The 63,986-nt window shown below is 37.3% G+C and overlaps 1 protein-coding gene across 1 annotated transcript; it reads left to right on the forward strand.

Moving 5' to 3' along the window:
- The first annotated feature begins 8,110 nt into the window (after positions 1-8,110).
- LOC105361061 (agrin) lies at positions 8,111-55,594 on the forward strand. Its single transcript, XM_011498146.1, has 9 exons — positions 8,111-8,375; positions 44,633-44,749; positions 48,136-48,445; positions 49,271-49,414; positions 50,022-50,192; positions 51,377-51,541; positions 52,781-52,903; positions 53,954-54,130; positions 55,140-55,594. Exons 1-9 carry the CDS (start codon positions 8,321-8,323, stop codon positions 55,369-55,371), a joined length of 1,494 nt encoding a protein of 497 aa, XP_011496448.1. The 5' UTR covers positions 8,111-8,320; the 3' UTR covers positions 55,372-55,594.
- The last annotated feature ends 8,392 nt before the right edge of the window (positions 55,595-63,986 follow it).

Below are 63,986 nucleotides of genomic sequence, written 5' to 3' on the forward strand. Positions count from 1 at the left end.
GGGCTTAATTAGACCGGTTTTGCCCCGCGTCGGCAACTTCGAGCCGAGTTAAGAGTTTCCTCTTAACTGATCATCCGTTGGTGATGTTGGGGAGGGGGAGGGGGAGAGGGGTGCGCTAACTAGCGACCTTCTCCTCCTTAGCATATTACCAATTTTTTCGGCTCCGCAACCAGCCAACAATGCGCATTCCATCAAACACGTGCTCCTTATGCCGTTACTTTTCTTATTGGCGCTCTAATCTTCTACTTCCGTCTTCATCGCTTCCCCAGGACTTTCGGTAAATGCCATTTGACATTTGGAAGGATTAAAAGATTCAGTTCATCAACGTCATTGTTACGGTCGCTCGTTATACAAAATATGAGAATTCGGCTGTAAAGGTAACTTCCAACGTAACTTCCGACGAAAGCTGACGATATAGTGAGCTTTACATTAATCAATACATTGAATCAATAATATTGAAGTTTAACGAGTGTAAACATCGAGGTTATTTTAGATATGTATATATATATATACATATAGTTTTTTTTTTCTTCTTCGTTTATTACGCGTCGTCCAGCAAGTTCACAAGTACAAAGTACTTGATAATTAATTAATTGATAAAGCATCCTAGCATTGAGCATTGCTACTTATCGAATGGGTACAATATATAATAAGGCTGAAATTTGCAAACGATTAATTTGATAATGAAAGGTGAGGCTTTGGAAAGAATACATAGCACTACTAAGTAAAATTTTTGCTAATAAGACGATTTTTTTGTCAATTCGCAATTTATAGGCCGAGGGAAGCCATGTAATCGATAAAAATCTTCTTCATTTTCTTCAGCTAATCTTAGCTATTGTTCCTGCGATCATGGTATTTATCTTTAATGACAGAAATTTACGAGAAATCGTGCGAAATTCTGCAAGTGCATCCATCAATTCGAAATGTAATCCTCTATTTCCGATTAAATATTGAATTTACAGTTCAAAAGTGATTAAGGCGATAATGTCCGAAAAATTACCTCTAATCAACGCACCCAATTATCCGTATTTATAAATCGCTCCGCACAATATTATAATGTGCATAATGACTACATTAACTTCATTATAAATCGAGAACGAGAAAGTATACTCTTGCTCGACTATTCCTCAAAATAATTTGTAATTATAACAATAATAATAACAATAATAATAACAATAATAATAATAAATAATAATAATAATAATAATAATAATAATAATAATAATAATAATAATAATAATAATAGTATGGAGAACAAGTAATTTTGGAGTAAAAGCGTTGTTAATTGTAGGAATTGAGTCACATCTTAAAATTCCAAATGAATTCACGCCCTCGATATTAATTCAATTGTCCGGGGCCATTTCATGGAACCGTCAAGTTCATCACCAACGCAAGTTTCTAACTTATCTAAAATCTGGGATAAAAGGACGATTGGAATTCAGGACGACTTATTAAGGGGAGCGAGGAATTGGCCAGAATCCTTGTGGACGATTTGCCAAAGAGACGAGGGATGAATGAAGGAAGGAAAGTCGATCCATCCACGATTACCACTGCACATCCAGCCGTCCGACCATCTAACCTGAACGACCCTCAAGTTGTGCACTTGAGCGGTGTTTGGGTTATTGGACGACGAGGTTATTATGCAAACTCGTAACCGACGATGGAATTCTGGCTGAGAGTGACCTGACTTTCTCAAGTATCGTTTGTCCACCAGCGTGGCCGACCCGACCGATGTCGAAATGAAAATGTTTCGTGCCTTTAGCGTTGAAGATGGTGAAAGTGAGACATACAATGATTATCCTGTCGTTGCGAGTTCTCGGTATTCTCGGTTCTAGTTCGGACAAAATTAGGTATGAAACATCCGCTTTGCCACGCTCGCTTCACTCGAGTCCCAACAATTATATCGTAAATACATAATTTTTACCTTAACATGTGAAAAACTTGTATTTGAGAAACACAAAGAATATTTGTTTTACAAAATTTTGTCCCCCCTTATATCTTATTTTTACGATCCACCATTAATACGATTATAATGATGCAACGCGCGATAAAATAAACACCATAAAATCATAATGTGTATGAAAGTGTATATATATATATATATATATCTTCTTTTTTTTAATATATATATATATATATATATATATATATATCTTCTTTTTTTTAATATATATATATATATCTTCTTTTTTTTAATATATATATATATATCTTCTTTTTTTTAATATATATATATATATCTTCTTTTTTTTAATATATATATATATATCTTCTTTTTTTTAATATATATATATATATCTTCTTTTTTTTAATATATATATATATATCTTCTTTTTTTTAATATATATATATATATCTTCTTTTTTTTAATATATATATATATATCTTCTTTTTTTTAATATATATATATATATCTTCTTTTTTTTAATATATATATATATATCTTCTTTTTTTTAATATATATATATATATCTTCTTTTTTTTAATATATATATATATAACTTAAATAAACAATTATGTTAATAATAATAATAATAATAATAATAATAATAATAATGTTGAAGCGCATGTTTATGTTTTAAAATGTTAAATGAACCATTTTTTACCGTTAAATATTAAAATTCGATAATATTTTATTCTTCAAGTGTAATAGATTTCTTTATTTCTAGTCACATTTTATAAGAGCGTAGGATGCAGGATTTTTGAATAGGAGAGTGAAAGAATGTGTCGCGTTTGTCATTTGAATGATAATTTAAATATTACCGTGAGATTCTTTTATTTAAATCTATAAACGTACAATTCGAAAACATAAGACTATAAATATCGATATTATTTGGTTTTGCAAACGCATAATTGTCGTAAATTGATCTATAAAAGCATCATAAATTGACTTTTTCTTAATAATTTAATGCCACACGCGCATACACATACACATAAACGTACATATATATATATATATATATATATATATATATATTTAAACATTAATTGTTTGCTAAACTTCATTACGAGGTCGATTAATTTTTTATGCAAGGAAATTAAACATAATTTTTTTGTTATAATAATTCGTAATGTTTAAATGACTATTTTAGGTGAGTGTTTTTTATTCTAAAAATTCAGCATGGATAAGAAAGTAAATATTAACAATGAATTTGTATAACTAGAAATAATATTTTTAGTTATCTGTAAAAACTTTTTTAATATTTTTTTCTACCTGGAATCTTATCCATAATTTTATATAATTATCGTCTAAATGTTGATTTAATATTATATAAAGATGTGTCAACGATCAATCGTAGTGGGAAATATTTCAAACCCAAAAAAAATACAAAAAAAAAAAAAAAAAGAAAAATAGAAAACTTCTTCGATAAATTCGAAACAATGATGAAGAATTAAAAATATATGAACGTAAGATGAAGAAATTGATGAAATTTAGGATCAGGTAAATAAATATTTTCCTTTTCTCCTTTTAAATAAATCTCAACAATATCCGCAATGTCATAATAGTCGATTATTTTTTATCTCTTCTTTAAGAAAGTCATAAATGATGAGTATAACCTATCCAGAACAAAACTACTCGTTCTAATAAACTATTGAATTAAAATTTCTCTCACAAATCCTTATTAATGAGAGTAACTCTCCATTTCCACGAAGGGAATTGGCAAAAAGTAGTTCTTGCTTACGAAAAAAATCTTCTTCAAGACTTTAATTAATGTCATAAAACGGGTATTTCTCATAAGTGCAATAGCGTCGGCAAACACATTACCACACACCATAAGTAGTATAGTATGCTTATACCGTTTATAAGTTTTTATTCATAAGTTTATAATATTTAGATATTATCGGTAAATCAACTTGCCTCGGAGAGTAATGTTCATTCTTTCTTTCTTCCTTAATTTCCTTATTTTCGTTTTTTTTTTTTTTTTTTTCGTTTTTTTCGTTTTTTTTTCATTTATTACTTTATCAGCCCTTACTAGCACTACATTATGATACTAAAATAAAAAGTTCATCATAATCTGCGGATTTATTGAAAATACAATTTTTTTGTTTTTCTTATTTTTATGATTTAATTTATGTTATATATCGTGTCTCATCGCATAGTGTCGATGTTTTATTACAAATATATACATGTGCATATTACAAAGCCTACGATATTAAATAAGTAAGTAGTAGGATAAATTTATGGATTTATGATAAATCACGCCTATGCACTCGGTAGGATGTATTCGCGAACGATAGTTCGTAAAGTAAGTTACTTAAAGTCTGTTTCACAATAAGTAATGTATAATAATTAACAAGTTGTATTTAAAAAAAAAAAAAAAAAAAAAAAAAAAAAAAAAAAACAGTAAATTAGATAGTCGTAAATTGGTTGAACGAGTTAGAAATATTGTGGATGGAATTGGGAAAATGAATTGCGAACCTCCGCCAAAACTCCGCTCCAACGAAATCGTAAAATAAAACAATTTTGTCATAGCCCGTATAAAACTTGAGGTTACTTAAGTTCACACAAGTTCGCTCGATAATAAAATTTTCCCACAATTCCTCCTCATCGTTTCATAAGGTCTATTTTATAGTGAGGGTTGATAATATTAATAACGAATACAGTAAATTGTTAAAATTGTGATTTACAAAATGGAGGTTATATAATGTAAGTGTAGGAGTTAATAAGCTACGATCGTTCGATATGTCAATCGTCGATTGGCGAATTAGGGAAAGCAATTGATAATAGTCGTGTAATAACGGACGAGACGCTGCTTAATATCTTAATAAATTATTACTAAGGATTAGCTGACTGGTGATTAAAATTCGAACCAAGTGTCTAGCTGAATTTTGAATTTTTGCAGGATATTTATAAAGGAATGACAGTCAAGGCGATCAAGGCGATCGAGATGGATGGTTGAGATGTTAGATGTGGACGGAGTTGGCCGAAATCTACGAGTGCGATCTCGCGCGACGTGGAGTCAGTTACCCTTTCTCTTTCTCGTCACTCCCGCAGCAAAGCGCAAAGAAGACGGAAAATGGAACGTAGCTTGCGGCACACCCAACCATCCCAGTAACGAGTGAAAATCTCGACTTGGAATCGGCGCTGCCACTATCGGCCGCGATCTCACGATCGGCTCGGTCGATCAGTGCGCGCGAGGACTAAATTTATCCGAGTCGCGACGAGGGAGGAAGTGCGTCCGAGGAGACGATCAGGACGATATCTACGAGAGTGGCCTAGATTCGCGCTGAAAGTCGAATGGCTCGCGAGCTCCGGGCGCCAACGGCGCTAATCACTTCCATACTTTGCTGTATAATAATAATAGTTTCTCTCTACTTTATTGCCACTCACTTTATTGACTTTCATTTTAAAAATCTGTATTACGATCTTTCTTCTTTTCTTTTTTTTTACGACTCTTCGATCGGACTTCTCTTCCGGCCGCTTCTTTCTTACGCTTATTTATTATAGCCGTACTCTTGGCTTTTTTTTCTATTTATTTTTAATTTTTCTCTCTTTGTTTTGTTATGAAAATCATCTCATTTCTATTTTCTTTCCATTACCTCAATCCTATCTGCAATTTTATCTAACAATTATAACTATCTTCTAATAAACATCGCGAAGAAAATTTTAATCGATCTACTCAGCCACGTGGATTGATTAGGTTTGTTTTTTGAAAGCTGAAATTGGAAAATATTTTACTTTACTATATATATTATATGAGAGTATGTTCGCACAGTTCTGGATATAAAAATTAATTTATGGCATTAATGAAATTTTTAATTAATGCAAGTCTTGGATTTAATGTATATAATTGAAATTTATTTCACTTATAAATAATAAAAATAGTTTTATATACTATCAAAGTGGATCATTATGGACTACATATTTTATATTTTATTTACAAAAGTAACACCATTATTAGTAAGAATCCTAATTTTCATTATTATAACTTGGAGGTGGGTAGAATAGAATATTTTTGAATGTTTCAAGATAAAAATAAAGAAAAGCTCGGTTATATTCATTTTATGCACACTTATAAGTCAACCTGCCCTTACTTATCATTATATCGGTAATGCATTAAGCACATTTTTTTTTTTTTTTTTATAACGTTGGAAGATTATTCTTGTTAAGTGTCATAAAAATTATTCGAATTTTTATCTTTTTATCTTGTGGCTAGTAGCTCAATGAGTATAAATAGAGTATGTAGGTCATATAGGCAATGACAACTTGTTCCAGATTGAAATATTATCTATTAATAGCGTTCGTATTTCAATAAATGACAATTTATTGATTCAAATACATTCGTAAGATCAACGTATAATTAGATGGCATTACGTTACTATAAGAAGAGTCGGCGATATCATTTCGAGGTTATCTTCCTCTTTTAACGAATTGACATGCTTCTCATTTTTCTCTCTCAATTCAACGACAATCTGTAGGTGCTGTAATATCTGTACGCGTTTAGAGAGAAAAATATATGTTAAAACTCATCAATTTTCCTCCTACGTATATCGTGTCACTCTACGTTTAAAATTTTTTTTTTTTTTTTTTTTTGGGATATTGTTATTGTTTTTGTTTTTTTTTGTTTCGTTTTGTTTTTGAAGCTTGTTGACATTGGCGTGCAAAAATTAGATCGACAAAGTAAAAGGAAGCAGGTACATGCAGTTGGAAAGAGTTTTTCATTCTTTCACTTAATCGATCAAATATTTGCATTATAAAAACATATAGTCCATCGTTAAGTACAGATTACGCAACAACTCTGATTGTTAGCTATGAGGATCGATGAATATGCATTTTCCATTCCATAATGCTTAGCGAATCGAAATAAAGGCAGTAGACAAGGAGAACTGCGACCAGAGTATCAAGGCGACGTGTTCACCTTCTTTTTTCATTTTTTTTAGTCTTAAAGTACCGTTTTGTTGCCGATGCTCATTATTCCCATAGAAATTGTCGAACCGTTAATACATTGTGCATGCGTGCGATACTTTTTCTGTTTTCGATAGGAGGCGCGTGTCCATGCAGAAACTGAATTACGTTCAATTAAAATATAGAAACCATGAAAGGACGTTAAACAGCTGTAGGGCCAATTGGACTGATTCCGAGACATGCACAGAACACACGTACGCTTAGGATTTTTCGTAGCAGCTTTATAGGGCATTGGCAGAGTTCTAGAGCTATTGTCATCCTTTACGATCGGGGGCGGCAGGGGGGAGTAGGAGGGGTTGGGGGGGGGGGGGAGGGTGCTTGGAGGCAGCGCGAAAATAGTCGGGACGACGTGGTGCGCACGGAAGCCATAGTCCCTCCGTAGTCCGTAAACGTAAGTGGCGATCGGCAGCTTACGAGGCGAACATTTTCCACGTGGAGGCGGGAGAAAAGCCGGAGTTAGGCTCACCTCAGGTAAGCTTCGGTCTGGTAACGGCTCGGAGAAAGCCGGGCTGGGAGCTTGTCGCGCAGGCGCACGGACGTCCCCGCAGCCGTCAAACGAAGAGAAAGGAAAATCGTCCCGTGGGAAAGCTCTTATCGTCGTCTTGAGCAGCGTGGAGCTCGTACGAGGACGCGCCCGGGCGGGCCACTCGGCTTCCGATTTCTCCGGGCCACCGAGCGGACGTCTCAATCGACGGGACGTTCGGTGACACCTCTTCCCCCCCGCCCCCCCTCTCTCTCTCTCTCACTCACCCCTCCCGCCATCGACCCCCTCCACCCTCCACCCATCTCCGGCTTGTCACCTCGTGGGAGCTCCGCGAGGCCGAGTGGGCCGGGAGTGGAAATGGGAGCAGGCCCAAGGAAGGTAGGAAGGGGAGGCCTATAGCCGGCACGCGGGCGCTCGCGCGCTCCAGTCGCTCGTCGATCTCGGAAGACGAAAGAGGTCGAGCCGAGGGCGCACTTCCTCCTTCGCCTCCTCTCGCCGGTCCGCATCCAGCCAGCTTCGCACGCTCTTTCGCTCGGGGAATCGCGCGCGCGGGCTCCTCCGCTCCTCTCCCCAGCTCCATCCCCGCGCGGCGGCTCGGCTCTTCTGCTCGGCGGCGCGCGCCTCAGTCGACGATCCACTGGCTCGCTCGCGCGACCTCGCCGTAGACCGACCTCCCACGCGCACGCACGTACGCACGTACGCACCCACCCAACCACCCACCCACCCACGCACGCACGCACGCACGCACGCACTACACTGCACGCGAGCGCGCGCGCAACCACACCATCTACTCTTACGCGCGGTCGATCATCGCCCGCTTCCGGCCAACGGACACGATCTGATCTGACATCCACGGTCCCCGACGACCATCACCCGGCACAGTCCCGGCTCGATCCTCCGGCCCAGGCTGAACCAGCACCGACGCGAGGATGCGCGACCACCTCGTAATCATCGGCCTTCTGCTGCTGCTCTGCTGCGTGCAAGGTGAGTTCCCCGGCCCGATCCGGCTCGATACGATAACTCCTCCAACATATCCGAGACCTTTCAGCGATTTAATAGATAAAGACTCTAGGTGGCTTGGCCCTCTCCCCCACCCATCTCTAACTATTTCACGGGGCAGGAAGTACTTTATTTTCGCGCGTTAATTTCGTTCTTTTGCTTTTGTCAAATGCATAGTGGGCCGCGTTCCTTTGCTCGGCTCGCTTATGCGCCCTCCGCGTCGACGCGCCCTTTGTCACTCGCCCATTGTGACCTCGATTATATCGCATTGAGCGCGCATTCTTTCAATAAAGTAGTCGGGAGCGATTGATTTGCAAATTGTCTCGCTACCCGATTACATTGCCAAAACGGCTGACATTATTATGATGCATTAGCAGGCTGACGACGCTCGTTTATAAGTTTTTATCACACCACCACCACCACCCCCCACCTCCCCCCATTTTCCACACCATCGAATTGCCATGGCTTCGAAAAATGGTCATAAACCATTGTGGCTTATCCGTTCAGCCATCATCAGATAATCATCCAATGCCTAACACAATAATCCACGTTTATTTAATGCTCTATTAAGAACAACCACTTGCTCTTACTCATCGTCGTCGGCTCCTCACCAACACCCCCCTCCCTCCCCCCTCCGATCATCCAAATTCAGACGTAGAGGACCTTTATAATATAACGATAAGATTTAGTAAGGGTTATAACGGCAGAGGAAATAATAACGTTTGGAATTGCGAGCTGACACGGTACTGGGCTGGCTGGGCTGGCTGTCAGCACTGAAACGCCCGTCAATCGATTTACAAATCCAATGATTATAATGGGAATAATCCGTGGTATCTTCGTGTTGGTATTCAAGTGTATCATCGTTCATTCAATCGACACGCGGTGCATTAAATTCGCAAAGTATAGGTACTGAGTGCGCTTTGTCCAGCAGCCTTTATTATTAAGGATCTCTCTCGAAATGTAAAAAGGATAGGCGTTGCGAGCAGCGGTTCGATTAGGGTGATTGTTAGGAGGGGGGTGGTGAGGGGGGAGGGGGGAGGGGGGGGCGGAGGTGGCGACGATTCGCGTCGTTGATAAAACGCCCGTATTCTTTACAATGGCTATAGCGAGACGAATGATTAAATATTTAATTACGGCTCGAGTCCTTTGTCACGAGACTTTTATTGAATGCGCGCTGCGCTTCGATCCTTCGAGCCCCCATGAAGTTCTTAATTGAACGTCCTATTGCTCGAGCGGCGCGTTAAGTAAATTCATTATTCATCGGGCATTTCCCCTTCCGTTCTTGAGATTTGAAAATAAAAAATAGAAATACAGAAGAACAAGGAGGAGAAGAGAGGAAGAACTAGAAGTAGAGGAAGTAATGGAAGGCAGAAGAGGCAGCAGCAGCAGCAGCAACAGAACAAGAAGTAGAAGGAGAAGAAGATGGAGAAGAAGAAGAAGATGGAGAAGAAGAAGAAGAAGAAGAAGAAGAAGAAGAAGAAGAAAGGGAATCCTAAGGTCCATTGGGTCTCGAGATGGAAATACCTCATACGTCGACCAGAAATGCGGCTTCGTATTTCATGTTATAAAAAGCTCTGTGGCGGCGCTCCGAGAAACGTCGATTTGAAATGAAAACAACAACAAGGCAACAAAAAAAAGTAAAAAAAATAAATAAATCAATAAATAAAAAAGAAATGATAAAAAAACGAAACGAAAGGAAAAAGAAGAGGCAAACGATGAAAAAGAGAGAGAAGAGAAAAGAGAAAGAATCAAAAGAAGAAGGAAAAGAAACAATGAATAAATAATAATTGCCGTGCATAACTCCGCGGGAGGGTGAAGGGAAGAGATTGAAACGCACCGCCGCCACCCGGATCAGCGATGTAAGTGCCGTAATAACGATAACGACATTTCCTAAATATCGTCTCTTGAGTGGCGGTGGGCGCACTCGGCACTAGTCGTCGCGGAGATGCAAAGCGAAAACAAAGCGACGTCGGCCGCGGGGCTCAATGCCCTTAGGGTTTCACTTACTACATAGTACGTGTCAAAAGTCCCCCCTGAAAGACTGCCGATAAATAACGAACAAGAGAGAGAGAGAGAGAGAGAGAGAGAGAGAGAGAGAGAGATTTGTTGTTATTAAAACGGACGGGTATATTTATTGCAATCGTTGGGCGTGTGGCGTTAAGCTACAAATATTTCCAGCTGTACTTTAAGGGGGAAAGTAAACATGTGCTATCATTAAGAGGAGGGAAAATATTGTTAAAGTTTTATAGGCGAATTGGCTACCGACCTGAGCCAATAATCTCGACTTTATTTTTCTTCACATTGCAAACATTACTTTTACGGCCATATCCTTTATCATATTCCTTTCTTTTTCCCTTTTTTCTTTTTTTTTCATTTTTTTTTTTTTTTTTTTTTTTTTTTTTACTGCACGCGCAAATAGATATCTACATCGTACAATTGGGCGGATGATTGGTCGTGATGTTTACAAGTCGAAAGTGTTGAATGGATAGGTAATGATTTGTTTGCACGGAAAAGAAAGGACTTTGAGCGCGACTATTTCAGCAAACATGGAATTTAGCAAGAGACGTGGTAGGAAGTAGACGATAAAAGCCATTTATCGAACAGGACTCGGCTATCATTCGCTATACTCGCCAGTTGATCCCTCGGTATCCCCATCTCTCGATCAATCCTCGGACCCTCGTCAGCCAAGAGGCAAATCAGAGAGATAGAGAGAGAGGGGGGGGGGAGAGCAGGGCATTGTAAACGCTCCGTAAACGAGATCCTGAGAGTTACGTAAGCCAGGGAGGGCAGGGAAGGACGGTTCTGCTGGTCAAAGCGAGTACCAAGTGGTTACGGGAACGGCGGGCGTTGGTTGGATACATTATTGCGAGCTCAAAGATCGTTAATTCTTTGCCGATATATAGACTAAGTAAAAAAGGATTATGTTGCCCAGGATAATATAAAGCGCAGCGGGAATCGACGCGGATCTCCCGGAGCCGGAAGAGTATTAAATCCCCGGAGGATGCTGAATCACGGCTGGAGGCCAGAAGATTTGCGAGGCGGGCGAAGGGACGAGACTTATCAAGGTGATAAGCCGGGGACCTGCTTAATGACCCTCGGGTCCCGAAGCCAAGGCGAAGGCGTCGCTGGGGCTATTGCCCGCCTACACTTCCTCTCGCCTTTTAATTGAATCAGCCGGCAATTTCACGTCTGGCCGTCGGCCGCGGTTGGCTGTAATTGTTATTACTGTTTTCGGACGCGCGTACGCGCATACGCACGAGCGTGCGCTCCCTTTTGTTCTCGCCTGCCACTTTAAGCGGCGCCGATTCGCAGTTGCCGGACGTAATTGAATTGGTGAGCGAATGAGGCGAGGTGTGCGCGCGGCGGGGAAAGCCAATTTTCTCGGGCTCGCCGCTTTTCTTTTCTACCTTCGTGCCTCGATCGAACCTTCTCATTCCGCTTTCTCCAATGTGCCGTGGTGCACGATCTTGCCTTCGCGCGGAAAAATCGTTATATTTTAGGGATTACTCCGATTCATTCGCTTTTAACTCGAAACGAGGGGAGAATCTAGCTACGCTACCACTCCAACTTTCACTTCTTTTCAAGTGCACGGCAACTTTATATTTATTTCTCTGCCTCTTCTCCTACAATTTCCTTTTTACTTTACCCATCATATATATATATATATCGGACTCTAATACAAACCAACGTATATCTTACTTACCTCGTTTAAACACTTGACTATATTTGTTCATCGTTTGATGAACAAATATAAATGCCCTGACATTTCATTCTGTTTCATACTTGATGCATTAAAGTCGAAATAGATATCGCACATCTTAAATAAACGTGTAGGTTATATAGGAAGTTTTTTTATACGTAATGTTGCCACGGCAAACGAGGTTTACAAATTCTTCATCAATAATTTCCAAAGTACATACATACATACTTTGAATGCCGTTTTTTCTTCTTCTTTTTTTTATTTTTTCAATCATCCGAACGATCCGATATTATGAAAATTTTGATATCCTATGGATATAAAAGTAGGTAAAATTATGAGATAGTTTCGAATAAAGGTAGGATAAAAATTTCTTTTAATGCCCACCAACTGTAAAAATCGACGACTAAAGGGTCGGAAATATTCAAGTATTATAAAACTCGCGTTAAGCGATCAACCAATTTTCCAATTACACGCTACTTACCCGATAAATTTTTTGATACTTCTTATATTTTATGATCTATATGTATAAGTGTGTGTGTGTGCGCGCGCGCGCTCTTGTTCTTCCTAAGTTTACATATTTTATAAATTACAAGGTCACGCCTCGATGGAAACTAGAGGCGCCAATTATTATTTCTGCTCTCGCACGTACACTCGATGCGGAACTTATTAAAGTTGTTAAGTGGGTTAGTTGCGCGGATGTGAGACGTAGACTGTACTTATTTTAGACAGTTTTTATTTATTGGCGACGACGCCAAATTCTTCTCAAAAGAAACGATCGTGCAATTAGAAAAAAATATTTTGGAATTACTGACAATTTTTCTTTTTTCTTTTTTGTTTTCTTATAAAATATTTTAATAAAACTTTGATATTAGTATTTATAGATCCTATATTTTCAATGAAATAGGAGAGTTTGGGAGAGGCTAATCGAAAAGACATAATATTAAGACGAGCAGTTGATTGAGAAAGAAAATTCTTTATAGCGTTTATTAATTTCTCTTATTCGTTGGCATTGAATGTTGAATAATTTTTCGTATTCGAAAATCGTAGCTAGAAACTATAGTACTCGAATTTTTGCAATCTTAAATAAGATCGATAAGCGAAAATAATACTATGGGAACGATCATTTCAATAGCCAATTAATTCGAGCAAAAAGAAATGGTTCTAACGACTTCATAATTAAACAGTGTTTATTAAACATCTCAAAGGCTTTTTTAAATTCCTGATCGTGTATTGTGCAGGAAACTTTTTTTTTTCTATACCACATTTATGAATAAGTCTTTCGTTGAAATAATAATAATAATAATAATAATAATAATAATAATAATAATAATAATAATAATAATAATAATAATAATAATAAAATTACAAATTATAAATGAATGTAAATAAGGAGGAGTAAATAAATTTAGTTTGCACTAAAGTTGGGTATTTAAATGATTATAATAAAGTAATGACTCTGAAATTTTATTACATATCGTTGTTATTTTATATTTTAAGGTAACGTTGTAATAATTAATCGCTGTTGCTGTTGTTGTCGTTATCGTTGTCGTTGTTATTAATACTATTATTATCATTATTATTTTAATTATTGTGACAAAATTTTGTAATTTTCACTCTTTCTTATTAGCACTGAACACTATGCTGTCTATTCTATTAATATTGGCCAAACGATTCCAGTATCCTCGTATTCGCATCAATTTGTCCATTATGTTTCAGGGAATAAGAGAATAAATAGTGAAAGCTATGCATTATACTTTGGAATGCGCGCGTACGTGTAATATAATGTACGAGAGGTTAAAACGAAGTAGGAGGATAACCGCATGATTAATATACCTAACGCTACTTTTATATGATGCACTTTCTGTAATCGTCTAATCTACGTGCTTGTAACTTTAAATTTAATGCCATTGCGCTCCCTTTATCTACTTGGAAACGTGCTTTTACCTCGTTAATGAAAATATCGGCTTACAATGTATGTTGATTTGCTAGAAAATAAAAGTCGCTCATTTCAAGCCATTATTTTCCTATTTGTGGCTATTGAAATAAATTAATAGTAATTATTGGGAATATATATGTACATAGATAGAAATTTTTTGAAAAATAAATTAGCAATTACTATTCAGCATGAATGATTCAATGATTATTGTGTATAAAAGGAATATTTGTAAAATATATAAGGTAAACTGTACGAAATAGGTTAGCCGATTCATTATAGGCAGATTTATTACTTTTAGATTTATTACAGCATTTATTACTGAAAAATAATCAAAAATAATGCGATTAATCCATCATAGTCGTCCATTGAAATAAAAAATGAAAAATGAAAAATAAAAAATAAAAAATGAAAAATGAAAAATGAAAAATAAAAAATAAAAAATAAAAAATGAAAAATGAAAAATAAAAAATAAAAAATAAAAGATAAAAAATAAAAAATAAAAAATAAAAAACCAAGAAACAATAAAACAGAAAATGATTGCACATAGTAATGTAATATTCATTCATTTTTTTAAATAAATATTCAAGTAATATTTAATTCAAATTCTATATTCTTACAATCTTTAAAAGTTGGTTCAACGGTCAATATAATAGGTTATTACGAGTGCGAGATTATTTTTTATTTCAATTGATATTGAATAATGAATCTTATAAATTTAATCATAGCTTTAAAAATCACACCATTACATATTTAAATAGATGATTTTTTTATTCAGAATATAATCATTAACAAGCAATGCTATAAGTCATTTATTCATATCCATGCAATAATAGTTTTATTATTTTATACAATTAATCAATTTTATCAATATAATAATAGCATTTGACAATTGTATCAGTAACGAAGAATTTATAACCTACGATTAACAGATTAAAGCAAATTTATTACAGGCATATTTTTAAATATTTATTTAAATGCCAACAATAAATCATTAAATTTACACCTCTCCGAAATTTTAACATCAGAGGTTTTACTTGTTTAACTTAAAAATCACAAACTTGTATTTTCACATTATTGTTTTCGACGAGCACTTATACAAGTAAAAGGACAAATTAACAATTCTACATTAATTTTACCAATAATTTTGTGCTCAAATTAAAACTAATTGTATTACGCTATCGTAAAAATTATTCTAATCAGTTACACACGCGCAAACACACACACACACACACACACACACATACATATATATACATTGTAATAATAATAACAAAAAAATGTGTTATTGCAATTACAGACGTTCTTAGACTGTAGCTGTGCATAATTTACATATAGTAAATTAATTATAAAAGTGAAGTAATAATGTACGTTTAAACAATTTGATGATGATGATGATGATGATGATGATGATGATGATGATGATGTCGTATAATATAGTATAATGAAAAGAGTAAAAAAAAGTGTCGAGTATTTAGAAAGGCGTTTACATTTACAGAGTATTTTGCGCCGAAGAGAGGCAATTTTACATAGAATAATGCTTAGGTGGGACAGAGAGCTGTACGTGTACGTGGAAGAAAAGGGATCAAAACCCAAAGGAGCAAGAGTTGTCGTCCATTATTATCGCGTCGAAGATGTAAGAAAGCATAGTTTGTCGCTCCATTTTCTCACTGCACTCGCCCGGGGCATTAAGAAAAAGAAAAGAAAAAAAAAAACAGAAGAAAAAAGCCAATAAAAACAATGGGTCGTTGGAGTCATGTTGACTGAGGGACGTAAGAAAGGTCTTTCACGCTTAAAGGGAGCTCGTGGCACGATTCGTGGTAATTACGTCGTTCGAATTGCGCGTGCAGAAAAAAGTTGGGGTTGGGGTTGGGGTTGAGGTTTGGGAGGGGGGAGGGGGGACGGACACGGTCGCAAGGAAGTCTCGGAGTCGGACGTGGGGCCTGGTATGTTGTCCGGGTGCGGTATAAGGCGTCCACTACATCGTAGCCAAGTAGACGTCCTCGCCCCTCGGTCCGCCCGAACCTGGGGCTCCTCTCCTCTACGGTCTTGGCGACGCGAGCCGTATAATTACGCAAAAATGACGAGCTCCTCCATCGGGGAATTACGATGTTGGTAGTTTAACGCCCGTACACACGCGTCCGATCCCTGGGCCGTTCGCCCTCTCCCTCGCTCCAACGGTGTACGCGCGAGATCCGCCACTTCTTTGTCCACGGAATTATCTCGACTGGGCTTTCCCTCATTATTATTCCCGGCTAATTATTATTGTGCTTTGGCGATAATTTTGTTTTTATGGGAATAGGATTTTTCTTAAGAGCGTGCTCGGCTTTTAAATGACTAAACTCCGTCCGCTACCATGTTTTTCTATTGTTTTAGAATAACGGGAGCGCCATACTTTTTTTTAGCGTTAATATGCATTCTTTCGCGCAGTTTTGAGCGACGAGCGCCGACGTACACTGCATTATTCGCATTTTATTTTACCTAAGGATTCCTGTTTGTTGGCAAATCGTCTATAGCAACATTCTTTTGCACTTTCTCATGCGCCCGACACCTGCCTCATTCCTTATAAAATTAGCATTCGTCGTTGCTAATGATAAACATTTTGTAAATACTAACGCCTCTTTCTCATATTATTACCAACCAGATTATTATATCAGGTGATTGATGAAAATAAGATGGAAATAGCAAGTCTGTCCATAAACAATAAAAACAAATAATACCTATACAAGAATTAATTATTACCAATTGATTATCATTACTAAATAATTACTAGACTACAACATAATAATAACTTCCTATGAATTTGCAATTTCAATTTGTCGAATTTTTTTTTGTATTGTTTGCGTGTATGTGCGGGACCACGCGTGGAGTATATTATTGTATTATTTACTTGTATTAGAGGAAATTTTCATAGTTATTCTCATAGTAAATTTCATGGTAATTTCACGAACACTTCTAGATATCTTTGCATTCAAGAAAATTAAACTACACATCATTTTTACATTGATATTACGTCTAAACTGCAGTAATAATTGTATTTATGTTTATTAAAGCTTATATCGTTCATATCTGCCGTTATTTTTGCCCGAAGATGATGAAATTAATTATGCTTTGACGGTTACCATTCATAACGACAATTAGTACATATACATATATATTTAATATTAAAGTTGTCTAAAAAAAAAAACACGAAACTAGTTGGTTCGATAAATCGCGCAGGAGGGAATAAAAATAAATTCCTGACTAATGCATTAAAATTGTAAAATTATTGCTATTTAAATTAAAAGAACGTTGTGTAAGCTAATTCAATGTGATATAGACAATTCATTTATTTATTTAATTAGACAATAAATTTTTACGAAACATTACGAGCAATATTATGAAAATTAATATAATTAAAAAAAATTTTTTTCTTTTTAAATAATATATTGATTTAATTTTTATAGCCCTCGAGTATTTAAATATATTTTAATATATATTTCATTATACTTTACAAAAATAAATAAATACAAACAAGGTAATATATATATATATATATATATATATATATATATATACATTTAAAGCCGTGCGATGAGCAGTTTAAAAGTATAAAGCTTATTCGGATAAATAAATAAATCGAATTTTTATACTTAATCAACAGCAACTGACATATAATACTAGCGATACAAAATATTATGCAAAATATATACAATACAATAAATACAAAACAAAAAATAAATGATTTATAAAATTATTATTTTTCTTTTTCTCTCTTGATTATCAAGTAATGGAAAATTGTTAATTATGTGTCCATATGATGGAATAATTACAGAATCTTAACAAGTATTAATATCGAAAAACCCTTCTTATTGTATATATAATTGATACTTCAGCACGAACTTTTTACATCTAAATATAATAGTTTTTCATATTTATATTAAATACGTAGCCATTAATTATTCAGAAATAATTTTTTATCCACGTGCATATCTAAACACTCCCACGTAGCATTCGTTATTATCATGATTGAAACTCACTAAATACTTTATGGATTAATTTATTATTATTGTTGTTGTTGTTGTTGTTGTTGTTGTTATTATATGAAATTAATTTATTCGCACAATTAATTTTACTTAAATTAATTTCTTATCTTAATTAGTATTTTCAGGCGATTCGGACGAATATTTATGCGCGATGTAAGAAGATCTCGAAAGTATAAAATCACATTTCACTGTTTTATGTGATATTATCCTCTTACCATCGTATTGGATCAATTAAAATAGCAAAAGGACGGATGGAAATTCGCCTCGTGGCAAATCGATGAGAAATCATACAAGAAAGCAAAAGCACGATTAATTAACGGAATTTTTGCCTTTCATTTGCGCTTGTATAATTAAATATATATATATATATATATATATATATATGTGTGTGTGTGTGTGTGTCTGTGTGTTAAGTAAATAGTGAGAGTGTCCGATAACGAAATTCGCGTATTGCACTCCTCGAGTATTATTTACAAAAACAGCAGAGGGAGTCGGGGCGTTAAACAACTAAACTCATTAGGATATTCGAGAGGTGGCGCAAACATTGCAATACGACAATATAACCGAGGTAGCAGCTTTCTCGCGTAGGATAACAATAAAAATGAGCTCCTGTGCAGCTATAATGAGATACTGAACTTCCGGGAGTATCGGAAAACTAATTAAGATAGCCCTGTTGGAGCTAAGAACGAGAGGAGAAATGATAAAAGTATCGAAGGCGAGTAGGATGTATTGGGAAATGACAATTTGACGTTTGAAATTCTCGATAATTTGTTCAAGGACTGTTTGACTAAGCGCGATGAAAGCTCGAGCCTGCGCATTACAAAATTTCAAGCAACTATCATTCTGTAGAAAGTGAAATGTCACCATTAGCATTTAAACTAGAAATAATGTTCAAGTACAAAATTATTAATGGTAAGTGATAGTAACGCCGATCAACGACTATATAATTACGAGATAATACTTAAACTTATCGTAAAAGGAATTAAAAAAAAAAAATCATATAATAATAATGGCTTTGAAAATACGTCTTTCAAATATTTTTTATAGAATTTGGATATTAGTTAAGTCGAATATCGTACCAGATGCTCGCCAATGTCCTAGATATTCAAATGTCCTGCTTTATCGGATGGTTCCGGAAGGTCTTCGTTGTCTGATCGTGAAAGCCAGCGACCGACGGTTGCTCGTATCGCCTCCTCCAGAAATTATGAGGACTTATCTGAATGTAGTAATGGCCAATATTAACATATCGCTATGAAATCCAGGGCGTACATCGCAGTCGAACAAATGCTAGAAGAGAATGAGAAAAGTAAAGGAAAAGTCGTCTCTGCGCTTCCACGTTTTCATCTCGTTGAATTCGTCGGTAATTCTCTTTTAAGCACAAACATTTGAGCGCGACGTACTCCCCACACCCGTTAAAACTCGTGTCCGTAATAAATAAAAAGTCGAGAGGGGAAAGAACGGCAGAAGAACGAATCTAATTCGTTGTAAAAGGTAAGGTGGGATGGGACGGAAGAGCTCGACGATGCAGGAGCTCTCCTTCTGGCCATGTCCGAGTAGGCGAACGATGATTTTATCTACTTAAGACGGAGAGAGAGAGAGAGAGAGAGAGAGAGAGAGAGAGAGAGAGAGAGGGAGAGAGAGAGAGAGAGAGAGAGAATGCGCGTGGAGCATTCCCCGCAAACTGCCAGTGAGAGTCCAAGGAGCGGTCAGCTGCTGCAGCAGCTTTTCTCGCGCAGTCGTCACACGCTATAACGCCTTGGTTACTTACTTACATGCGCCCGAGAACGGCTTCGGTCATCTGGGTTGAAAGAAAAAAGAGTTGTTGTTGGGGGAAGGGGGAGATGTGGAAAATGTCGAGGAGCCCAACTAGGCAGATGCATTTACATTCTTCTCCGTGGGTTGTATTTATAGTTATGGATATGGAATTAATGTAATAAAGTGACAGGATGGTTGATTGGGTTGTCTAATAGGAGTAAATTTTTTTTTTTAGTTTTTTTTTTTTCAAGTATTGTCCATGTCGTCGGTTCATTTACATGCCGAATCATTCTAATGTGCATTGAAGCTTACGGAAATTTGCTCACATTTGGTTATAAAGAGTTAAATAAATATTCGCGCTCATGTTTCGAAAATTAGCAATAATACTAGTATAGAGTGTAAAGTCCGTATTGAAAACTTAGGTATGTGTGTTTGCGTGTGCGCGTTTGCGTGTGTATTCGCGTCTGTACGAATGTGGTGGATAAAAGGTATTTATCGAAGCATTGACGCTGGGAGAGAATCGTGCAATTTTTTTATTATTCTTTTGTACTTATCCGAGAAATATTGTATTGAAAAAGTATAACTGTATTGGAAATTACGATTTCCGTGCTGCAGTGTCTTAAAAGAATCAATCAACTATATAAATGGAATTGCGAATAGTTACTTTGGGATATGATGGTATACGGTTGAACGAACGATAGATTCGAAAGTGATTTATATTTTAATAGAGAATATCGCCGATATTGACGACAAATATTTAACGTTAGTTTTACTACATTTACATTATTACAATCTACATTATATTGCATAATTTTAATTAATCATAGGGATTAGCGACAAATGCGTATACATTTATAAGCGAATGAAAATTATAAGTTTAACGAAGCTTTGTACTTATCATTTTATAAAAGTAGACGGATTTTGATGGAGTCAGCTTGAAAATCTCCATTACATGTACATTTTATAAATGCTAATTGACAATAAAACTTGACGACCGTACTATAAATGTCTTATAAACCGTATTGGACAAGTAAATGACAAATAGTAATAATTAATTATCCATCTGATGTTAGAATTCGATATAAGACTTGGCGTAACCAATCCGGTTAGATATCACTTCATCAATCATCATCATAATCATCATCATAATTGAACACGATATGACCTTAAATGTGAAAATAACATCTTCAATTTGGTAAATTTAACAATTAAATTCCAACGACCTAAAGTAAATACATGGAATATGCTACTGTCTTAATATCAGATTGCGTATAATAATTCAAAAGTAAGAGAAATGAATGGCAGTAGATAGGGAAACAGCGAGTGGGAAACATAACAGAAGATTACGAGTAAAAAGGAAAAAGTACCGATAGAGCCGAGAATGAAAGAGACAGAGAATGCGAACACGCAGACTCCATTCGTTGTTTATGCTAGCGCAGAAGCGCTGTAGATACCATCAAATATAGTTCTGCCGCGACTCTCTCTCTCTCTCTCTCTCTCTCTCTCTCTCTGTAGCGCGCGCGCTGGTTTTACGTTGTATCTATCTGCACATACGAGTTGAAAATTGTAAATTATTCATCGCGCGTCACGAGATGAATCGGGTAATGCACTCATGCGCGACGCGCGTGCGCACTCACGTGCAGTGCTCGCTGATGTCCCGTTTGCAAGCGAAAAAATTGAGATCAAGCACGTATACTTCAAGGGGAACATCATTCATTTATTATCTCGATTACCTGGAAAATTCATATTGCACAGTCCCCGTTTTTCATTGCCTCCTACGATTAGGCCATTCCTTAGGCTCGATAAATATAATGAAAAACTGAGCCGATTATTTCGCACTTGTCCGCGCCTATTAAATGTTCATATTAGCTATTACTGAGGTTTGCACTATCTTTTATGTAAAACTACGTAGAATTTTTACCTCAAGCTAATGCTGCGTATTTAGTCATTTCATTATTTCCAAGACTCTCTTTGCTACGTAGTATAAAACAAACAAAAAATAATAATAATAAATAAGTATTTATATATATATATATATATATATATATATGACTTAATAGGGGTCATTTGGGTCATTGATTTGTGAATGACAGGATTAATAATTCAGTACGTTTACATTAAACCTTATCTTATTAATTTGTTATCATTAATGAGATTGTTTCGGATTATAATTAAAAATCTATTTTCTAAAGACTTGCTCTTGTTCTCATGTATAATTGGTAAAAAATATTTACATCCAAATTTGATTATTTCCTTCTTTTTAAAGCATAATATTATTTATTTAGAAAACATAAAACCCATCAAGCATTAACAATCCATAGCAACATTACACCAACATTAAATAAGCGGATTATCAGTATTAACTATGATAATTATATAATATCCATAATGTTACATATCTTTCTTCGATACGTGTACATTGCAACTATGAAATGTTGCATAATATTTATGTTCTGGATACTTTGATACTTAAACTAGAAATCAATTAAATTCTGTACTAATTAATATAGTTCAATAATAATCGTTTTGACAGAATAATACCGTAAAGTTGTGTTTTCTATAATCACTTTTAGGGGCTAATGTATTTAATCGATGATTATAAGCATTGTGGATCTTAAATAAAATTGTAATTTATCCGTAATGAATACATATTGGTTACTGCCTTTATTATTCAATTAACGAAGATTAATTGGGCGCGTGTTTCTTTAAGTAGATGGTGGATATGAAATTTATTCTTATTGATTAAAAGTCTTGCTAATTATTTCATAATGTACAATGTGTTATGAAAAATAATTGTATCGATGTGCACACATTGATGTTGATATTTTAACTTTTGACAGTTTCTACAATGTTCTCGGTTTATTTGGCATTGTTTTGAATCTTGCTAATAGCAATTTTCTAGTTTCAATGCAGTCTGTCCTATAATCCAATAACTCAGTTGTCACGAATTCCTTTGAATGATTCACACAGTACAAATAAGCAATTTCTTTATTAACGCAACTCATTGTCCAATCAAGCCTCTAAATTCTTATCAGAGCGAAGTCCTTTACAACGTCACGACATATTTTTAGTTGGCATGGTTGCTTTATATTATACATACGATGATTTCATAAGGCCAATTAAGACTTGAAGTTGAACGATCGATTGTAAATTATGTAGAAAAAGATAGTAAATTTTGTTTGCTACTCGAATTCACGAAATTTACAAATTTATAAAGTCATTCCTTAGTTCATACAGTTTTAACGCACATGATATAATATAATTTGAAAATTGTTTGTAAATGGCCAATTTAATCGTTACAAAGACTATTAAAAAAGCATTAAGATTTTTTAGAATATCCTGTAGATGATAATTATTCATCTTGTGCTTTTATGCGCATTAGTACATTAAAGTAAATAAATTATTAAATATAAAAGTTGCTTTAGAAAAAATATTTATATTTACTATCTCGAATTTATACTTACTATCTCGTTGAAAAGTTTTAATGTATATATATATATATATATATATATATATATATATATATATATATACGTATTTAAATAATAAACTCATCCGATGTATTTAATAATGGACTCGTTTCAAATACTAAAAGTATAATTCCTTAATAAAATAAAATTAATGGTTTCTTAAATTTAAAAATATGCGCGCGATAACTTATAAGATTATACTGCCTTTTTAACAAGAATGTATACGTACATTACAAGGCTTCTATTAAATATTGATAAAGTAACATCAATTTGGTTTTTCTTAAGCTTCGTGGTAGAAATATGATACGTGAATATTTATAAGAATTGTAAATAATGATAATAAATATGTAGCATTTGTATATAAAGAGATATCGTAGATGTAAGAAATATGTCTATCTTATTATAACATTAAAATAAATTTTTGCTTCGAAACTTCTTCATTTCATTAATATTCAAAAATAAAGGAACGGAGAAGCATTCTCTGAAATATCAAAATTTCGCTATAAATTGCTTAAGCAAAATGAGTTAAAGCAAAATAGCAGGGAGCAACAAATATCTTAAATACTCTCTCTAGTTTCGTCAGAAAAATCGTCGTCGACTCATAATGCGCGTAATTGATCAATAATTTTATTACACATATAAATGTAAAAATTGATATAAATCAAGCCCAAAGTCAAATCGAGATTATAAATTCAATAAAAATCATTTTTAAATATCGATATAAATATTAATTATAAATTGAGTCATTTGTTTATAAGAGTGCTAAATCCGCCGTGTAAATAAGACGTATCGTTCACTCCAGCCTAGAGTTAAGCTCCATAAATCATAAAAGAAATCAAGTCCCAGTGCAACGAGTCGGCTTATAAAAAAAAAAAAAAAAAAAATAAAGGAAAAAAAGACCGGAAGTTAGGGACGGTAATTAGTGCGACACCGGTGCAACAAATACGCTTCCACTTCCGACGATGATCAGTCCGTCATCCTCGCGCATTATCTCCTCTCGATATCTCCATCCTGCTTGCATTCTACTTTTGAGCTCGACATCGCCTAGCCGTCACCTCACGTTACTCATCCGACGGTCCATGATGACGAATGGTCCACTGCTCTTCTCTCGTGCGCACTTGAGTCTTTCGCGTCTCCCTCCGCGGTTACGCTGCTCCCCCATTATTGGGTGATAAGTGAGTGATTTCGGTGAGCACGCAAATAATTCGGAATTCATGGAGCGAATTTATCGTTCCACCCATTGTCTTATTATTTTCCCAATTGTATTGAAATTTCAGCGTCCATTCTTTGATTTTTTAATTAATGATAAAATCAACCTTTTACTTCCACAACAACGACAACAACGACAACAACGAAAACAACGACAACAACGACAACAATAATAACGATCATAATAATGATAATGATAATGATAATGATAAGAATGATAGTAATGATAGTCACTTTCAAAGTACTTACTGCATCCATTTCTCCGTAGTCAATTTCACCGTAGACTCTACCGTTTCATTTGTCGATAAAATTTTACTTCATCTGGCTGAATTGATCGTAGGTTAATAATAATAATAACAATAATAATAATAACAATAATAATAACAATAATAATAATAATAATAATAATAATAATAATAATAATAATAATAATAATAATGATAATGTCATAATGGCATATATTTCACTTGTACCTACATCTCAAGCACGATAATTTTTCATAAAAGTTTTGTAAAACAAGAAAGAAATAAAGACTTTTCATTGTTACATATAACTCGAGATTATTCCTCTTGGACTGAACTAAGAAGTATTTATTTATTTGCTCGGTAAATCGATCGATTGTGATCTTGTACTCTGCTCGTACGAAATTCCACTGTTCTTATTCCCATTGCGAGGGACGCGTGGAAAATATAATTGTCGGCTCGGTGATACATTGTCAGAGCAAATAAAAGTGATGACCGTCACCGTATCATTGCTCCTTGCGAATTTGCAATCTAGAATTTGATCGCCCGGTCTTTGACCAACCTCTTTAACAATGCCAAGTCACTTTGCAGACGCGGCTCGTACTGACCATAAAATTTTCCCTCTCTCGCTCTTACATGCTTCATCATTTGGATTTTCAATGCAAAGTGCAGCGTCACTCGGGCATCGTACATGCTCGTCGGCATTCTTCCTAGATGGTGCGGTTCAAAGGTCAGTTTCTGTCAATTTCATGTTTGAATTCGCGCTTAGAATTCATTGTATTGCGTATATTTTGCGAGGCTAGATCAACATTATGACGAAACTAAGAGAAAACTAAACGGAAGAATAAACCGATGTTTATGGGAGCAAGTTGAATTTTCATTTTTACAGACACTCCCGTTGCTCACATTCTCGCCCGCGTGGATTTAAATTAAAAGCCCATACTCTCGCTTTAAGAGATTATGATTTAAGGGAATACGATAACAGTAGATAATTAACGATTTACAGACAAGAAGTATCTCAAATTGCTTGTAAATTAATTGTGCGGACGAATTAAAAGATGTCGGACGATCGACGCTCGAGGCGATTTTTCAACGTTTGAACGTTCACATGGTAGAGAGAAAGAAAAAGTTTAATCACAAATAGAAAATCACAACATCGAGCATCCAATCGAGTTTTCTAATTACCTTGATACGTGCGACCATGTCGTTTGGAGAAAAAAAAAAGATGAAAAAAAATGCCCAAGCGATTGATTGTACAGCAGGAAAATAATATTTGAAAAAGAACGATTAAGGACGAATGTCGAAAGTGCAACCGCTAGCAGCGCTTACCGTGCCCGTTACTTAATTCGGATTCCGGACGAACAGTAAGCGCAATAATAAATATCGGAGACCTTGGCAATGATTCTCGGGGAGGCGGAAAAGGCAGAAGAAAAAAAAGAAGAAGAAGAAAAAAAGAGAACAAGAAAAAGAGAAGAAAGTAAGCCACTGCACAGAACAGTTGAACTGTGTTAGACCCGAGAAAATGGTGACAATTATTTAATTAGCCGGCGGGGCGATCATGTGAGAGGCGCATACTCGAGTGCGCGCCACCGAGACCTAAATAAAGCAATCATCTAGCGGCGATAGACAAAGACACGCAAACTTTCCGGGCATATTTTACGCTCCGGGCATACGACGGATTGGTCTGCGAATCGGCGCCAATACATGGGAACGGCTGCGCCTAACGGTAATCTTTGCAAAAATAAAGGCCGATAATTGTAGTATCGCGGATTATTCGTGCAATCGGTTGCGAATCCCTGCTCCCATCGAGTCCATGAAGTTATGTGAATAACTAGAAAATCGTGAGGATTTTTATTCGCTTGTAAGAGTCACGTAGGTAAACTCGGTAGTTAATATAACCTGTGAGACTGCGTTGCGATAACGTAATGATAACGTAGAACTTTTGCATGCTCCCGTGACTGGCGCATTAAATGGGATTAAATTTCTTAAATAATTATTTCAAGGTACGACGAAATACATTGATAATACAACTAAGCGCGAACATCAATCGATAAAAGTATGAAGATTAAGAGAACGCGAACAAGGAGCGTTTCTTCCTGGTTATTATTCGCATTATTAATAAGTTATAATTAATTAGCATTTCATCGAATTTAGATATTCTCGAAGCTTAGAATTCGCTTAGAATTCGAATAAAGTTGAGTGATCGGATAATAATTTGAACCTTTTTAACTTGATGATATGATATTAAGGATATGAAGTTTACATTTAAGCGGCTTTGATCAATCGACGATGCAAATCAATACAATGCAAGCAATAATACGTAATTAGGACGACCATTTTCTCATGTTTGAACGACAAAAGTCATCATTATATCTTCAAACCTTACTCTTTTCATCCCTGCACTTAGTATATTTATTATTTTAGTAGAGAATAAATATTTGTCGATGTTTTTAAAACCATTGCTTATAAGTTGAATATTATAGTTGAAGCACCACCACCACCACCACCACCACCACCACCACCACCACCACCACCACCACCACCACCACCACCACCACCACCACCACCACCACCACCACCACCACCACCACCACCACCACCACCACCACCACCACCACCACCACCACCACCACCACCACCACCACCACCACCACCACCACCACCACCACCACCACCACCACCACCACCACCACCACCACCACCACCACCACCACCACCACCACCACCACCACCACCACCACCACCACCACCACCACCACCACCACCACCACCACCACCACCACCACCACCACCACCACCACCACCACCACCACCACCACCACCACCACCACCACCACCACCACCACCACCACCACCACCACCACCACCACCACCACCACCACCACCACCACCACCACCACCACCACCACCACCACCACCACCACCACCACCACCACCACCACCACCACCACCACCACCACCACCACCACCACCACCACCACCACCACCACCACCACCACCACCACCACCACCACCACCACCACCACCACCACCACCACCACCACCACCACCACCACCACCACCACCACCACCACCCCCCTACATAGATAGTAGTTTTCTTTCTATATAGTAGTATTCTTTTTTCTGCCCGCATAAAGTAACGATAACAGATTTTTTCAATAAAAAATAATCTTCGATAATAATAATAATAATAAAAGAAGCACAAAATAATATTAAATAGAGAGAGAGAGAGAGAGAGAGAGAGAGAGAGAGAGAGAGAGGGAGAGAGGGAGAGGTTATTCAAAGTGGGACGAAAATAAACTGCGCCAATTTGCATTTGAATTTCTAGGAGGTGTAGATAGCATGGAATAAGAGGAAAGTATTGGTACGTCATCGTGACGTATGATAGATAATACTAACATAAATAATAAAATAGCATTAATTAACGCGTGGCTTACAACCCATTCCAAACGACTCTTATAAACTTGACTGAAAGATGCACAACGCGCGATGTGTAAACTTACCGTTTCAATGCATAAATAAAACAAAATTAGCGATCGTATCAATTAGCACTAAATGGCTTTAGTATTTAAAACTCTTCGTAATCTATGTTTTATAAGTGATGTAGGAGACAGTTGAAATCCAGTGGTTATTCAAGTGGGTCTTTTATTTGTCTTGGCATTGAAACTGAGGGAAGTAGTATTTATTAAATTACAAAATGACGCCAATAGAGTAAAATCGATTTCTCAGATATCAAAGTAGCGGTTACCACCCTCGCGAAGCGAAGTTAGTCAATAGATGTATGATATATGAAGTATAGTACATTGAATAATAAATGAACTTGGCGTGCATGTATGATATTGAGACACACAGAGACACACACATTTCAGTCATGAAAGGATACATGCATTCTCGACTTGTGTCGAGAGTCGGGGCGCATTGGTCGCACGAGATAATCGTAATCCTACAGGCATCCGTCCTGTCGCTCGACAAGTTATGGCAAAAGTGATCGACGGTTTATTTACACGTTACGTTGCTCGTCTCCAGTCACGTTCGCCACATTCGGTTCCTTTCTATGTGAAAAGGGGAACGATCATTGATTGCCTTATCAAGACCAAGTGTTCAACTGCTTCGTCGATACTTTAATGATGAAAGTGCCTTCGATTTGTCTAATCCCACGGCAAATTAATTATAGTTTATTTAACTATATTCATGCGCCTTGAGCGAAATGGCGTAATGGCCGCGATGTGTAATTTCGACTCTGAGAGCAAAAAAGAAAAGCAGAAAAAGGAAAAATAAAGAAACATTAATATGCCTCGTTGCTTCGCTTATTCGATTCAACGCACGCGCGCGTACACGCACGCAACACAATTATATAACATGATTTAGAAGTATTTATTAAAAAAAAAAAAAAAAAAAAAAAAAAAAAAAAAAAAAGTGATTTAAGAAATATAATTCATTGGTGATAAACATATTGAAACTATTGTTTTCATTCGCACCAGTTGAATATTGTGATAGAAATTTGAAATATTAGCGAATGATATTTGTACGAAAAGTATACGTTAACAGACCAAATAATTTAATAAGACTATCAACTTAAACAATAATTAAATAATACGTATTATAGTTAATAACCATGTTTTTCTTTTCTTTTCTTTTTTTTAACTTTTTTTTGTTTTATAGAAAGGGTATTATTATTAGTGTTGGAAAAATTACAATTAAATAAAGATCTTATGTACAACCTCTCCGATTGTAATTCATAATTTTTCCGAATAGATTTAATTAGTTTCATGAGGCGCGATAGGCCAAGCAAGCGAGTTATTATTAATAGAAAAGTTCAATCAAGCATCATACGAATAAGGAGGAAAGCAATGAGCTTAATTATAACTTTTAAAAATATTGATTCTTTTTACAGTAATTATGCGTTTGATAGCTTATTCAGTTCTAATTGTGTATTTATTACATGTATTTGGCCTAAAAATTTTACGCAATTTCAACTTTATTGTTTTATCAGCTACTTTGTAATTTAACTATACATATAATGGATATATAATGGATATTTAATTGAAAACCATATAATTTCGTATTCGAGCGCTGTAAATGTTTCTTTTCGAGTTCACGCAAGTTCGCCGTTTAGCATTAAAGAGTATCGTCGAATAATTGAAATTAAGCACGAATTTCAAAACATTTATTACCTTCGACTGATGTCACACCTTACAGTACGGACTTAGGAAATAAATCACACCCGAAACTCAAACTTACTTGCATTGTGAATCGAAAGCGTTGCATCGCACTCTGAATCGCAAGCGAGATGCAGTGCGCGCGCGAGTAAATTGCTAATTCGTTGCTCTCCGAAAACACAAAGACTGGCACACATCTGCAAAGGGGAACAAAAAAAAAAAAAAAAAAAAAAAAAAAAAAAAAAAAAAAAAAAAAAAGAGAAATAACTACTATGCGCTCCCGTGGTGAGTAACATTCGCCTACATCAATGAAAATCTTTGGAAGAGAAAGCGTTGGCGAGCGGTAAAAGAAAGGTGCAAAATTCCATTCGGGATATCGGCTTGACGACCCGACACTTCATGCTCGGCACCCTTGCTAATTAGCAAATCAAGCATCGCGAGTACTCCTACACAGCCACGTGATCCGCGAGCGCACAAAGAGACGAGCCTCATTGTTCATGGACCACGCTGGACCCGTCGAAGACCGTTCGATTGACTTACTTCGTTGACCTCGAGACCCAGTGAGCAACGAGTGCCACGAAAGGGATTCTGAATTTTAACCGATACCTGCGCCCTTTTCCACTCCCCCACCCACAGGCCTAGTCGACGATGTGAGCACAGGAATAGACAATTTTCAACAGCTTCCTCATGCGTTTCCAATGCTAATGGATATTATGAATATACTTGGCTTACATAATGGTCGAAGGATATTCTAGAAGACAATGAGGACCCGCGATATATTATTCAGAAATGCATTCGACTTAATTTTCATCGCGTTGGTAAAACTTATCCCTTTGGATTTTCCACCTTAGGGCTATTTTATTTTACACTATTTTATGCTCTTGACGCTTATGACGTCTTAGAAAATTTTTTTAATTTTTTGGCTTCTCTAATCGTTTCTCGATTGTCAGATATTTCCGTGGGATAATAAGTAACGCGATGAGAATATAATTTGCGAATTTTTTTTTCAGTCGACGACTTTGGAGATGTTTTTTCCGCACAATAGAATTTCTTTATATGAAAATTACGAGATTTATGCACATGTTTGATGAGTAGTAAATTTGAGCGTAAAAATTATAAGCCTAAATATATGGAAAATATTATATATGCTATAACGCTGTATATTTTTTCTCTTTGCTATCAAAAGATAATTTCATCGACCTTTTCTTCTTTAGCTAATCGATTAACTTGAGTTAATCGAGCTACTAAATATTATCTGCATGTCTGTGTGCGCGTGTATCTTTTTTTAATTCCTATATAAATACATTAATTCTACTTAATTCTATTTAATTCTATTAAATTGTAATAGGCATTGTAAGGATCGACGATTAGCTGTAATTATGCAATTTATTCCCTATGATACATTGGGGATTATTAATTGATTAAATAAATATTAAAACGATATATTACTTCTCAAATACATTTTATTTCGAATAAAATACATATCGAGTGATAAATCAAATTTATTTACGAGAAAAATTAATATTGTTAATCACTATTTTGACGCATTACGTTCAAATAATACTATTCGAATGCAATATTTAAAATAAATTTATAAATTTGAGATAAAATAACTGTGTACTGCGTGAGAGTAGTATGCATTCATAAAATTGTTTCGTTTATAAACTGAATAAATAGTGTGCAATGTAATATGCTTTTAAAAATAATTTCACGCTTTTAGAAATTTTGTTTTTTTTTTTTTTTTTTTTTTTTTTTTTTTTTTTTAATGTTTTTAGTTAATAAAGCTTCGAACAATGTATTTAATTTTCTTTTATAATAGAAATATGATAATCGCCAAGGTTAAATTATAAAACATTTTCTACAGATATGTGTTTTAAAATTTGTATTTATTACAAATAAGCTTGCGAGAAGCATTTGGAAATTAAAATTAGCGAGAGGTATTGTGAAATAAATTTTTATTCCAAATTCCAAACCATATTATCCAAATTATTTATGTGACATGTGGCGCGGTATTAAAAGAACGATAGAAAAAAAGAAAGAAAGAAAAAAAGGTAGTAATTTGATAATCGTTGCAGACATAATTAGACCTTATGATAATTGAAAACTATGAATTTTTAAATAAGCTTCAGTTAAGAGAATCATGCGATTCCTCTTTTATTTGCACACAATAACACATCTCTATGAGAAATGAGTATTTATCTTTCGAGTCAATGCACGTTCGAGTTTGTTTTATTTTATTTTTTTTTTTTTTATTTTTTTTTCCTTTAATTTTTGACAAATGAATTTTAAATAATGACAGAGCGGATGGAGAGTGATCAATCGTTAATAGAAAACCATTATGACATTATTCTTCTTCCCTACTGATTTCTCTTCTTCAAATTTCTATTTTTTTTTTTTTTTTTTTTCTCCTTTATACCGCAGCTACAGTATATTTGTAATTTATGGAGTTTTTAAACAAAAAACAAAAAAAAAAAAAAAAAACAAAAAAAAAAAACGAAAATAAGAAAGAAAGTTATAAAAAAATTGTCTTGAAAATGTACCATTATGTTCTTATCTTGAAATACTCAAATGTTATACTTGATGTTTTTAGTTTATTTATGATCTATAACTATAATAATAATTTATCTTTACGGCACGTTAGAATATTATGAGTGGGATTCATTCTTCGTAATATCAATCGAATATTATTCGCATTAGTGATAAATACAACTCGAATTAAAATATTCTTAGAAAGGACTAAAATATTTAAAAATAAATTACTTTAATGGCCGTGTTATTAATCGTTGAATATTTTAAATAAATGATCCATCGATAATTTTTAAATGTTATATATAAAATAAATAAATATTATTTTGGAAGAAGGAAAGAAGTTTTATCTTCTTCTGCTTCTACATCTGTGCATAAATAATATAACATTACAATTTTAATTTTATTGTTTACGTACCTTTGTAAATATTTTCAAGTTTTCAATTGTATTATCAATTTAAAATTTTGTCAATTATCCATGAAATTGAATGAGATCCTAATAATTCATTAATTGAAATGCAATTTTAGTAGATTCAATCGTTATATGTGCAAAGACATACTTCAATGAAGAACGAAAAATTTACTTTAAATAATTTTTTCCTTGTCTTTTACATTTACCTTTGAATGACGAATAAAAAATTTGCATTTCTCAAGTACGAGTTCGATAAGTTGACGTGCGTACTGCATTGGATATTATTTGTTTTTATATTACTCGGCATTTATTCAAAAATATATATAAGTCTATAATTATGCCCGTGAGAATGATGAAAAAAAATTTTCTTTTAATATGTCGATGTACGTTAGTCGGAATAAAAGTCGTTTAGAAGAGGCGCTATTACTTCTGAATGATTAATTCTTTGAGCGAAAGGAGAAGCAAAGGTAGCACAAAGTTCTGCAAAAATTACGAATAAAGAGAGTAATTAAAGACCGCGAATCTCGAATAAACGAAAAAGCTAAACGAGCAGGAAGTGCGCGAACGTGACTGGTAAAGCAGACGTTCATCAGCCAAACTCAGCTGGAATGGATTCGCGTAGTGTCCATCCTCATTGTAAAGGAAATGAAGGAATGAGAGAGAAAAGATGATGGATGGGCGGAGCGGGGCTGGGGTGTGGGGTGTGTGTGTGTGTGGGGGGGGGGGGGGGGGGGGGGGGGGGGGGGGGGGGGGGGGGGGGGGGGGGGGGGGGGGGGGGGGGGGGGGGGGGGGGGGGGGGGGGGGGGGGGGGGGGGGGGGGGGGGGGGGGGGGGGGGGGGGGGGGGGGGGGGGGGGGGGGGGGGGGGGGGGGGGGGGGGGGGGGGGGGGGGGGGGGGGGGGGGGGGGGGGGGGGGGGGGGGGGGGGGGGGGGGGGGGGGGGGGGGGGGGGGGGGGGGGGGGGGGGGGGGGGGGGGGGGGGGGGGGGGGGGGGGGGGGGGGGGGGGGGGGGGGGGGGGGGGGGGGGGGGGGGGGGGGGGGGGGGGGGGGGGGGGGGGGGGGGGGGGGGGGGGGGGGGGGGGGGGGGGGGGGGGGGGGGGGGGGGGGGGGGGGGGGGGGGGGGGGGGGGGGGGGGGGGGGGGGGGGGGGGGGGGGGGGGGGGGGGGGGGGGGGGGGGGGGGGGGGGGGGGGGGGGGGGGGGGTGGGGGGGGGGGGGGGGGGGGGGGGGAGGTGAGGGCGAGTCGTATCTAACGTACGGTTAAGTATGCGTATGTTGCAGATTCGTGCCGCACAGCTAACGACTTTGCGTAATTCGCTTTTGACTAAATGCGCATACACAAAGATGGAAAAATTTAACTGGCAAGCGGTTAGGCGGCGGCGCGGGAAGGAAATACGAGAATCTTCTGCCTTGATAGATTCGTCTTTTGAACGCGAGAGATCCTTACGCGGCAAATACGATGTATATCTATGTAGTTAATATGTGTTATAATGGGAAATTACGTTGTGTTTGATTAACGTATATGGCTGCTGCTATTAAGTTGCTTCCTATTTCAAGATTTGAATATTAAGCAACGTGTAGCCTTAATGGCTGGCAGTGAATCCAAATGTGCATCAGTAATATTTAATGTTGCTTGTTTAATGTCATAAACTGCACGTGTTATGATTTATTTATCGATTGACACGAATTGAAAATTTCTGACGAATCAAACTCGCTTACGAGTGATCGAATATCACTTTGTTTTTTATTCTATTATTTTAATTTTTGTTTATTATTTGTCTTTTTCTTTCATTTAATTTTAATTAATTTCAACGACAACGCTTGGAACATTGTACGCTTAGGATTTACGAACGTAGAGTAACTTTCCTAAATCGATCGCGTAAAATGTAAATACCATTACAGTCGTAAAGAGCTTCGATATTGCGTGAGTATCGACGAGTTATGAAATAAATTTTATAAATTAGAATTCTATGACAAAGTTCGAAGCTTTCCCCCGTAATTTTTTTACTTAAGACATTGCAAAATTTATCATTAAAAATGGCACCTGATGTTAATTAACATTCCTTATAACTATACGTATTAATTAATCTCAATTCAGTCTCAGGAGTCATATCCGAAGAGTGAAATTACAGTTGAATATATTCAAAGTCATGATTAAGTAATTATAAAATAAAATAGTCTATTCGCTGTCTCACAATCTCCATAGCTTATTAGATGAAGAATCACGCTGCAATTTGAAAAATTAGACACCATTATGCACAGTTTAGATTGTGCGATGGATCATGCACGTATACATAGACAAAATAATGCTGTTTAAATTCAACAATATTGACGTATGCTTACGCGTTATAGTTACTCAATTGTAATTGACATAGAAAAAGGAGAATGAGCGTTTCATACTTGTTGATTGCGCTTCTCGCTGAAGAAAATGCAAAATTTTTAAATTCTAGCGTGCATTAGCGTCGTATGAAATTGAAAAGTTTGACTCAATGTGAAAAAATGGAAATTAATTTAAATTTAAGATGGCAATATTTCCCCAGTAAATGGCAAAGCGGTGCGTAGCTCTCTGGGTAAGTAGGTATGGAGGTGAGTCGAGGTCGGGGTCGAGGTCATCCCCGAGGCTCGAGGTCTGCTCGTCCAGGGTCCATTCAAGCGACGTTTCAACCCAATTTCCACTCGTTGCTTGCTCGTACGGCAATAATGTTTGGCTAATAATATCGATCACAGTCTTGGGCTTCGGCCCAACTCGGCGATAAAAAAAAAAAAAAAAAGTCGCCACCTCTTCAATGGGACAGAGGTGCGCGCGAGCTCTCATTATGGGACTTTCTCTCTTTCTTCACGACAGCATCGCTCACACTTACTTTTGATTGGAGGGAAAGGTGCGGCTCCTAGCCGAGTTCGCCAGTTCTTCGCTTTCTCATTCTATCACCGGCTATTCATTCTTACCTTTCAGTCTAGTTTCCAGTCCCTGCAAATTGCTTTCGATTTGGCAATGCCGTCCAATCATATCCGTCGAACTGCCGAGCAGACGGTTAATATCGACTCTCGGTGCGCTTAAGTCTAGATTAGTATTTCAGTCGATTCCCTTAAAAAAAAAAAAAAAATCAATATCTTTCTCGTCCCGCATAGATGCGGACGAGGTGATTGGTTATTCCGCTAACAACTATGGCCTTTCAAACATTTGAAGCGTTTGCGTTTTGAGCGGAGGCTAGTTGCTAATAGCGCGCTCTCGTTGCATATTGAGACTTTCGTCTGGTCTTTGCCAAGAGTCAAAACTATATATTATACATTCGAATATTAAATAATACGAATAGAAAAACAATTGAAATTTGATATTAATGTGGAGAAATGCACGTTATAATATGAAGCCTCGAAAGAGATTTGTCGAAAGATATAAATTCGATGCTTTGAGCCTCTTATAATGCATAATAAAGTGTATTATATTATGTATGTTAGGGAAAATTGTATGTATTGTGTTCGAATAAATCTTATAATAAGTTATTTGAGTTTCGTCGTACTCGTTTCGTGAAAAAAAGTAGAAACAAAAGAAAAAAAAGAAGTGTGCTTTGTACTTATTTCGAATGCGTGCAAAGATGCGTTAATTCGCCCGATGCTGACCACCGTAAGCTCCTCCCCCCGAAAAGAACGCTGAAACGATATTGCCCCCCCCCTCCTCACCCTCACCATCACCCACACCCTCACCCTCACCCTCGCCCTCGCCACCATCCCCCAACCCCCCAACCCCCCAACCCAATCGGCGACGCCGCATGCCCTAGTATTATATAGTCGTCTGGGGAGAAGGAGAAACGCGGGGAAGGAACGCGGTGGTGGAACGCGGGGGAAGAACGTGGGGAGTAAAACGAGCGGTTAATGGGTAGCGCAAGCAACCGGTCCCAACGACGATCCCCATTCATTCGGTCTCGCTGCTGTTTGCCTTTGTACCGTCCAATTACACTCGAACGAATTCTTGTTGGGATAACTGATTTGCGCTCGCTGATTCGAGGGATCGAAGCGACCCCCTTACAGGCACTCGAGGAGACTACGCGCTCGAGGAGGTGGCCGATTTACTATTTGGATACAAAATACAACTGGTCTTGGACCGACTACCTCCAGCGGCGCGCTCGATCAAAATTAATTTATATTCATAGTTTGGCTCGCCTACGGTATAAATATTTATTACTCCTCACGTGGAATTGTAGTACTTGGTAGGAAGTGCATTACTCCGCCAATTAGATTCTAATGCCGAGACGAAGTGCGCGATCCATTTCTTTAGCATCTAATTTAATCTTATCCTCCCATCTTTACTTTCAGCCACTTCAGCCTCACCTTTCTTTTTACGATTTCCAGTCGATACTCTATACTTCGCTCGATACCATTATTACAAGCCTTCGTTTATTCTTTATAAAATAATTACCCTCTTAATATTCAAAGACGTTCAGTGTTTCTGCAACATGTTTTAATGTTTTATCTATTATAGGAGTAATTTTATGGTCAGAAGTTTTATCGACGTAGGGTCCGTAATATTATTCATTCGCAACGATTTAGTTAAAATAATAATTATTGACACAGTGCAATGTCGTGGTACACTAATGCAATAATTTATCAAAATTTTCACCTTTATTTTATTCTCTAAATTGTCAATTCGTAATCACAGCTCTCTCTCTCTCTCTCTCTCTCTCTCTCTCTCTCTCTCTCACGCACACACACATGCACACATGCCACGTGCAAATAGTTCTTTCTATGAATTTTATATAAAAATCTCATCAACGTTATGGCTTTGCGCGAGTAACCTTACGTACGTAGCAGGAATATACAATTCGTCGATACGTCGAGGGGGTGGGGGGTGGTGGGGGGGGGGGGGGGAGAGAACTGCACGTGCTGTAAAGCGAATGTTGTTATTACATCCGAAGAACTTGTTTTCCTACATTCCGAAAGACGAGAAGAATTGGTAATTGTTAATAAGCATTACAATTATTTAAATAACCACCAAGCTGCGATTAGAATCATTTTTATCAGAGTTTTTCGCAAATCGCACACACGCCCACGTATATCAACTGTGCTAGTTTTGGATAAGAAATTCTCACGCAAGTACCGTAAATTCCGATCTAACTGTTTATATTTGGGCCGAGACGGCTAATACTTTCAACTTTTTATCGCACACAATACTGTAATTCTTGTTATTTACGAAGAGGTTCCAAAGACTATATAATAACGTCATATTTGCGCGTGAACATTTCCCTTCTAATTTACTATTGTTTCCAGATATATTGCAATTTTTATCTAAAAATTTCATTTCATTATTATGATACGGCTAAATGTGAATTCTCATTAATGATTGTAAGCGTAACGAATGACATTTCGAAGTTGAAAATTAGATTTATTATTCATTAGTCGACATACAGTGCAAGTAATTTGATAGGACAAAGGGCACGTGAGAGCGATTAAAACAAACATCAAATTGTCAAATTTATTATTATATTCAAATTTCCTATAAATGAAAAAAAAAACAGTGGTACTTAATAATCCATTTTTGCATATATATATATATATATATATATATATATATATATACTTTTTGTGACATTTTGAACAAAAAGAAAAGAAAAGAAAAAAAAAATGATCCCAAAAAAAGTGATTAAATTTAAGGAATATTATAATGTCTCAACAAAGTCTTGGCAATAATATTTTTACGGTAGTTTGCTAATTTCACCTTGAAATGCACATGTTTCCTCATATTTGCCGTTTGACCGTTTAGCTACTACTGCCGTTATTCGCTTATCTTACAACAGCTGAATCTTACAAAGTTCCTTAATGCGCACAAAAGATATAATAATAGATTATTTGGAATTCGAATAATTGAGCGCTCGAATGAAAGAAACTCTACGCTAACTCTCTCTCTCTCTCTCTCTCTCTCTCTCTCTTTCTCTACACACAAATCCACTGAACAAATACATTTTAATATACTTTCTTCGGAAATATTTAACGTCCCTCGGGCAGATGATTATTCCTCGTAAGTAAAGAACACGAGTAATCAGAATGAGTAATGTGGACTTAATATATTGGCATGAATGCTATAATGGCGGTTATATATTTACACTGACATGAATATTTTTTTCCGAAAGGCTAAGCTGTGATAGGAATTACAATTAATCTAATTGCGACACTATTAACATTATTTCAACGTAAAACCCGATGGTCCATATTGTTTTTAATGTGTAGTAGTGAGGAGCTAAAGGAGATTGTATTACGGTTGGTAGTAGTAAATTTGCGGTACATACATGTAGCGGCGAAGATATTTCAAATACAGTATTATCAATTTTACAGAAATGTCGTGCTAGTATTTTATGATGTGAAGGGCAAAAAATCTTGGTAGGTTCAAAGAGAAAATGTCCGGTTTACGAGAGTTGTGTAGTAGACCTTATCACCTGTCATGTTTCATTGCCATGAAATTTATTTGCTGTCTCGCGAATCGTATAACTTTAGATTCGAAAGCTATTAAAAACCGGTGTCTACGGGCTCATCATTGCGGAAGTAGAGAAAGGTTGTTTGTACAAGACAATCATAATTAGAAACAAACGTCAAATACTATGAACCATAAATAGCGGCGATACGTGAAATGGATACACGAGCGGTCCAATGTACAAAGGAGCGGCTATGCGTAATTGTACCTACGCGCGTGTGTACGGGCGTGTGTACGCGCGCGTGCGAGAGCGCGCGAGTATCGCGAGAAAGATAGAAAGAGGCTCGATAATAATGTAGTTAAAGAGAATACGAGTCGATCGAAATAGCGGAACTAAAGTGCGATATTATCAAAAGATTGCTTAAGCTCTTTGAAATAGAGTTTTTCCTTTGAGTTTATTAGCCTACTGGTTTTGCCGAAGTGCTGGGAAAATCAAAAAACGACGTTCCAATGGCATTGCGACATGTAGATTATTACTGCTCGACGGCCACCACAATCGCTTCGCCAACATTTTCTAAAATCAACGCTACCGTTCGCCTCTTTACTTCGTAATTTATGCGTAGTAAATTAATTTACAACCGCAGATTATTTCTAATTAAGACATTAAATTTTTTTTCACTTTTATTTCATTTTTTCGATTTTTTTTTTTTTTTTTGTTTTTACTTTGTAACGCTGAATATTTATGACGGAATAATAAAGTTTACTGTAATATTATATAAACCGACGAGCCAAGTGACGCGAATGTAGTACCTTTAAAGCATAAAATATACGATTAAACGTATAATTAATAAGTGTTATGTAAATTTTTGTTTTACACATTTCCGTATACAACATTCGATCATTAAGCAGTGCGTTTATCGCGAAATTAACAGACGTGAAATTTAATGGTTGCAAGCTATCCCGGTCTCTTAACTCCTCGCTATTAACGTTATCTTAACTTCTAAATACTCAAATACTCTTTTAAAATTTAATTCTATGCCTCGTTAAAGAGACGGCCAATAACATAATACAATGATCGACTAACATTTCCTATTAATTAGCACTTGTCGCAAGTATCATAGACGCGAATCATTATTATAGCCGTACTACATTGTATTCTAATCAATTCCGGCACTAATATCGTTACTACCCACAAACTCAACCGATTATACTCTTTACTTAGAGATTATGCTCGCCTAATGCATCAGATTTGTCATGATTTAGCATTCGTCGTGAATCCGACGAGCCTCCACTACTACTGGATAAATCATTCGTGTCGCAGATGTAGCATGCAGCTTGGCCAGGGGCAAAGTCATTGTTAACAGAAGGGGGCGTCGACGGCACTGGCGAGTTTCGCGAATATCCATAACGAGTAGCAGGAAGATTCATTAAAGTTCGATGATTCAAGATCGTCGCTATGCGAATCAATTACGATCATTTATGAGTGACGTAGAGAGTGCTTAATCGGTATAGACCTCGGGCTAATGGGAGGGAGATGCGCGATGGTGGACTGCGGACCGTTTTTTCGGACGCCACAATCGGAATTAATGTGGACCACACCCTGACCTACAACAAGACTCGCCTAGGCAGACTCGTGACTTGACCGCCAAGATCGACGAGTGTGTCATCGCGGTATCGAAGATCCTGTTTCCTGTGAAGGCTATTAAGCGAAGGAGCCCAGTGCGACCCGATTCTGGGCTCGGATCAGTCTGAGATTGTTATTGATGATATGATGTCGGTAATTTCTTCGGCTATCAGAATAGAGAGGATGGAGATCGCGAGTGAATTATTTTATGATGTTGATAATGAAAATGTCGATCGAACATTAGGTCGTTACATTTTGTCATTTCTCCTTGTGCCAAATAATTCTCCGATGACAAATGGTCTGGATAAGCGTTTAAATTGTGCCTATTGTGCTTATTCAGATAGATTTATCGATTCGTTGACTTTAGAAATTTGCAGGCACATTTGCATATAAAAATTTCTATGCACATGTATCTGTATATATGTGTACACTTTATTGATTTTAGCGTTGTATGGCAATTTAATTGCCTTCGGCCCCTACGCTTCTATCAGGTTATCGTAACGTTCGCGCAAAATGTGAAATTAAAATTTTAAATAGTGCAAGCAATTTGTAAATGTCCATTCGTTAATGATTCTTTACCATGTGTAAACATTGGGTATTTACGAACATATACATAAATGGAAATAAAATTTTTCTCGGGTATATAGTAAATACGTGATTTATGGTTAGAAATTATTAATAAAACAGTGTACTTTTACTTCGCAATCGTAATACTAATTGTATTATAAATGAAATATACTTCCTCCTTATTTTGTTACTAACATTCATTGATATTCGATATAATGGGTGTTAATTACAATGAAACTAATGGAGCTTAAAGCCTTAAAGGCCGATTTAGCGTTCGAAAGCTCGATCGGCTGTTAAAGTTAAGGATACGAAGGGAACATAAGATGCTCGAATTGACCGTCGTTGTACAAACCAATTGGTCCCATGACCCCTGTGCATATCTAATAGTTAAAAGATAAAGATGGAGAAGATTCCATAAACATAATGCGATCGGTATTGTTGGAGCCTCGACCGGAATAGACGCTAATATAATAATATAATAATATAATAATAGAAGCTTCCCCCTTCCCCCCTCCCAACCACAAAAATACGAATGACCATCATTATTAGTATCATCATTACGATTGTTCTTAAACAATTTGGATAGTTAATAATCAACGAGAACTTGTTGCTAAAAGTTGTAAAAACCGCTTAACCCCGAGGCACAATGGGTTCGTTAGGTCGCGCTAAAGAACAATGAATCTCCAAGAGTCAGTCCTTCGATATTCACAGAATAAGCAAAGAACGTTTCCTCGCTACTGTATTTGAATTACGACTGTTGATTTCACAATTGACAGAAAAAATGTATTGCTCGTTTGCCTTTGAGATGGCAACTACTAAATGTCTTAAATGTCGCTCGTTAATGCTTAAAGTCCCCCCCCCCCCCCCCCAGCACGCCCGCCCCTAGGCCGAAGTTTTCTCTTCTCATAATAATTACGGATGAGCAAATTCTAAGCCATGACGAAGCTGCATAGACCATTGGGATTAGCGAAAGTACGATCGCTGGACGCTGGATAAGCGCAAGGATACGGGGCATAGAGAAGAGGGCTCTGGGACTGGCCCATTAACGTAGTAGTAAAGGGATAATGCAATTTTTCATGCCCAGTGCTATCGATTGATATGAGCCGATGAGGGGCTCTTGCCTTATATCCTTATCCAGCGGCTCGTGTACTTTGTTGTCCTTGCCAGCCCCGGGCTTCCCCTCAGCTCCAGAGCTTACAATGCGCCAATGAACGGTACACCGTGGAGTGACGCAACCCGGCGCTTGATCCAAGCTGCTGTTGACCCTGAGCTAGCTGGAGCGTATATTGCCGTGAGCTAAGCACCGAGGCGTCGTTAACTATGGTCGAGCGGAAATCATTATGATGGAGTTTGGAGACTGGGGCGTAGGAGGGTCGGTCCACGACGTGGATGCTGAAGTCTCGATGGATAAAGGACGAAAGCTATTCCGGAGTGAATTAATTGCTGTCCCCTTGCACTCGTGCATTTGTATTGCGGACTCCTTCGTAGGATGAACCAGGACTGAAAGTCGTCGGTTATGTGCGCGTTTTCCGGAAATTGCTACGGATTCTCGTTCGTTGATAAATCCATCTCTGAGACAATACAGCATAATTTTCAACTCCAAGCAGCAAAAGATAAAAGCTGTCTCTCTCTCTCTCTCTCTCTCTCTCTATTTCTGTGGCTACCAGGGGACAGTTGAACGTCGCTTTCTCTTCGCCCCTCCCCTCCTCAATGTTGTCGATATTGGCACATCGTGACAATTTTCAACCTTAAAAAATGTATGTAAATATAATAATTTAATTGTCAAGAGAGTCGAGTCTCTATCGACAATCTTAATACGGGTTTCTGTTTTCACTTTCACCGTATCTTACTTAATAACGATATATGATTGATTTTAGTTATTAATGTCATTGCTCGCAGACTCCTGGCGGTAGACAACTAAAAGCACATTGGTCTCTTAATGTACATTTTATGAAAATTTTGGATTTTTCATTTGAGTGCCATTTTCAACGGGTATAAACGATATGCTTCTTCTTCTTCTTCTTCTTCTTCTTCTTCTTCTTCTTCTTCTTTTTTTTGTTTTTGTTTTAATGATATTTATAATGATAGATCGTTGCGACGTCTTCAGACACTTATTGCATATGACAAATTGTCGTTTATAGTCGGAGACGATGTTTTACGCGAGCATTTTCTTTTTTTTCTTTAATAAGTAATATTTCTTTTGCAAAGTGCAGCTTTGAAATCCAATGAGCTTCCTTGTTAAGACTTGAACGGAAAAATTTTTGAAGAATTTTTTGAACTTGTTTTAAAAATAATAAATACCTATATATCATGTATCGTGGTACCTAATAATACATGTGGTTCGCCTCTAAATTAATAAAAAGAGGGGTGGGTAGAGTTTGGGATGGGTTGGAACGATAAAGAAAAAGTACGAATGAAAGAAGAAGAAAGAGAAATAAAAACGAAGATAGTTTGAAGATACTATTTATGCGTTAGTGTCCAGTAATAGAAAAGTGCTCTACTATCTTTAGTAGCAAATTTATATGGAAGATGATTTAGAATATCTTTGAAACAAGATCGTACAAGTAGTTTGTAAATTATTCTTATCCGTCCAACGAAGCCGTAAATAACGGTCGTCTTATGCATGCACATTAATGGCAGCTCAGCACCGCACAGGAAATAATTTCCGTAATAAATTAATGTAATACCAATAATATATATATACATGTGTGTGTGTGTGTGTGCGCGTTCGTGTGTGTGTGTGTGTGTGTGTGAATTAATTGGTGAATTATCATAAAGCCGTAGAACTTCCGCCGAGCACTTAGTTACAATAACGCTGGTTGTGACAGATCTGTCGAAAGGAGCAGCTAACCCTCGTCGATAATGAAATTCGGTGAGAGATTCGATCGAGATGAGCGTCTAACGAAGATGACATTGCACGCGCTAAGGCCGTGAACAATGAGACCCGCAGCTGCCAGTAGCGTCGGAATCGCGATATAAAGTCCCCCATCCTTATTAACGGTATCGCGGTGGCTCGCGCCAAACAGCGGCACCGCCGACCCATTAGTCCCCGACTGGATTTTACAAGATCCCGCGGCCGAGTGTATCCGCAATAATCCTTCTATGATACAGCGGCCGGGAATGGCGGGGCGGCCGTGGATTGTCCGTGGGCGCGTCATGTGACGCTCGCGACAATAATGGCAGCGCCTAATAATATCCGTTTGTTTTGTTTTTTTACTTTTTCAGAATACGCGAGCAGCTCCTGTCCACGGATTTGCCCGACGAGCGGCGATCCGGTATGCGGCAGCGACGGTGTCATTTACGCCTCCTCCTGTGAAATGCGGAAGAAAACTTGCGGCAAAGGTGAGTGACGGAGCATGCGCAGTCATTGCGAGCTAGGAAGGGGGGTGGGTGGGACAGGGGCAGCCAATTCGTATGTGGAGCGTATGACGGGAGGATTTACCGTAACGACAACTTACCTAACTTCCATCCTTACTTCTTTTTAATTAGTCTGCCGATATAGCGAGGGTAAAGACAGTATCGACAGCTCTCTCGCACTCGTATAGCCTATGTAGGAGCGCCGAACCCATCGTCGTTGCTGGGCTGGGTTGTATTGGTCGTTAGCCATTATTGGCAAATATTGGCAAACGCAGCAGGAGACACGTGTCGCTAATATTATTTCAGACACTCGGCGGACATTTAGTCGGAGATACAAACGTACGCGTGGCAAAGGTGAAAGATTTCGTAGAGAGGTGGCAAGGAGTTGGAAATCCATCGAATAAACGTCCAACTGACTATTGCTCTATTAAAGTATTATAGTGAAGTGTCATTTTGCATTCTTTTTGACATAATTACAATTCCAAATTGAATTCGTTAATTCTATACCATAATAATACCAATTCCATGATACCAATTCAATATTAAATTTTATAACGAAAAAGAATATGAATGTTTCTTCTCTCTCTCTCTCTTTCTCTCTCTCTCTCTCTCTCTCTCTCTCTCTCTCTCTCTCATTAACTGCTTCACCATTGGATGTCAAATTATTATTTGACACCAATTATACCACAAAGATTCGAGAGTTTATTACATTTGCATAAGCACAGTCGCACTAAATCCATTGGCAATGTGGATATCATCAAGTCATCATTCAGGTGCGCAGGCTCCGCGGTAGCCGGAAACTTCAATAACTTAAACGATAGAGGATTATTAGATTTTAATGAAAGCGATTTATTATAATTTTTACTTTTCCTTTTACTTGTTTTTTTGGCCATTTCAATGCATCGAGACGATTAAAAATATATAGTGTCCGAGTTATTTTCACGAATTAAAAGATTTGATACTGGTTGGTTTCGGATAAGAGTGCTATTACAAAAGTTCCAGTGTTTAATGTATAAATAATATTAATAATATATCTTGAAAATTAATTCCTACTTTATTAAACGTTTATTATAAATACGCGTATTCTCATGTACACGTGGATAAATATTCGTGTAGGTTTGTGTATTCCCGTACATTACAGGAATTACGCGTTTTTCGCTATTTTGCAATAAAGTTTTCTTAGATTGCCAAATTATGTCTTAATTAACTTCTTTATCGTTACTACTTCTACCTAATAAAAATGCTTTATTGGATAGATTTTTCAAAATACGTGAATATTATAAAAAAAAAAAAAAAAAAAAAAAAAAAAAAAAAAAAAAAAAAAAGAGAGAGAATGAAAGAAAAAAAAAGGAAAATGTCGATATTGTAACTACTGACTCGGAACTCATAATAATACGCAGAAAATTATTCATGACAAAAGTGTGTGTGTGAGAGAGAGAGAGAGAGAGAGAGAAATTTTGTTTTCTTTTTTCATGTTTTTTCATAACATTAAAAATTTTGCATTCGTGCAATGAATTTATTAAATTATAAGGTGCAAGATTAAAAATTCGAGCATTACGAATGATGCGAAATAAACACGAAACATTTGACATCAACACTCGTTCAATACAATTCTCACTCAATTCTCAGTGAAATTATCGTTAAGATTTTATTGTAAATTTTATCGCATAATAGTGGCAGCTCGATGTCTTAGATATTTTATTGGCCTAGACGTATTGGCGATGTACGTTGATTAAAGCATTACTCGAGAGCGTTCTAATGCAACATTTAAAAAATCCTGTTACGCATTACTAATCGAAGACACTGGCCTCACTGTCCTCATAATTCCCGTACAATTTCATCAGAGTTCAGGCAGACAAGAAGGAGACGGAGTCGCGAAAAAGAGGAAAAACTTACGGTTTGCCGGCATCTTAATTAAGAATGAAGCAGCGACGCTTCTACCGCTAGGGTAAAAAAAAATCTAATTGCGCTATAATCATCAACGCTCTTCTTCTTCGCCCGATGCGACGCTATTCCATGAAAAGTGGGGTCGCCGGCTTTTTACTTCGATGATGAATGCCTCATTGGTTATTAGACCATTTACTCGTAAATTGCACATTGAGTTTCTTGAGTGTGGTCAGTAGCGTGAGTAAGGATGTTATTCTCCTCCTCTTCTCCTTATAATCATAAGAAGAATCAGGCACTTTTAAGGTATCTCAGAGACTTGGTTAGTCAGTAATTAAATTTGAATTTAGCAAGGGACTTGTAGTCGTTAAGCGGATGCAAATATCTTAGAGTATTTTAAGAAAATATCTTAACGCTCTCGTATCGAGCAAATACAACCTCGAAATAATTACATTAATTTAGGCTTCGTACAACTCCGAACCGAACATCCGATTAGATTAATTTTAATCTTTGATTTATTACGTACGCATTACACGTGTAAGGCACATTTAGATATGCACCCATCCGTATCAGCCTTATGCGATTAAATAGTAATATAAATATTCGAAAAGACCAATAAAAACAAAAAAATGATCTTGTAATTTTCATGTAATGGTAATACGCTCATTGTTAAAGTAGCGGAAAACCGTATGAAAATGCATAGCACGACAGGACTGGGGTAACATGCTCGGTAAATGCTAATGACTAGTTTTAATACAAAGCACTATTATATCTGTATATTCGTATAAATATGTATTTGAATTTATCGTGCTTATCTAATTAATTTCAGACATAAAATTATCTCCATTACATTATCTCCATTCGCTATTATTATTATTATTATTATTATTAGAAATTAATGTTGTCATTTTGTTAGAGTAGATTAATCCAATGATATTTATACCAATCAATGATTTTATTTTAATTTGATTTTTTTTCCCCTTCTTACGTTTGTTCATATATTATAATTGATGAAAGATCTTAAAAATGTTATTTAAATTTACATTTAAAGCACGATACCTTATGCTTTACTGTGCTACGAAATTGTCTAAAGCTCGAGTATCGTGAGGGAATATTAAACTTGGAGATAATCTTGCAGTTAACAAAGTTAATTTGTCTATGCTTTTTAAAAATTTCAATCGTTATTGTCAGTATTAGTAATCCTGCGCGCCTAAGTACATTTATTACACGTAAAAGTCCCTCCCTCGTATCGTTACATCCATCGATCGTTAACAAACACCACGCGATTACCGACTGCATGACAATATTGACATTGTTGGATTGCGCATGCCCGATAAATGTCAACGAGTTAGGTTGGTAAATGGGCCTCGGGCCTCGAACTGCCACGAAATTGCACTCCCCGGTAAGCGGAGAGTTGACGATCCGGGGGAGGGGGAGGGGGAGGGGGGGGAGGGGATGGATGATCGACGGGCCGGTCCTCGTTGCAGGTGTGACCGTAGCTCCGGAGAAGAAGTCGTGCTTCCGGTCGTTGGGCAGCAAGTGCGAGCACCGCTGCCCCGGTGATCAGGATCTCGTCTGCGGCACGGACGGGCACACCTACCTCAACAAGTGCATGCTCAGGGTGGAGATCTGTCGGGTGGGGATCGAGCTCTCGCATCTCGGCCCTTGCAACAACATCTCCGCACACCGGGAGAATTGCCCCGTCTCCTGCGAATTTGCACCCCTCGATGGCCCCGTTTGCGGCAGCGACGGCAACGTCTACAAGTCCACCTGCCAAATGAAACTGCTCACTTGCGGGTAAGTAGCTTTAAAGTTTAAAGTAAAAGTTCCGTGCTTGCGACGAGAGGACGTATCAATTAGTTACATTAGCCGTTGCTTAACGGATTAAAAAGCCCACGAATAGGTAGCTTTTAGCGATCGTATTGTCGTGTATTGTTAATACACGTTTGTTGTCGATGACGTTAAATCGATTTTTGCAACTTGATAACGTCACTTTACAGAATTATCTCGAAAAACACGTTTCTCAAGCTATACATATACATTGATTTATTTATTTATTTCTGACGTTCTTCACAGCTAGGTTGATACATATTTATTTTTTATCTTTTCATTTCTCTAACGACAAACATTTGAAGAGCTGTAACGATACGTTTCTCTCAATTCGCTTAAAGAAAATTAATAGTTATGGGGAGGATGGCGATGCTAATTAATAGTGACGATGATATTTGAAATTGATAATAATGCCTTGGCATTTTCGATGAAATGTAAATGGAATGAATGTTATTATCAACGATTCGAGGTATCGCTACCGCTGACGTAATTGTCTATTGTATTATTTATGATGAAATAAAGCCGGGAAAAAACGACGAATCCATTGTAACAAAGTTGAATTTTGAGTCACGTTGCATGTTATTGTTAAAAAATCTCTATTTGTAATTGCGAGTAACGATAAAATCATCATAATGGGCAATCGCGTGCCATTGCGATTAATTACACAATCGATTTTGGTAAGATTTTCATTTGTAACGAATCTTTGGATTTTCATTAGGTCTTTAAAGCACGTTTAAAACCTAGGCCGTACATATATACATATACATCAAAGGGATGCTTATCGTTTTATAGGCAAGGTGTCGTGAGGACGAACAAAAAGCACTGCCAAACAACGAGACACTGCCGAGAATCCTGCTGGCGCGGTGCCAAACCAGCCTGCGGGAGTGACGGCATCCTTTACGCGAATACCTGCAAGATGCGAGCGAAAAACTGCGGGTACGTGGAAACAGTATGCTGCCTTAATGTCAAAAAATCGCGCTTTAAAGCTTTAAGCCTTGTATGAAGTACACGGATCGAGGAAAATGCTCTTTAGTCGATGACAAGTGTCAAGCCCTTCAAGAATTTCCATGTCCCATTCAATTTGATCATCCGCTACTATTCCACTATTCCACTTGCTTAAATAATCCCACGCGATTTATATGAAATACAAATTGCTTTGCAATAACTATTGATAACAACTTTCTCACTGGCAAGCCTCATTGGATTGACCGAAAAATAATTACGAAGAGCATAATTTTTATATCCTATTATCCTCATACTTAAGAATAGGATTACATTGGGAATTTGTGAAAAGCGCTTAGATAATATGATTGCCAAGCTATTGACGAGGCTGAAGGAAGTCAGCGCATTTTGGACGTATAGTTTTCAGGATTGTAGAAGCCAGAGCAGACCACTTGTAAAATGAAAATGTAAAAAAACAAAAAACAAAAACAAAAAAATCCGCTAAGCTTAAATAACATATTTTAGAAAATATTAATATTGCGATAACGAAATGGAAAATTATTGAAATGTAAGGGATGTAATTGCTGACGGCGTCTTCTAGGAAGCACGTCTTTGAAGTGCCGATGTCCTTCTGTGTGTCACGGGAAAGGACCTCGGGTAGCGTGTCCACCGCCTGTCCTTTGGATTGTAAAAACGAACCGGAAATAGCAGTTTGCGGATCAGACGGAAGCATTTATCGAAGCGAATGCGAGATGCAAATGCTCAATTGCGGGTAAGTTTCGTAGATCGATGATTACTCGAGAGAAGTTACAGACTTAAGAAGACATTGATAATCTTTTCTTAAGCGTTGGATCTTAATGTAAGGCTTATTGGCAATATATTATTTTATGAAATTTCTAATAATTGCCATTCGTATGTTAATACGTTCGCGCGAAAAGTCACTTACCCTTTTGGCACAATGATTTTTAAAATTCATCATACCACATGATTGTTGATAGTTTTTCTATGCTATTTTATCTCTCACTTATATTGATGTAGTTTTAATTTTTTTTCCTAATACCGTTTCCAGTGCAATATTAATCGTTAATACTATGATAATTCCTTAATTATCAACCTGAGATTTAACGTTAAAATTTATTGTGAGAAATTATTTAAGGTTCGTATGCCGCCATAACAGTCTATTTATAATAAGATGAGAGTTTATATTGGCGGTCCACGAAGAAACTTCAATACTAACACACACTTTTATAGATGATAATAAAATATATTATACTATAAATTATAGTAAATGGTACACTATAAAATTATACAATGATAGAAGTAAATTAGTTATTTGAATGTAAAATTGATAGGAAGATAAAAGAAAGGTTGAATGCCTAATTCGCAAAAGTACATTGGAACGACGTTGATATCCGAAAACAAAATAAATATTTCGCCTGTAAAATCCTTTTGTAAAATCATCGATTGTCCCTATAATCCAATGTCAAAAATCATAATTATAAATTATTTCATTGATCAATATTCTCATCACAATAAGTTGTATTAGGCACAACTCGACAGTTAGTTTTTAAATTCACTACTTGATTTTAATCGTAAGATCTATCGTAAAGTTCAATGCGTGGGGAGCATTAATTTAATTAATTTGTTTAATCATCGTGTACATTATAGCGATAGAGTATTCTCATTACATAGTAGGGTATAATTTTTTCATGACAATAAAACAAAGGCGATTCCCGGGAATCAGAATAGATTTTTCGTGGATGGTGCGCGAGTCACTCGTGAGTTTGCAAGCTTCTCAAGCTTACAATATACCGCGAAACAAAATTATCTTCGTTTTGTATATAGACGCATTGTTTAACGCAGAGGATATAATTGATATATATATATATATATATATATAAAAGGCCTTAGAGCTATTTCACTACTGGATATTGAAATGCAATTAAATCTACTTAGAAATACAAGAAGAAAAGTAACGGCCGTGGACTTTGAAAAGTGTCGAACGCGCCTATCCAAGTGCGTCAAGCAACAGCAGCACTGCGGAACCGAAGCCGATCCAGTTTGTGGTAGTGACGCTAATGTTTACTCCAACCAGTGTCACTTGAATGTCGCCATTTGCATGTAAGTGTGCCGCGCAAATTTTTACTTCTCCTATTAAGGCCAACGTTAAATGCCATTTTTCATTCGCACTATCTCAAATGAAAGTCGACTGCACGGCTTATCCGATCAATCGACTCATTAGTTTTTTGTTTTTTGTTTATTGTTTTTAACAACAGGATGCTAATTAATAGACATGAAAGGGCGATTATGAAGTAATCGATTCCTACGGACTAACGAATCGATGTTAATGCCTTGGATTCCATAATGATTTCAAGCCTTTACTTGGAATTATTACGATTACCCACGCCCTCGATTACCCATGATTATTCGCGCATCCGATTAGGTATTCGTGATAAAAGCAACGTGATATCATGAAAGAAGCGAGTCGAAATTATTTGAAAAATCAACAAATAAATGACTTTTCACGAGACGTAATTATTGGTGAGAGGAGAATGAGATGGAGCATTTTCACGGCATATCTCGTTAATATAACGTTGTGAGTTAACGACAATTATTCTACTTATTGTTTATACGTCGTGCAATAATACGAGCTGGGCTCATACGAACGAGGTTCGTTCGTTCGTTCTTCGCACGTGCGCGCGTATCCTAATGGCAAAACGTGTTCGGGAACATGTCGCTGCTGGGAGGGGCGAAGGGTTGGGCTCGCGATGCTATTATAACCTTACGCTCTTACGATGTTAGGAATTTGAGGTTCGTAGGTGACTTGCGAGAAACGCAATAAACTAAAGCGTATTTACATAGGAGCTACAGTGTAAATCTCTCGGGGACAGAAGACACCGACGTTTGTCGTATTCGAGTGTCTTTCCATCTCCATGACAATGCACACGTTGGAATGCGTCGATGCGTTATGGTGGATTGTACTATTAGCAATGATATTTGGCCTAATAAAATTGCACGTTGATTGTGAATTTGACGTTGAAACGTAAGATGTGAGAAATAAATAAGGTAAGATGATAGTTAATGCGTGAAATTAATGAATTTCGTCGAAAGAATATTTGTTCTCGCAGGCATTTTTAAGGGCATCGTAACGAAATGCACGTGGTACGCAATATGTAGAATTATAATAATGACGATATTAATGGGCGGGCAATGTAATTGAATCGGCCAAGGACTCGTGTGTGAATAAATTAAGTAAACGGCTTAGCCAAGCTTATCTCACGCGTTATAATAAAAGGCCCATTCTCTCTGTCTATTAAAACTAATAGCTACGCATAATTTTTTCATTCGAATCTTTTTCAGGAAAGGCATCCAGTTGGCTCACGTAGGCGCGTGCACGACTTTGAAGGACACGGAACATTGTCCCGATGATTGCAACGATATTCCAGAGGAACCAGTTTGCGGCAGCGACGGCAACGTCTATCGGCACGTCACTATTAATCTTAATAATCTTAAGAATCGTTCCCCTGCTATTTCCTTTATTCGCGAACTATCCGATTATGAGATTATCATATCGTAAAAATTAACGAGGTGTTTTATATGAAAATGTAGAGCAAAGGGAACGAGGCAGGTTTCATTGTTTTTCTTTCCTTCATTCTTTCATTCTTTCATTCTTTCATTCTTTCATTCTTTATTTCTTTCATTCATTCTTTCATTCTTCTCCCCAGAAATTATAAACTTTTCGTGACTAAAATTTATGAAGCGTTGGATGTTTATGAATAAATACGATATGGTAATTGTTAATGGAATCGATTTTCCGCTGAGGTCGATTACGCCTTTTATATATTTTTGCTTAAAAATTAGTCAAGTCCTGATGAAAACGCGAAGGAAACCAGTTGATAAAGGTTAACTAACCGGATGGCTCATAGCGGACATATTTTTAGAAATTCTCCGTAAAATATTATTATTCTTGAAGTAAAATTTTATGAAACATAAGCGGTACGATATTCAAGAGGATTTATGTACTTACTTTTAATTATTATATAAATAAATAAATGCCTTTGAGTATTAAGCATTAGCTCGGCATAAGATATAAAAATATTCAGCGCAATAAAGGTACGATGATAGTGGGGGAGAGCTTTAAACATTTCCAAGCGTTCACGATTTGTGTAAAATAAATTTTCGCTCATCGTTAATTTGCTCAAAGCTAATTGTAGATCCATTTTAATATCCAACAAGCTCCATCAATTCGGAAACTCCTATCTTTATTTATTTATTTATTTTATTTTTTTTTTTTAAATTTTTTTTCATTTATTTATTTATTTTTTTATCTCGTTCTTTACTGTTCTTGTTCCAAAAGAGAGTAAAAACAGGTACGGGCTTATTGAATTTAAGAAAAATATTGAGACGGATAATCCACGAGGACGTATTAAACATCCATGAGCGTATGATCGGGCAGATTTTCGTTCGTGCGTAGTGAGGAAAGCGCACCTCGTCCTTTAAATACCTTTTAACGCGGCTGCATTACACCCACAGGTCATTGTGCCAGCTGCAGAAGGAGACATGCGGACAACGAGTGGTGCAAGTGCCCGCACAGCATTGTCGCACAACTGCACTCTGCAACCAGATTTGCAATAACGAGAAGCAGTATGTGTGCGGCTCGGACAACAAGCTCTACCGGAACGATTGCGAGATGAAAAGGGACAATTGCGGGTGAGCCAGTCTACTCCTTAAACGTTCCTTTACATCCTTTACATGTCTTGCTTTACACGTAACGCCCTTCGAACAGCGCCATCACCATTCGGTATTACGAATTTCAGATTTTCAATTAAACGCCTCGTGGCTGCCGGCATCATTTACATTGGCTTTTTAAAATATCACGCCGAAGGGGCTTGGAAAAATCATTTGAAGCGATATTTATTTATTTATTTTTTTTTCTTCATTGCTTTGTATTATTTGCTCGATTAACGAATTCGGGGGATAATAGGGGATAATAGGTGATCGATCGAGGCAGTGTAACGTACACCGAGAGTCGGCTCGGCTTATTTTCACGTAGAATTTCATAATCGATCGATAACGAGGTCGTTGCTCGTATTATCTCGCGCCTCAACGAAAACAATAGCACTCGGTATATTTATATCTATTTTATCCGCCAATTAACAATCATTTACTTACATACAGATGTTCGGCTACCCTAATGATAATAACGATAATGATAATAACAATAACAACAATAATAGTACATAATAATAGTAAACATATGACAATTGCATGTTATTAAGGGGATGAATGAAGGTAAATGAGCCGCGAATTAGCTCGCAGCTGCTGGCATTATTATAATTCCTATGAATTATATGAAAGAGGAATAATGTGTATTTAAAAGGATGGAAATTATGTGCGGGATTTTAATTCAATTCATCTTGAAATGCATTATTAGCCGGGGAATTATGTTGGTTGGATTAATTTTAGCGGTAGGTTGGCGAGCATTGGCGCGAGTATTGCGAAAAGACGGGGTAAAAGACGAAAAAGACGGCGAGTGAGTATGAGACGGGAAATGAAATATAAGGGATGGCAGAGCATCCATTTAACGAACGTTTGACTCTAATGGCATAATAAATGTTTTATCAAGCCTGTTGGGAAATAAGGAGTATCCGCAATTTAAAGACAAATTGCCCGTTGGGCTTGGAATTGAAAAGCGTAAAAAGTAATGTTGTATTTGCAGAAAGCACATATACGTGGTGCCGTTGAAGCGGTGCCTCATGGGTTTGGAGTTCCACGGCTGCAACACGATCTGCACCTTGGAGTACGACCCGGTGTGCGGCACCGATAGCATGACCTACGGCAACGAGTGCTTCCTTAACATGGAGATTTGCCGCTCGAGGAACCGCGTCACCAAGATGCATCACGGTATCTGCGGAGAGCCCGTGGATGATCCGAAGAACTACTTGTACTAGGCGCGATAGAGCATGACGGATGTCCTAGGAGCGAGCGAGAGAGATAGAGAGAGAGAGAGAGAGAGAGAGAGAGAGAGAGAGAGAGTGGCCATTTACCGGCGAAATATCTTTTTGATTCGCAGGTGATGTGTCGACCGTGAGAGTGTTGTCTTTTTTATTTTAATCATCGTCGATACATACGAGGGCGGGAGGTGTGAGAGATACGAGGAGGAGGAGGAGGAGGAGGAGGAGGAGGGGGGAGGGGGGGTTTAAGAGATTATTGCTTTAAAAAATTATAAATGCTAGCTCCGTGTCATTCGAAGCCTCGCCGAGTGCGAAGCACGAAAGACGAGAGAATCAAATTATAAATGATGGGTTTGGATGGGCAGGGCGACTCGAAGGATATTAATTTAAGCTTCGCGGACGTTGCGGAGCTTACGAGCGCACTACCATCGTTCTTATTTATTTTATATCTATGTAATTTAATGTTTAATTTATATACGATGAAAAATGAGGAATGGATAATCTATTATCAATACCATCGACGCATAAATGTATGGGATTGGGCGATCGACAATCAAGAAGTGCCAAGAGACGAAATTACGAAAGCACGGAAGCTCGAAAATTATCGAGTCACGTCCCCATTATTCCATGTCCTCTCATGCCCCACTATCCTTAGAACCATATGATTATTTATTGTAGATTTTTTATATAATGCACTATTGTCATTAATGTTACTTTCTATACGAAGGAATGGAAATTCTAATAATATTATATTATTATATTATTGCCCGTGCAAACGTCTGATGATGGAGTGTTCATAATGAAAATTTTCAATAAAGCCGCATGTATTATTCATTCTTATAACTGTACTATTTGTAATATTTGTGCTTCTTAATATCTCTGCTCTCATCTCATGTCGTTAATTTATTCTCCAAAAACAAACTTCCGAGCATCGTTTTTGTGTAATAATCATATTATGCACGCTCATATGCTACGATCAATAAATTTATATTTTATACCACGCATTTTATTTTTATTTTATCAACACCGACCGATAGTAGGGATACATCATGTATGTTTATTATTTTCGTTACCCGATATTTCATTTTCTTTCTTACTTTCTTTCTTTCTTTCCTTACTCGATACAAGCAAACGAAACATTTTCTTTAAATTTAATTACAGCATATTATTTCATTGGGTATTAAAAAAAAAAAAAAAAAAAAAAAAAAAAAAAAAAAAATACTTACTATTAATTACAGACGAAATAATAAAAGTAATAAAAATAATTTCATTGCTGTTGTTGTAAACTTCATTAATTATTTTATTGTAAAAAAAAAAAAAACCTTGAAATTTTCGAAAAATTCTCATTATTTTATCGTTGCTTCTCATATTAAATAACAAGACATCCGGCAAGGAAGGAATTTGCCAATAATTAAAATTGTTGTTTACAGTTTTATTATCTTATTCATTCGTTATTTTTATTATACATTTTCCATCGCACGGGCAACGGGAAAATATAAAAAACAAATTTACTAATAAATAATATTGTATTAAGGGAGAATGTGAGTGTGGGAATGAAGTAATAAGGATGAAGGATCGACCAGGAACAAGTGAATTCCGGTTGATGCGCGGATAGATTAAAAAAGTGCGGATCATTAGAGGCTAATGAAGCACTACACGAGTAAATAAAAATAACAAATTACACGGTTGACTTTGGAGTTATATTTTCAACTAATTACGTCCTTATTTATCGTCGACAGATGTAACAATTAATTTTGTATACAAATTATGGCCGACCTTAGAAATAACCGCAGAACTTTCAAATGGACATTTTAAATTTTGTCATTATGTATTCGAATTCTTATATACATATTTACATTTACATTTAATTTCCGAAATCAATGAGCTTACGAATTTTCAAGTTTTTCGTTCAATAATCTTCAATAATACACAGAGTCGCCAACATATTCAACTAACAGTAATTAATTGTTTATTATTGATATAACATGTACTTTTTTATTTATATTTCACTACAAATATACCTCCGACTATGGATAATTTATTTTTATTTGATCAGCATAACATATTTATTATACTATTAAACGATTATTTCATATTTTTCATTTAGGTTGTTAATTCTTTAAAGACAATCATAAACATTCTATTATAAATTCAATGTAAAAGCAATTTTATTTAATTTGTGTTTTAGTTATATCTGATAATATATATTAATAACGATGTTTTTTTTCAGTTTAAACTTATTATTTCACTTATTTTATGCGAGGGACAAAATTTTATATCCTTTAACATTTTGTAATAATCGCTTAATATTCTAAAATGGTGTAAAGTTTAAGAAGCTAAAATGTAAAATTTAAAAAAGAAGGTAATTACTAAATGCATTGCATAACAAATGGATACAATTTTTACATTAATAATAAAAATTGTTTAATTCGAAGTTGCAAGTAGTTAAGTGTCAAATTATTTAATAATAATTAATAATTACCATACGTGGCCATAAGTAATAAATCACGAGACGCGTCATCATAATCTAAATTAGTTTTCATGTAATAAAAATTTAGCTTACTTATCAATAAATATTTTAATATATTTTCCTGTACCATATATATATATATATATATATATATATATAGTAATAATGCTTATTATTAATTATTATCATTTTAAATTTGATTTCATTAATGCAAAGTCTGATGTTGTCATCGTACATATATAATATCAAATTTGATAAAATTAAGTAGATGTTATCTCGAAGAATAATAAGAAAATTGATTGATGTGTGAAGTCATTTTGTAAAACTGTTTTAAGAAAAGTCAGTTATTGGAAAGTAAATAGCTGAGAAGCTCATTTAATCGATCGCTAAATCATTATTACGCTATTTTGTGCGTTGGCTGACCATTTAATAATTATGCGTCCCATTATCAGTCTTAATCAAACTGTCGACGTAGACTGGCAGCCTGCAGCTGTGCGCCTAACAGATAAAAGTTTTTGAAAAAAAAAAGAAGTAAATCAAGAGATTCGTTGGAGAAGCCTCGGAGGAACAAGAAGCAAGTGAGAGTAGTAATTTATTGCATACAGGAGGACAATTTGTGCAGATAGTCGTTAGGAGATGGAGTCGACTCCTCCCCTTCCTCTTCGCTGACAACCGTCAACGCCACAATTATCATTAGGCGGCCCGGCGATCGATCGACCGGGTCCCCTACAATTTACCGGCCGTCAAGGAAGGCAGGTGCCGCGTTTACCGACTGGCACCGCTGTACCTTCGTAGTGGCTGTGGACTGGCCGGCCGGAGCGATTGCCCCGTGGTACGTGACGAGGTGCCGTCGCCTCCGACGGCATACCTAGGTGTCGCTCGCGCAGGCGGCGTGGGTCGTCCCCGTCGCGTCGACGCGTCTGACTACTAATCGATAGTGCCACCAGGTGTCGGGACGACTGGCCGAGCGAGCTATTGACAGGTGCCGTGTCCGGAGCGGCCAGCAGCATGGCGCCCAGTGTTTACGACAACTGATCGCCCGTGTTCGCTCGAGCGGGGCCCGACGCTACGATCATCCTGGCTACGCGTACGCCAGCACGAGAGTCCCAAGGGAGCTCGAGCTCGTCCGCGGCTCGGCTCCGAGAGGAGCGCGCAGCTCCGGGTCAAGGGACGCCGGCAGTCGTCGAGGGGACGCGGCTCGAGCCCAGCGGACTTGCTGAAACGTGAGTGATAGAGCCGACGATCTACGCCTACTCTACCAGACCCACCGCGCCCCCCCCCCCCTGCCACTTCCCTCTCGCCGTCACCGCGCGCACGCACGTAGAGAGAGAGAGAGAGAGAGAGAGAGAGAGAGAGAGGGTGCCACCGGCTGGTTGCCGGAGGTGATGAAGCTTTCGCCCTGGCCGCCGTCTCCTTGGCAGCTCGTGCGAAAGCTCGAACTTCTCCGGCATGCCGCTATGGCCCGCGTGTACGCGAACCCGTGGCCGTTGAGTACCGACCGCTTGCCTTGGGCCTCGTCCTCGGGAGGTATGGGACGAGAGACGCGCCTAGGTCGGCTTCCTAGGTCCGCCGATAATCGCCGATTCGAATAAGCGACGAACGTTGAACGTTGTATGTATGATGATTGCCGTCGTCCTCGTCGACTATAAACCAATTTTCACATTATTCACCTTGGGCCTGGAGTATTTGCAATGACGTACTACTCGCCGCCTATTTGCCAACTACTAATTGCTGGACCGCGATGCAATCGTATCGATGGCTCGGGCTGTAACTCGATCTAATAGATACAATTACCTAGTGATATAGGAGTTGCCGAGTCGAGTGTAGTGGAATCGAGTGAATTGCAATAAGAAAAGCCGGCTAATTAAATGCAGAGATCGCATTGGATATGTCGAGGGTCAATCTTCATTCATAAATATCCATTATTTCATTAGGTTAGGCGACCGTAGCGGCCCTGTTGTATTCCTGAACAAGGACCCGCCTTATTTTCACTTCGATAGACTTTCACCTCCTAGATTAAAATATCGATCCCACGTTTACTTCGAACGAGAATCGACACTTCTTTTTAGCACGTGATTACTCACACGTACTCTTTATGACACGCTCACAAGCACGCGAGCACACACGCGTAGATAGCGAGAGAGAGAGAGAGAGAGAGAGAGATTGCGTGCGTGCGCGCGTGCGTGCGCGCGTGCGTGCGGTAGAGACAGGCGCATAATAGTCATTAAGTAAATCTCTTTATATCATATTAAATTACGAACTAAACGCGTGTGCACACGTTTATAGCTTAGACAACTAATTGAATTATCTTAGCGTAATTCTAAGAAAATTACTTATCCAATCATAAAATTAAAAAATTTTTACATCGTTGTGAAAGGGCCGTTTAAACGTTTTAGCAACTAGTTTAGCTTTATCTTTCACTATCTCCATATAATCGACTCCTACAACTTTTGTATTTTAATATTACATTATAATTAATTTGCCCTCTTCGTCATACGTAATCGGTTGTCTCATTTTTTCTCTCCATAATCTATATCATACCTTATAAACCCATAAACCCAAAATCTTAATACAATTAAATAATAATAATTCGTACGGATTTCAATTTAAGAACCCTTTTCTTCAAAATTGTAGCAAAGCAAAATTGTAAAGTAATTTATAGAGTAATTAGACTCATAGACAATTGAAAATGCAAGACTTTCAATTATAATATTAGGGAAGAGAGCCTGACGATCCTAAGTAAGGATAGATAATTAAAATTTCCTCTAGAAAATCGTGGTGTATTGCGTGCATATTTGTGTTTTCGTACCATTTGTTGACATTATTATGTTACGAATAAACGAATCGTCAAATTTTTTTCTTCTTCATATTTCGAGCATAGAATTGTCAATATTATTGTTTTATTTTAGTGGGGCCGGGGCCGGGGGCGGGGGTGGGGCGGGGGGGGGGGGGAAACGAGAACAAAGGTCGACAATTCATTATTATAAATCTCTGCTCAACTTTTGTGTAATGTATGTAATACAAACTTTTAACTTTGCATGTACTATCCTTACTTTATTATTCTATTTTCGTAATACAAACCACAACAAACAACAAACAACAAACAAAAAGCAGAAAAACAAAAAATAATTTTTTAATTTTGATTTATTGAATTGTCAAGGCATTTTTTTCAAGCATTCGACACACAAGCCAATATTATACAGAATTTTTAACATGCAAAATAGCATGTTTACATGGTAATAAATAACAAAATAACATGGAGTAACTTTTAATTTTTATATTCCCGCTGAAATATTCCGCTACTCTTTTCACTTTTGCAGTGATAATAATAACCAATGCAAAAGCTGTAATTTTCTCTAAGCAATTATTCATAAGCGTTATTTATTTCAGCCTAAACGCGAAAAAGTTTTGATTAGTCGGCTGGTAGTCGGCGTGTACTCGTAAACACTTCAAGAATGTTTCTTTGCGCCGTTAATTCTGTCCAGGACACCTATTTATTATACATTAAATTTACAGACATTATAGTCGCAATATTGACAGTCAAATTTCTTCAAGCTCATTACTTGGAATTATCATTTTAAATCGAAATTTTAAAGAAATACTCACGATATAGTATCATTTCATTGTACGTCACTCGAATATTAACTGCAGTAACACTTTAGTTTTCATTCTTTCTCTTTCTTTTTCTTCCTTTTTCTTTTTCGTTATGTTTTTTTTGTTTTTTTTTTTGTTTTTTTTTTTTGTTTTTGTTTTGTTTTTTGTTTTAAATACAAATAAAAATCGTACGCCTATGTAATGTTAATGGTTAGACTAATGGACGAGGATATGCTCGTCTGTATAATAGCGAAATGGTGCTTCAAATCACGTGATAAAGGAGCTATTTTTAATAATCGCTATCAGTTTCTGCCAAAATATCACGTAGCTCCATCGCATCTGTGCTAATGTCGCCGAAGTAGAGACTACGAAGGTAATTCGATGCCAACCTCGATAAATTCGTACCGCCGAGCACAGGCTCCGCAGAAGCCGATTTCTGTCCCTCGGAGTAGTACACGCGAGGGGATTGACGGTTCCAAATTTTTATCTCGTATCCTTCCTTTGCCCCGACTCAATCGAGCAGTGTCGACTCGCGGAATGATCTCGATGATCCCGGTATCCTCGCATAATGTCGAGAATAAGGCGAAATCTGGAGGATGGCGATCGATACGGGCGGGACATTGGTAAGCCGCAAACAAAGCCGAAAATGGGGCGATCGATGGAGGCTCGCCAATATTTCCACGGGACTCGATGTCTGAGCGATGTATTATGAGGCGTCAGGGGGGGGATCACCTCGAGCTTATTACTCGAGGGAGGCAGCTTTCCGTTCCTCCATACGGCCCCATCTTTCATCTTGACATCCAACTCAATATGTGCAACTTGCACCACCACCACCCCCACCCCCCACGCGCCAAACCACCAATCCCCGAGGCTTTTCCGCTTTTCCATCGCTAGTGGCTTACACGCGGTTTTAGCGCGTCGCGAGCGTCTGCATTGCGCATTCATGTCAATCGGCTTTTCACTTCCCAATGGCGAATTCCGAATTGATTCGAAATTTTAAATACCGGCCGTCACCATCATCCTCACCCTCGCCTCTTCACATCATCGCTAATACATTTTTAATGAAAATAATAATTATTCACGGTCTCTTTAAGCTTTATTAAGGCAGGCCGGGTCCGCTGCACTGCTCAGCTCCTTTGCCGCATTTCGAAATTAAAATTAAAACAATAAGAACAACGTTCGTCATTCAAATGTACGTTCGCGCATTTTTCTGCTTTTAATTTCGTCACTGAACACTGGCAACTTTTATATTCGTGTTATATACCTTATATAGTAGCGACCCCCTCTCCTCCTCTCGGCGCATTAAACGCTCAAAGATTTTAATAGCATAAACTCACGGTCTTCGCGAGAATAATGAAACACTAAATTTCTATTTAAAATCAAGTTTTTACAGGTTAGTTCTATTCCCAGGCTCGATATGAATCTCTAGACTCTTGTCGAGCTAATGAAGAAAATCCCGGGTAGATAAAACTGCGCGGCGCGTATCAGTCAGCACTTTTATGTTACCATACAGACGGCTAAACTTAATGCACGGACAAGTGCAAACACCGTACGCGCGCTACGTCAATTCACTCTAAAAATAAGTCCGCGAGTTTGCGAATTAAATAAAATGTTGTCGCGCGCGCTTGTATGGCCGCGGTTACGAATTTCTGATAATTCGCGCGTCTCCCTTAAAAATACTGCGTTAACGGGGCAAATCCCTACCCACGACACATTCGCCACCAAGAGGTCACCTCTTTTTTTTTTTTTTTTTTTTTTTTTTTTTCCACCCTTTTTCCTTTATTTTTTTCATTCGATCGTCATCCCTATTCACTCACAAAGGACAATAGGATCTTTCACATACAAGCTGCTGCTCGTTACCACTTCATTTTACATTATCAAAGTATCGATGTATAATTAAATGCGCTCGCAATCGAATTTCGAGGCTCACTTAATTTACAGCAAAAATAGATAGGATAGGGCTCTCCGACTCAACTCGACTCCACCTGGAGCTTAATAATTACAAGAGTCAAATGCACAAATAACGTAACTGTTAAAAAATACGAACAAACGTACTTGAGGAGAAGTAGATGGAAGCGAGCAGCTCGCTCATCATCTCCAGGGGCTTCTGCACAGTCTTACCATATATTTTTTTTCTCTCCCCCCACCCACTCACCCACTCACCCACCCCACGCATTATTTTCAATCTCATTAAATAATACTCGGAGATACTTAGGTTTCTCTTATCTGACCGATGGACGCGGCGGAGTCTCTTGAGACTCCCGGGTACGCTGCCCAACGTTGTATGTGCCTGCCAACCTCCGCCAGCTCTCCTCGCCCGCGAGTGTTATCCGTACACGTGTAGCTTGGCTAGGAATAGAAGCCACCACCTTGTAGCTTTGCTTTAGCGCTCGCCACTACTCCGTCAACGAGCACAACAATTTCTCTCCTTTTTTATTTTCCTTTCCCTTTCGATTTTTTTTTCTCGTTCTGCCGCCGTTGTTATTTCTCCAAGGCCTTGGACGAGCCTGCGAAATACCAGAATACAAAAGAGCGGGTGAGGCGGCGC

The sequence above is a fragment of the Ceratosolen solmsi genome, unplaced genomic scaffold (genome assembly GCF_000503995.2).
Source record: "Ceratosolen solmsi marchali unplaced genomic scaffold, CerSol_1.0 scaffold14, whole genome shotgun sequence".
Taxonomy (NCBI): domain Eukaryota; kingdom Metazoa; phylum Arthropoda; class Insecta; order Hymenoptera; family Agaonidae; genus Ceratosolen; species Ceratosolen solmsi.

Bases quoted from the DNA above. Each gene is read 5' to 3' on its own strand.
- LOC105361061 (XM_011498146.1), top strand. From the start codon at position 8,321: ATGCGCGACCACCTCGTAATCATCGGCCTTCTGCTGCTGCTCTGCTGC. The intron at 8,376-44,632 runs GTGAGTTCCCCG...TTACTTTTTCAG, and splicing joins GCTGCTCTGCTGCGTGCAAG to AATACGCGAGCAGCTCCTGT. The intron at 51,542-52,780 runs GTAAGTGTGCCG...AATCTTTTTCAG, and splicing joins TTGAATGTCGCCATTTGCAT to GAAAGGCATCCAGTTGGCTC.